The 54,407-nt window shown below is 41.1% G+C and overlaps 1 protein-coding gene across 4 annotated transcripts; it reads left to right on the top strand.

Annotated features, from left to right (window-relative positions):
- Window positions 1-11,533: 11,533 nt before the first annotated feature.
- Window positions 11,534-47,623, top strand: LOC128687424 (putative phospholipase B-like 2; the record flags this gene model as incomplete). 4 transcript variants are annotated; one of them, XM_070081460.1, is given in 8 exon segments in its annotated part: window positions 11,597-11,692; window positions 14,400-14,589; window positions 21,354-21,540; window positions 31,135-31,248; window positions 33,039-33,174; window positions 34,881-34,966; window positions 36,108-36,290; window positions 47,392-47,623. In XM_070081460.1, coding segments are annotated over 6 exon segments (924 nt in total), but the record flags the coding sequence as incomplete, so codon positions are not given.
- Between the last annotated feature and the right edge of the window lie 6,784 nt (window positions 47,624-54,407).

Raw genomic sequence — 54,407 nt, 5'->3', positions numbered from 1 at the left:
AAAGCACAGTACTCGCTCCCATCTTGTTCGTCATCCTCATATCTGACATAGACAAGGATGTCAGCCACAGCACCGTGTCTTCCTTTGCAGATGACACCCGAATCTGCATGACAGTGTCCTCCATTGCAGACACTGCAAGGCTCCAGGCGGACATCAACCAAATCTTTCAGTGGGCTGCATAAAACAATATGAAGTTCAACGATGAGAAATTTCAATTACTCAGATATGGTAAACATGAGGAAATTAAATCTTCATCAGAGTACAAAACAAATTCTGGCTACAAAATAGAGCGAAACACCAACGTCAAAGACCTTTGAGTGATTATGTCGGAGGATCTCACCTTCAAGGACCATAACATTGTATCAATCGCATCTGCTAGAAAAATGACAGGATGGATAATGAGAACCTTCAAAACTAGGGAGGCCAAGCCCATGATGACACATTTCAGGTCACTTGTTCTATCTAGGCTGGAACCGGGCCGTGGGGGCGTTGACCCCCGGAATTCTCTCCAGGTTAGCTCCAGGTAAATGTTCCACATTAGTGTCACCCGTTATTCATTGTTGGCCAAGTGGATTGTGGTTGATAACCTGGCGGTTGAGGTGTGCGAGCCAGGGTATCAGGGATGATGAGAGAAGTCAACACGGCAGCTCAACACGGTAGCTCAACACGGTAGCTCAACACGGTGGTCAACACGGTAGCTCAACACGGTGGTCAACACGTTGGTCAACACGGTAGCTCAACACGGTGGTCAACACGGTGGTCAACACGGTAGCTCAACACGGTGGTCAACACGGTAGCTCAACACGTTGGTCAACACGGTAGTTCAACACGGTGGTCAACACGGTGGTCAACACGGTAGCTCAACACGGTGGTCAACACGGTGGTCAACACGGTGGTCAACACGGCAGTCAACACGGTAGTTCAACACGGTGGTCAACACGGTAGCTCAACACGGTGGTCAACACGGTAGTCGTGTTTACCTGGAGTTTACCTGGAGAGAGTTTCGGGGGTCAACGCCCCCGCGGCCCGGTCTGTGACCAGGCCTCCTGGTGGATCAGCGCCTGATCAACCAGGCTGTTGCTGCTGGCTGCACGCAAACCAACGTACGAGCCACAGCCCGGCTGATCAGGAACTGCCTTTAGGTGCTTGTCCAGTGCCAGCTTGAAGACTGCCAGGGGTCTGTTGGTAATCCCCCTTATGTGTGCTGGGAGGCAGTTGAACAGTCTCGGTCCCCTGACACTTATTGTATGGTCTCTTAACGTGCTAGTGACACCCCTGCTTTTCATTGGGGGGATGGTGCATCGTCTGCCAAGTCTTTTGCTTTCGTAGTGAGTGATTTTCGTGTGCAAGTTCGGTACTAGTCCCTCTAGGATTTTCCAGGTGTATATAATCATGTATCTCTCCCTCCTGCGTTCCAGGGAATACAGGTTTAGAAACCTCAAGCGCTCCCAGTAATTGAGGTGTTTTATCTCCGTTATGCGCGCCGTGAAAGTTCTCTGTACATTTTCTAGGTCGGCAATTTCACCTGCCTTGAAAGGTGCTGTTAGAGTGCAGCAATATTCCAGCCTAGATAGAACAAGTGACCTGAAGAGTGTCATCATGGGCTTGGCCTCCCTAGTTTTGAAGGTTCTCATTATCCATCCTGTCATTTTTCTAGCAGATGCGATTGATACAATGTTATGGTCCTTGAAGGTGAGATCCTCCGACATAATCACTCCCAGGTCTTTGACGTTGGTGTTTCGCTCTATTTTGTGGCCAGAATTTGTTTTGTACTCTGATGAAGATTTAATTTCCTCATGTTTACCATATCTGAGTAATTGAAATTTCTCATCGTTGAACTTCATATTGTTTTCTGCAGCCCACTGAAAGATTTGGTTGATGTCCGCCTGGAGCCTTGCAGTGTCTGCAATGGAAGACACTGTCATGCAGATTCGGGTGTCATCTGCAAAGGAAGACACGGTGCTGTGGCTGACATCCTTGTCTATGTCGGATATGAGGATGAGGAACAAGATGGGAGCTAGTACTGTGCCTTGTGGAACAGAGCTTTTCACCGTAGCTGCCTCGGACTTTACTCTGTTGACGACTACTCTCTGTGTTCTGTTAGTGAGGAAATTATAGATCCATCGACCAACTTTTCCTGTTATTCCTTTAGCGCGCATTTTGTGCGCTATTACGCCATGGTCACACTTGTCGAAGGCTTTTGCAAAGTCTGTATATATTACATCTGCATTCTTTTTGTCTTCTAGTGCATTTAGGACCTTGTCGTAGTGATCCAGTAGTTGAGACAGACAGGAGCGACCTGTTCTAAACCCATGTTGCCCTGGGTTGTGTAACTGATGGGTTTCTAGATGGGTGGTGATCTTGCTTCTTAGGACCCTTTCAAAGATTTTTATGATATGGGATGTTAGTGCTATTGGTCTGTAGTTCTTTGCTGTTGCTTTACTGCCCCCTTTGTGGAGTGGGGCTATGTCTGTTGTTTTTAGTAACTGAGGGACGACCCCCGTGTCCATGCTCCCTCTCCATAGGATGGAAAAGGCTCGTGATAGGGGCTTCTTGCAGTTCTTGATGAACACAGAGTTCCATGAGTCTGGCCCTGGGGCAGAGTGCATGGGCATGTCATTTATCGCCTGTTCGAAGTCATTTGGCGTCAGGATAACATCGGATAGGCTTGTGTTAATCAAATTTTGTGGCTCTCTCATAAAAAATTCATTTTGATCTTCGACTCTCAGTCTGGTTAGCGGCTTGCTAAAAACTGAGTCATATTGGGACTTGAGTAGCTCACTCATTTCCTTGCTGTCATCTGTGTAGGACCCATCTTGTTTAAGTAGGGGCCCAATACTGGACGTTGTTCTCGATTTTGATTTGGCATAGGAGAAGAAATACTTTGGGTTTCTTTCGATTTCATTTATGGCTTTTAGTTCTTCCCGCGATTCCTGACTCCTAAAGGATTCTTTTAGCTTAAGTTCGATGCTTGCTATTTCTCTGACCAGTGTCTCCCTGCGCATTTCTGATATATTGACCTCTTTTAGCCGCTCTGTTATTCTTTTCCGTCGCCTGTAAAGGGAGCGCCTGTCTCTTTCTATTTTACATCTACTCCTCCTTTTTCTTAGAGGAATAAGCCTTGTGCATACATCGAGTGCCACCGAGTTAATCTGTTCTAGGCATAAGTTTGGGTCTGTGTTGCTTAGTATATCTTCCCAGCTTATATCGGTTAGGACTTGGTTTACTTGGTCCCACTTTATGTTTTTGTTATTGAAGTTGAATTTGGTGAATGCTCCCTCGTGACTAGTCTCATTTTGTCGGTCTGGGGCTCCACGCATACATGTCTGAACCTCAATTATGTTGTGATCTGAGTATATTGTTTTTGATATGGTGACATTTCTTATCAGATCATCATTGTTAGTGAAGATGAGGTCTAGTGTATTCTCCAGTCTAGTAGGCTCTATTATTTGCTGGTTTAAATTGAATTTTGTGCAGAGATTTAAAAGCTCGTGTGAGTGTGAGTTTTCATCAGAGCTGCCTCCTGGTGTTATTACTGCAACAATATTATTTGCTATATTCCTCCATTTTAGGTGCCTTAAGTTGAAATCCCCAAGGAGCAAGATGTTGGGTGCAGGAGCTGGAAGATTTTCCAGACAGTGGTCAATTTTTAACAGCTGTTCCTGGAATTGCTGGGATGTTGCATCCGGAGGCTTGTAGACTACCACAATGACTAGGTTTTGGTTCTCGACCTTTACTGCTAAAACTTCCACTACATCATTTGAGGCATTAAGCAGTTCTGTGCAAACAAGTGACTCTGCAATGTACAGGCTCTATTTTGTGGCCAGAATTTGTTTTGTACTCTGATGAAGATTTAATTTCCTAAACTTACCCACTGTTCAGTACATCCACACTTACTACTGTGCAATCTACATCTACAGGACCTTAAATTCCAATATTAACCTTGACGTAAAACGCTTTCTTGATAGTTGGGACAGAACCCACAGCCATAACACCAGACACAAACATCTGTATGACATTCCCCGTGTCAGACTAAACCTTTACAAAAATTCAATGTATATCGAAGGCCCTAAAATCTGGAACACCCTACCCGAAAACTCTAGAACTGCAGACACATTCATCACCTTCAAAACTACCATTAGAAAACATCTTATCTCCCTGATACACCCCGTCAACTAATTACACGAATACCACCTGGTGGTTCACACTTACACTCACTCACCCATTTGACCATAAACAGAAATATCAATCTCAGTCTTAAAATAATGAATCCTAACTAGTCATAAGTTGGCCTGTGATACTCCAATACTGAAACTATGTATTGTGCCAAAACAAAAGCATTCACATTGCTAAACTCACAAACTAGTATTTAGTCACTTAGCCATAATACCAACTTACCTCATAATTTGTAATATTTTAAATTTAAGAATTAATCTAAGTCTGCCCGAAATGCCTAGCCATGCTAGGTGTTCTAGTGGTACACTCTGTAATTATTATTTTACTACATGTAAACCACACAATAACCAAATTCTGTAAACTCAGCATTGTAATCCTTATAGAGAATAAACTTTGAATTGAATTGAATTGAATTCTCAATTACTTAAACATGTTCTGCTTGTAGATGACACAACTTCTGTCATTCAACTCTCATCCGAATTCTTCAATATTATTATTATAATAAAAAAGAAGTGCCGAACCTGCAAGGGTCATAGAGCGTAGAATTCGCTCAATAACACTGTTAATGAGCTCATAAATACATCTACCCAGATGACTACTAATAAACTTTTAATACTGACAAGACCTTCTACATGATGTTTGAGAAAGCTGTAAATGTCTACCCGTTAAGGAAGGTTCCTTGATGTTGGTGAGGGGCTCTTGATCTAGGGAATTGAATCTGTACTGCAGTTCCCTAAATTAAGCCTGAATACCTTCCACATTCCCCCCCCCCACAGGCGCTGTGTAATCCAACGGATTTAGCGCTCCCCCTTGATTATAATAATGTAAATGTCTAATATAATTATATTATTATTATTATTATTATTATTATTATTATTATTATTATTATTATTATTATTATTATTATTATTATTATTATTATCAATGGTTCTCCCACTGCAAGGTAAACCGAGGGAAAATTCTTAGGTGTGCACTTGACAGTAACTTGAAATTCAACACCCACATCCAACACATTATTATTAAGGTCTACAAATCAGCAGGCATCCTCTCTAAGATACGTTACCATATACCTTAAACAGCTCTACTTTGTAACCATATACCTTAAACAGCTCTACTTTGTACTATTTTCTAATCTGTGTTTAACTTCAATAACAAAAACAGTGGGATCAAATCAACAATGTCCTAAATGAAACAAGCTAAGACTATCCTAAACAACATGGATTTGAACCTTTGTCTAGAAAGAATTAACTGTGACACTTAAGGTATGCTCAAGGCACATTCCTTTAAATTAGAGACACTCACTATACAGGTGAAGGCGAAGAATCACAGATTAGATTAGATTTTGCCACCGAAGTGGCTAGTTTATTGTGCACCCCATAACCATCCTGTGGACGGTAGCGCGAGAGCATGTGGATACACAAAAGGCCTAGGAAGAATCACAGAGCTGCTGAAAGGACCAGTATATCTGAAATACGAAAGGCGGCACTGGTCAGAGAAATAGCAAGAAACACAGAAACACATGAAACTGAAAAAATAAACTTCTTTTCTTATGCCAAATCTAGGGCATAAATCACATTCAGTATTGGACCCCTGCTTAAAAGAGATGGGACACAGATGACAGAAAAAAAAAATGAGTGAGATACTGAGGTCCTAATATGACTCGGTGTTTAGTGAGCCATTAATCAGACTAAGGGTCGACAATCAAAATAATTTTGTTTATGACCGAGACAAAATTTGGTTGATTCAAGAATTTCTGATATAATTCTAACACCACAAGACTTTGAAAAGGCAATAAATGACATGCCCATGCACTCTGCCCTAGGCCCAGACTCGTGGGACTCCGTGTTCATTACTAACTGCAAGAAACCCCTTTCATGTGCTCTAAATGTTCTATGGAGGGGGTGCATAGACACAGGGGTTATCCTACCTGGAGAGGGTTTCGGGAGTCAACGCCCCCGCGGCCCGGTCTGTGACCAGACCTCATGGTGGATCAGGGCCTGATTAACCAGGCTGTTACTGTTGGCCGCACACAACCCAACGTATGAACCACAGCCCGGCTGGTCAGGTACTGACTTTAGGTGCCTGTCCAGGCACCTTGAAGACAGCCAGGGATCTATTGGTAATCCTCCTTATGTATGCTGGGAGGCAGTTGAACAGTCTTGGACCCTTGACACTTATTGTGCTGTCTCTTATCGTGCTCGTGGGGGCCCCTGCTTTTCAGTCACTAAAAACAAAAGACAGCCCCGCTCCACAAAGGTGGCAGTAAAGCAATTGCAAAGAATCTTTTTTTATATTTTATTTAGAATGACAGTACATATACAGAGTACATACAATTATTAACATGGTACATCAATAAGGTACAAAGATAAACAGTAATTTACTTAAGGGGAGTACCGTACTCAAACACCTTCAAAAATTTTTTTACGATAAGGTATCTCGTGTTTCCCACACCAATACCCAATTCAACCCTAATACAAAGTAACACAGCATGGTATTATCCATAATACCCCTTAAACTAAGCCCCCCCCCTGTCCCCTGGCAACCCAACCCCCTTTATCTGAGTTAAAAGAAAGGAAGGCTACGAAAAGTGTACACGGAACTTATGCTTTAACCTAAAAGCAAATGTATACAATTCAGTCCAAATATATCATTAACTTACAACACAAAGGACTTAACACATAAAACTCAAATTACACCTGTGGAAAATTGCATTTAGCTGAATGTATTATTATGTACATAACAGTAAATGAACAAAGATAATTATTATTTATCAGTTAGACAAGTAGGAATTTGGGACACATAGGTCGCAAAAAATGTCCCCCTTCGATACCTACCACTGTCATATCCACAAGTTGCTCTGGACCTATTAATTATAAATGAAAAATACATCACCAGGAATGCTGGTAAATATATAGTTTACCTGGAGAGAGTTCCGGGGGTCAACGCCCCCGCGGCCCGGTCTGTGACCAGGCCTCCTGGTGGATCAGAGCCTGATCAACCAGGCTGTTACTGCTGGCTGCACGCAAACCAACGTACGAGCCACAGCCCGGCTGGTCAGGAACCGACTTTAGGTGCTTGTCCAGTGCCAGCTTGAAGACTGCCAGGGGTCTGTTGGTAATCCCCCTTATGTATGCTGGGAGGCAGTTGAACAGTCTCGGGCCCCTGACACTTATTGTATGGTCTCTTAACGTGCTAGTGACACCCCTGCTTTTCATTGGGGGGATGTTGCATCGTCTGCCAAGTCTTTTGCTTTCGTAGTGAGTGATTTTCGTGTGCAAGTTCGGTACTAGTCCCTCTAGGATTTTCCAGGTGTATATAATCATGTATCTCTCCCGCCTGCATTCCAGGGAATACAGGTTTAGGAACCTCAAGCGCTCCCAGTAATTGAGGTGTTTTATCTCCGTTATGCGCGCCGTGAAGGTTCTCTGTACATTTTCTAGGTCAGCAATTTCACCTGCCTTGAAAGGTGCTGTTAGTGTGCAGCAATATTCCAGCCTAGATAGAACAAGTGACCTGAAGAGTGTCATCATGGGCTTGGCATCCCTAGTTTTGAAGGTTCTCATTATCCATCCTGTCATTTTTCTAGCAGATGCGATTGATACAATGTTATGGTCCTTGAAGGTGAGATCCTCCGACATGATCACTCCCAGGTCTTTGACGTTGGTGTTTCGCTCTATTTTGTGGCCAGAATTTGTTTTGTACTCTGATGAAGATTTAATTTCCTCGTGTTTACCATATCTGAGTAATTGAAATTTCTCATCGTTGAACTTCATATTGTTTTCTGCAGCCCACTGAAAGATTTGGTTGATGTCCGCCTGGAGCCTTGCAGTGTCTGCAATGGAAGACACTGTCATGCAGATTCGGGTGTCATCTGCAAAGGAAGACACGGTGCTGTGGCTGACATCCTTGTCTATGTCAGATATGAGGATGAGGAACAAGATGGGAGTGAGTACTGTGCCTTGTGGAACAGAGCTTTTCACCGTAGCTGCCTCGGACTTTACTCTGTTGACTACTACTCTCTGTGTTCTGTTAGTGAGGAAATTATAGATCCATCGACCGACTTTTCCTGTTATTCCTTTAGCACGCATTTTGTGCGCTATTACGCCATGGTCACACTTGTCGAAGGCTTTTGCAAAGTCTGTATATATTACATCTGCATTCTTTTTGTCTTCTAGTGCATCTAGGACCTTGTCGTAGTGATCCAATAGTTGAGACAGACAGGAGCGACCTGTTCTAAACCCATGTTGCCCTGGGTTGTGTAACTGATGGGTTTCTAGATGGGTGGTGATCTTGCTTCTTAGGACCCTTTCAAAGATTTTTATGATATGGGATGTTAGTGCTATCGGTCTGTAGTTCTTTGCTGTTGCTTTACTGCCCCCTTTGTGGAGTGGGGCTATGTCTGTTGTTTTTAGTAACTGTGGGACGACCCCCGTGTCCATGCTCCCTCTCCATAGGATGGTAAAAGGTCGTGATAGGGGCTTCTTGCAGTTCTTGATGAACACGGAGTTCCATGAGTCTGGCCCTGGGGCAGAGTGCATGGGCATGTCATTTATCGCCTGTTCGAAGTCATTTGGCGTCAGGATAACATCGGATAGGCTTGTGTTAACCAAATTCTGTGGCTCTCTCATAAAAAATTCATTTTGATCTTCGACTCTCAGTCTGGTTAGCGGCTTGCTAAAAACTGAGTCATATTGGGACTTGAGTAGCTCACTCATTTCCTTGCTGTCATCTGTGTAGGACCCATCTTGTTTAAGTAGGGGCCCAATACTGGACGTTGTTCTCGACTTTGATTTGGCATAGGAGAAGAAATACTTTGGGTTTCTTTCGATTTCATTTATGGCTTTTAGTTCTTCCCGCGATTCCTGACTCCTATAAGATTCCTTTAGCTTAAGTTCGATGCTTGCTATTTCTCTGACCAGTGTCTCCCTACGCATTTCAGATATATTGACCTCTTTTAGCCGCTCTGTTATTCTTTTCCGTCGCCTGTAAAGGGAACATCTGTCCCTTTCTATTTTACATCTACTCCTCCTTTTTCTTAGAGGAATAAGCCTTGTGCATACATCGAGTGCCACCGAGTTAATCTGTTCTAGGCATAAGTTGGGGTCTGTGTTGCTTAGTATATCTTCCCAGCTTATATCAGTAAGGACTTGGTTTACTTGGTCCCACTTTATGTTTTTGTTATTGAAGTTGAATTTGGTGAATGCTCCCTCATGACTAATCTCATTGTCAGTCTGGGGCTCCGCGCATACATGTCTGAACCTCAATTATGTTGTGATCTGAGTATATTGTTTTTGATATGGTGACATTTCGTATCAGATCATCATTGTTAGTGAAGATGAGGTCTAGTGTATTCTCCAGTCTAGTAGGCTCTATTATTTGCTGGTTTAAATTGAATTTTGTGCAGAGATTTAAAAGCTCGTGTGTGAGTTTTCATCAAAGCTGCCTCCTGGTGTTATTACTGCAACAATATTATTTGCTATTTTCCTCCATTTTAGGTGCCTTAAGTTGAAATCCCCCAGGAGCAAGATGTTGGGTGCAGGAGCTGGCAGATTTTCCAGAAAGTGGTCAGTTTTTAACAGCTGTTCCTGGAACTGCTGGGATGTTGCATCCGGAGGTATCCTGGAGTATCAACCTCACAGGGAAACAGAATAAAACAATAAAAAATCTGATACCGTACATAAGGCCCATAATACATATGTAGAGCCGTACTACTACTAGCATTCAAAAACCATCCTGGCCCCTGAACACGTCAGAAAGTCCCCCCCCCCAACCCCTGACCCAATTTTGCAAAGAATTACAGACAGATAGCACTAACGTCCCCACATCATAAAAGTCTTTGAAATGGTTCTAAGAAGATTACTGCCCACTTAGATACCCATCAGCTGCACAACTCAGGGTAGCATGGGTTTAGAACAGTTCGCTACTACCTCAGGCGACTACTGGATCACTATGACATGGTCATGGATGCAATGGAGGTCAAACGAAATGCAGGAACAGTATACACAGACTTTGCGAAAGCCTTCGACAAGTGCGTAATAGCACACAAAGTACGTGATAAAGGAATAACAGGAAAAGTAGGTAGATAAATCTTATAACTTCCTAACAAACAGAACACAGAGTAATAGTAAATAGTAGTCAGAGGAGGCTACAGTGAAAAGCTCTGTTCCACAAGGTACAGTACTCACTCCCATCCTTTACCTCATCTTATCTGATATAGACAAAGTTGTAAACCACAGCGTCATGTCCTCCTTTGCTAATGATATGTGAACTTGCATGACAGTGTCATTCATCGAAGACACTACGAATCTCTAAGCGGACATCAACCAATACTTTAAATGGGCATCAGAAAACAATATGAAGTTTAATGAAAACAAATTTCTATTACTCCGCTATGGAAAACTCGAGGAAATAAAAACTGGATTGGAGTATAAAACAAATTCCAACCACACAATAGAACGAAAAACTAATATGGAGGACCTGGGAGTGATAACGTCAGAGAATCTCACTTGCAAAGATCACAACAATGTCTCTACCACATCTGCTAGGAAAATGATAGGATGGATAATGAGAACCTTCAAAACTAGAGATGCCAAGCCCATGATGATTCCTTCAAATCGCTTGGTCTCTCTGGGCTGGAATATTCCTGTACACTAACCGCCCCTTTCAAGGCAGGCGAAATGCATACCTTGAAAGTATACAGAGAACTTTCACCACACGTATAAGTAAAATAAAGCACCTAAATTACTGAGAATGGCTTAAGTTCCTTGATTTGTACTCCCTGGAATACAGGCGAGAAAGATACATAATATTTATTTGGAAAATCCTAGAGGGACTAATCCCTAGTCAGGGACTTGACAGGCAGTGCAACATTACCCCAATGAAAAGCAGGGGCGCCATGAGTACGCCAAGAGATAATACAGTAAGTGTCAGGAGCCCAGGGCTTTTCAAGTGTCTCCAAGCATAAATCAGGATTACCTACAGACCCCTGGCTGTCTTCAAGGAGCTTGACAGGCACTTTAAGTCAGTTCATGACCAACCGGGCTGTGGTTCGTACGTAGGTTTATGTGCGACCAGCAGTAACAGCCCGGTTAATCAGGTCCTGATCTACCGCGAGGGCTGGTCAAGGACTAGGCCAAGGGGGCGTTGACCCCCGAACCCCCCTCCAGGTATGGTATACAATACTAGTGTCGAGGAAGGACGTGTATGAGTCATGTTGAGATGTGAAGTTTTCATTAAAAAATTGAACCTTTTTTTTATATCTGCTAAAAAAAACCGGATATGGCACGGTAAAGTTGTCTTTATAAACACTGGCCTTCTGATAAGTTTCATATCAGTGTAGTAGTTAGTTTAATATGTTTATTATGCACCCCATTACCCACGTCCTGAGTGTAGTAGACTGTTGTAGTAGAATAAGACACGTGATACATGATAGTGACGTCATGACTCACTAGTGGTCCTCCAGCTGGTGCTCGAGAAACACTCGGGTTCACCCACAATCACTTACATAATACTCATAGTAAGTTGTTTATTTTTTACAAACAAATTTTAACAATGGGCTACAGAACAAACGGGTTTTGTGGTTTTTATGCTAATTTTAACCTAGGATAACCAATAAAATTAATATAACTTGTTCCTAGTGGCTTCCAGTGTTTTCCTAAAACACTGCAGATGCAGAAATCATACGTTATATATATATAATTACATTAATAGTTTGCAATACTGACATGTTGCATAATATTAGCAAACGTGCATTATTATTATAATCAAGGGGGAAGCGCTAAACCCGGAGGATTATACAGCGCCTGGGGGGGGGGGATGTGGAAGGCATTCAGGCTTAATTCGGGGAACTGGAGCACAGATCCAATTCCCTAAATCAAGAGCCCCTCACCAACATCAAGGAACCTTCCTTGAGGGGAGCAAACGTGCAACACTTGAGTAGCTTTGACAGTTGTTGAACCTGGAGGGAGGTTCCTGGAAGCCGGGGACGGACAAGTATATATTTATTTCCGTACAGGTATACTTAAATACAATTACACAAATTATCATACATAGTAACATATGTGGAAATTACCTAGGATAACCCAAAAAATGTCAGACAAAGTGACTTATTTCCATTGGGGTCCTTGGAGCCCAATAGAAATTCTTCCATGGATCAAATCTGGATTGCTTTCCTAGGCACTGTATGACCCCCACGGGTTTAGCGCTCCCCAGTGACTGTAATAATAACGAGAATATTCGCCAACCAGTGACTTTTTTCAATCCCAATAAATTATATTGAAAATTCTCTGGTTTTATCAGTAAAGTGAGATGTTAGTAAGTTTATTGAGGTACAGGTGCACATTAGGTACAATTATCATAGTATGGGCCAACAGGCCTACTGCAGTGTTCCTCCTTTCTTATGTTCTTATGTAACATATGTGTAAATTACTTACCTTACTAAACTTACGAGAAATATCAATATTTTCTTCAGGAGAAATGCTGTGTGCTGTTGACATATTCAGGAAGAAGCGCTAAACCTGTAGAGGTACTTGCCTAATTGTAGTTGCAGGGGTCCAGACTCAGCTCCTGGCCCCCACTCTTCACTGAGTGCTACTGGGTCCTCTCTCTTAAAGCTGTGTATAGGTTCTGCCTCCACTACCTCACTTGCTAGGCTATTCCACTTCCTGACTACTCTGTTACTGAAGAAATACTTCCTAACATCCCTTTGACTCATCTGAGTCTTCAACTTCCAATTGTGACCCCTTGTTTCTGTGCCCCATCTCTGGAACATCCTGTCTCTGTCCACTTTGTTTATTCCACACAGTATTTTGTATGTTATTATGTCTCTCCTAACCCTCCTGTCCTCCAGTGTCGTCAGGCTGAATTCCCTTAATCTTTCTTCGTAGGACATTCCCCTTAGCTCTGGAACTAACCTTGTCGCAAACCTTTGCACTTTCTCTAATTTCTTGACGTGCTTGAGCAAGTGTGGGTTCCAAACAGGTGCTGCATACTCCAGTATGGGCCTGACGTACACGGTGTACAGTGTCTTGAACGATTCCTTACTACGGTATCAGAACGCTATTCTCAGATTTGCCAGGCGCCCATATGCTGCAGCAGTTATCTGGTTGATGTGTGCCTCCGGAGACGTGCTCGGTGTTATACTCACCCCAAGGTCATACAGTGCCTGGGGAATATGATGCAGTTAAGCAAGATGCAAGGAAGGGAAGGCAAAGTCCAGCTCCTAGGATCAAAAGCTTTCATTACTACCATAAAGTAACCCCCCCTCCCCCCCATAAGGTGTTGATGCTCGGGAGTTTGTCTATGATGGTACTCGGGAGTTTGTTCCACTCATCCACAACTCTATTACCAAACCAGTGCTTTCCTATATCCTTCCTGAATCTGAATTTTTCCAATTTAAAGTCATTGTTGCGAGTCCTGTCTATGTCTATGTCTATGGGAGGGAAGAAGAGCGATTGGTGGAACGATGATGTAAGTAAGAGAGAAAAAGTTAGCATATAAGAGGTTTTTACAAAGCAGAAGTGATGCAAGGAGGGAAGAGTATATGGAGAGAAAAAGAGAGGTTAAGAGAGTGGTGAAGCAATGTAAAAAGAGAGCAAATGAGAGAGTAGGTGAGATGTTATCAACAAATTTTGTTGGAAATAAAAAAAAGTTTTGGAGTGAGATTAACAAGTTGAGGAAGCCTAGGGAACAGGTGGATAAAAGGGGAGACATGATCGAAGTGTATAAGTGGAAGATGGGTATTAATAAAGGGGATATAAATAAGGTCTTGAGGATATCTCTCCAAGAGAGAACCTGCAGTAATGGATTTAAATTAGACAAGTTTAGATTTAGAAAGGACATAGGAAAGTATTGGTTTGGAAATAGGGTAGTTGATGAGTGGAACAGTCTACCTAGTTGGGTTATTGAGGCTAGGACTTTGGGTAGTTTCAAATTTAGGTTGGATAAATATATGAGTGAGAGGGGTTGGATTTGAGTGGATAGAGTTATCAGAGCTTATTTCTTGGGTAGCATTGAAAATTAGGTTGGACAAATGTTTTGTTAGTGGGATGGATTGTAAAGGACCTGCCTAGTATGGGCCAACAGGCCTGCTGCAGTGATCCTCCTTTCTTATGTTCTTATAATATTTTGTTTAGGTTTTTAACTCCGAGTGTTAGCCACTCAGGTTAACCCAATAAAGTCAGTGCATCATCAGGAACTGTCTTATTTCCATTGGGGTCCCCTAGGATGCAACCCACAGCAGTCATCTAAGACCCAGGTACTTACTACTACGTGAACAGGGGCAACAGGTGTAAGGAAATATGCCCAACGATTCCACCCATGCCTGGGATTGAACCTCCTGACATCCAGTATGTGAGCTGAGCATGTTATCAACTGAGCCTCAGGTCCACAATCAACCAGGTTTCTTTGACTAAGGTTTGTAAATACAACTTGGTTGACCTCAAGCATTAGTTTACATTTTATACCACAATATAAGTGAATATTTCTTGTGGAAATTCTTATTTTGGTTGGCAGTGCTCTTATCTCACACAGTGTGTGTCTGTGGCTCAATCCCTTCCATGGGTGGAAACGTTGGGTGTGTTTCCTTATACCTACTGTCCCTGTTCACCTAGCAGTAAGTAGAAGATTGAGACACTTATGCAGCATATGGAAATCTTTATTCAGGAAACGTTTCGCCACACAGTGGCTTCATCAGTCCAATACAAAGAGGAAGGCGTAAGGAGAGGAATGTTTCCTGAATAAAGATTTCCATATGCTGCATAAGTGTCAGATAAGATAAGATAAGATAAGATTTCGTTCGGATTTTTAACCCCGGAGGGTTAGCCACCCAGGATAACCCAAGAAAGTCAGTGCGTCATCGAGGACTGTCTAACTTATTTCCATTGGGGTCCGTAATCTTGTCCCCCAGGATGCGACCCACACCAGTCGACTAACACCCAGGTACCTATTTGCTGCTAGGTGAACAGGACAACAGGTGTAAGGAAACGTGTCGAATGTTTCCACCCGCCGGGAATCGAACCCGGGCCCTCCGTGTGTGAAGCGGGAGCTTTAGCCACCAGGCCACCGGTGGTTTTTCAAACCATTCATCACATAGCAGTAAGTAGGTATCTGGGTGTTATTTGAGTGTTGTGGGTCACATCCCACATCCTAGGGACAAGATTGAAGGACCCCAATGGAAATAAGATGGATAGTCCTCGATGACTCGCTGACTTTCTTGGGTTATCCTGGTGGCAAACCCTCTGGGTTAAATGAAAAATGAACAAATCTTATCTAATTTTGTCTTAAGTTACATTTATTTTGATTGCACTGCACCTCTGAGCTAATCAGTACTTGGTAAAGGCATGTTATTTGCCTGGCCTAGCATAAACAAAGACTAATGGTATAGGTTAGGTCAGTGCCAGATTTAGATGAAGAGAGGCCCTAGGCTATTCCATTTGTGAGGCCCCTCCTAATCTCCACCTTCACGACTAGAGGAAAATGGAAGTGTTTTAAAATTCAGTGAAGCCAAGATTGATGATGGGTGTTTAAATTCTGCAATTCACAATTCCTCCTCTAAAAGACATAAGATGTTATTTTTAAATACCGGAGTAATTGAAAAAAAAGCTTAAATGTTAAAATTAACTGTAAAAACTTTTTCAGTAACTGAGCCTTGTTAATGTTTTGTAGAATAAGCAAGAATTTTTAGGAAAATGAAATTGCAAGTTTACTGTTATATTCTTTAAAATATGTGTATTATTTTAAAATACATATTAAGAAATAAAGAAACTATAACCATCAAATACGTACATTGACTTTTTTTTTATAGCCTTCCTCAACAAAATCATCGAAAAGTTCATCAAAATCTGTTTGTCTAAGTTTGTCACTTTCACTGTACAGAATGCTCAGTGCAGGTAACCTGTTTTGAGACATTGTGGCCCTTAATTCTTTTTTAATTATTTTGAGGCTCGAGAGTTAGTGACCATTAAGCTAAGAAATAGCCATAAGATTGCTTCCACATTAGGGAAAGCTATCTGAATTTTTTACTTGTATATAATTTGATTCAGGGAAACCGGCAGGCCAGACTTGAGTCTTGGAGATGGGAAGTACAGTGTCTACACTCTGAAGGAGGGGTGTGTGTGTTGCAGTTTTATAACTGTAGCGTAAAGCACCCCTCTGGCAAAACAGTGATGGAGTGAATGATGATGAAAGTTTTTCTTTTTTGGGCCACCCTGCCTTGGTGGGAATTGGCTGATGTGTTAATAATAAAAAAAATAATTTGATAAAGGTCTGTATGAGACAGCGACTGCTCTGCTGTAGGCTTATGGCTTTGTCTCACGTACAAGTGAAAGTGCAAAAGTTCATCAGTAAGTTTCAGTTCAACATCTTCTGGGTATGCCTCCATTTACAGTTCAACACCTTACTGAATCTCTTAGATGCTGCCAAGAGTAGCAAGAAATACATAAACAAATACAAATTGTGCAACATCTCTGTACACAATACAAGTTATTGGCTTCAAGTGCATCTAATGATACGAATGAAGGATTTTATCCTAAACTTATCTCTTGAAGAGAGTTCATCAAAGGCATCAGGACCAGGTGCACTTCTGTCATTTTCTTGCCATTTCCTTACTCTGCCTCCTTCTGACAGTTCTGTAGTTAACATTTGGCAAGGTGACTTTTGCTTGTTGCTCAAGCTCATCAAAATCTACTCTAATTTGGCTTTAAAAATCCTGAAGTGAACTGTACAAACATGCACAAGTACTCAGTATCAATTCTGATTTCTGAGTGGCTTTGCTGACCTTGTGAAAATGTGTAGCACATGGGTCCAAAAATGTAGCATAAACACAATTTCTAGTTCTTCCATTTTCTGCAAAAGAGTGTTAGCTTGAAGCTTGGTATCAACATCAGAGTATAAATGACTGAGATCCTCAGTCAATTTATCTATCTCATTGCTTTCCTGGAAGGACAAAATCAGTGCTAGTGTCAAGTTATTGGCCTAAGACAGTATTATTCTGAAATGAAGTGCAAGGAACATTACTGAAGGGTTGTTTTGAGTACAGTGCATTATGACAGCTTGTGTAAGAAAGACTATGACAATGTCAAACATATACATCTTGGCTGGAGCCTGCTGGATTTTGAGGCCCTAGGCTTCAGTCTGCTAAGCTTGTAGGTAAATCCTGCACTGGGTTATCTTTGGTTAGGTGGGTTTTGTTATGTTTAGTTAACTTTTTTACCCGTTGTATTCTTTATATAGCCTCTCCTCACTTAGCGAAATACTCGTTTACTGACAACTTGGACTTACGACGGGCTCTCTGACCAATATGCATACCTAAATAATGTGTATTAGAGCTGATTTCCTCTCTGTTTATTACAATATACAGCACATTACTGTATAAACAGTTAAAAATATACTAAAAATATTATAAATGGTGCAAAGGTGACATTAAAACAGTATCAAAGATGGTTGACACAAGTCCACTACCCTTATAGTATGCTCCTCGCTTAACGACAAATTTGTTTACTGACATGGTCTTAGGAACGGAACTCCATCGTTAAGTGAGAATCTGTATTGTACAGTTCAAACTGTAAGTAATGGGTGAAATCCACCAAGTAGAAGTCTTATATATACATATACCACTTGTTTCAAGGAATTAGCTACTCCCTCCTCAGATTAAACCTTATTACCTTGCATTCCAGGCACAGTATGACCCCTATGAGTTTAGTGCTTCCCCTGATTATAATATCATATATGACACTGTTACCATGTTTGATTTTTTTTTTTTTTTTTTTTTTTTATTATCACACCGGCCGATTCCCACCAAGGCAGGGTGGCCCGAAAAAGAAAAACTTTCACCATCATTCACTCCATCACTGTCTTGCCAGAAGGGTGCTTTACACTACAGTTTTTAAACTGCAACATTAACACCCCTCCTTCAGAGTGCAGGCACTGTACTTCCCATCTCCAGGACTCAAGTCCGGCCTGCCGGTTTCCCTGAATCCCTTCATAAATGTTACTTTGCTCACACTCCAACAGCACGTCAAGTATTAAAAACCATTTGTCTCCATTCACTCCTATCAAACACGCTCACGCATGCCTGCTGGAAGTCCAAGCCCCTCGCACACAAAACCTCCTTTACCCCCTCCCTCCAACCCTTCCTAGGCCGACCCCTACCCCGCCTTCCTTCCACTACAGACTGATACACTCTTGAAGTCATTCTGTTTCGCTCCATTCTCTCTACATGTCCGAACCACCTCAACAACCCTTCCTCAGCCCTCTGGACAACAGTTTTGGTAATCCCGCACCTCCTCCTAACTTCCAAACTACGAATTCTCTGCATTATATTCACACCACACATTGCCCTCAGACATGACATCTCCACTGCCTCCAGCCTTCTCCTCGCTGCAACATTCATCACCCACGCTTCACACCCATATAAGAGCGTTGGTAAAACTATACTCTCATACATTCCCCTCTTTGCCTCCAAGGACAAAGTTCTTTGTCTCCACAGACTCCTAAGTGCACCACTCACTCTTTTTCCCTCATCAATTCTATGATTCACCTCATCTTTCATAGACCCATCCGCTGACACGTCCACTCCCAAATATCTGAATACGTTCACCTCCTCCATACTCTCTCCCTCCAATCTGATATTCAATCTTTCATCACCTAATCTTTTTGTTATCCTCATAACCTTACTCTTTCCTGTATTCACCTTTAATTTTCTTCTTTTGCACACCCTACCAAATTCATCCACCAATCTCTGCAACTTCTCTTCAGAATCTCCCAAGAGCACAGTGTCATCGGCAAAGAGCAGCTGTGACAACTCCCACTTTGTGTGTGATTCTTTATCTTTTAACTCCACGCCTCTTGCCAAGACCCTCGCATTTACTTCTCTTACAACCCCATCTATAAATATATTAAACAACCACGGTGACATCACACATCCTTGTCTAAGGCCTACTTTTACTGGGAAAAAATTTCCCTCTTTCCTACATACTCTAACTTGAGCCTCACTATCCTCGTAAAAACTCTTCACTGCTTTCAGTAACCTACCTCCTACACCATACACTTGCAACATCTGCCACATTGCCCCCCTATCCACCCTGTCATACGCCTTTTCCAAATCCATAAATGCCACAAAGACCTCTTTAGCCTTATCTAAATACTGTTCACTTATATGTTTCACTGTAAACACCTGGTCCACACACCCCCTACCTTTCCTAAAGCCTCCTTGTTCATCTGCTATCCTATTCTCCGTCTTACTCTTAATTCTTTCAATTATAACTCTACCATACACTTTACCAGGTACACTCAACAGACTTATCCCCCTATAATTTTTGCACTCTCTTTTATCCCCTTTGCCTTTATACAAAGGAACTATGCATGCTCTCTGCCAATCCCTAGGTACCTTACCCTCTTCCATACATTTATTAAATAATTGCACCAACCACTCCAAAACTATATCCCCACCTGCTTTTAACATTTCTATCTTTATCCCATCAATCCCGGCTGCCTTACCCCCTTTCATTTTACCTACTGCCTCACGAACTTCCCCCACACTCACAACTGGCTCTTCCTCACTCCTACAAGATGTTATTCCTCCTTGCCCTATACACGAAATCACAGCTTCCCTATCTTCATCAACATTTAACAATTCCTCAAAATATTCCTTCCATCTTCCCAATACCTCTACCTCTCCATTTAATAACTCTCCTCTCCTATTTTTAACTGACAAATCCATTTGTTCTCTAGGCTTTCTTAACTTGTTAATCTCACTCCAAAACTTTTTCTTATTTTCAACAAAATTTGTTGATAACATCTCACCCACTCTCTCATTTGCTCTCTTTTTACATTGCTTCACCACTCTCTTAACTTCTCTCTTTTTCTCCATATACTCTTCCCTCCTTGCATCACTTCTACTTTGTAAAAACTTCTCATATGCTAACTTTTTCTCCCTTACTACTCTCTTTACATCATCATTCCACCAATCGCTCCTCTTCCCTCCTGCACCCACTTTCCTGTAACCACAAACTTCTGCTGAACACTCTAACACTACATTTTTAAACCTACCCCATACCTCTTCGACCCCATTGCCTATGCTCTCATTAGCCCATCTATCCTCCAATAGCTGTTTATATCTTACCCTAACTGCCTCCTCTTTTAGTTTATAAACCTTCACCTCTCTCTTCCCTGATGCTTCTATTCTCCTTGTATCCCATCTACCTTTTACTCTCAGTGTAGCTACAACTAGAAAGTGATCTGATATATCTGTGGCCCCTCTATAAACATGTACATCCTGAAGTCTACTCAACAGTCTTTTATCTACCAATACATAATCCAACAAACTACTGTCATTTCGCCCTACATCATATCGTGTATACTTATTTATCCTCTTTTTCTTAAAATATGTATTACCTATAACTAAACCCCTTTCTATACAAAGTTCAATCAAAGGGCTCCCATTATCATTTACACCTGGCACCCCAAACTTACCTACCACACCCTCTCTAAAAGTTTCTCCTACTTTAGCATTCAAGTCCCCTACCACAATTACTCTCTCACTTGGTTCAAAGGCTCCTATACATTCACTTAACATCTCCCAAAATCTCTCTCTCTCCTCTGCATTCCTCTCTTCTCCAGGTGCATACACGCTTATTATGACCCACTTCTCGCATCCAACCTTTACTTTAATCCACATAATTCTTGAATTTACACATTCATATTCTCTTTTCTCCTTCCATAACTGATCATTTAACATTACTGCTACCCCTTCCTTTGCTCTAACTCTCTCAGATACTCCAGATTTAATCCCATTTATTTCCCCCCACTGAAACTCTCCTACCCCCTTCAGCTTTGTTTCGCTTAGGGCCAGGACATCCAACTTCTTTTCATTCATAACATCAGCAATCATCTGTTTCTTGTCATCCGCACTACATCCACGCACATTTAAGCAACCCAGTTTTATAAAGTTTTATTATTATTATTATTATTATTATTATTATTGTTATTTATTAGGTGTCCCCAAAGAAGGACCTTTTAAAGGTCTTTCAAAACAATCTTACTTGATTCAAAACTCCCTACATATTCACTTAACACCTCAAAATCTCTCTTACACTCCTCACCTTCAAGCACATATGATAAACTGTCATAATTTGCTTCTCACACCCCACTGTATTTTATAATATCTGCAATCTGTCTAGGAACCCCAGCTTCCATGGCAATGGTGGCTCTAAGCAGTTTACAGTTGATGTTGGGACTCCTACTGAAATCTACTACAGCATCCATTATTAGTGTCACCTTTGATGGTGCACTTTACAGTCTTCATGATGGATTGGCCAAAAACTGGGTTGCTAGAGGCAATTTTACTGACAATATTTTTGTTGATGGGTATGTACATGTAATTGTTTGTTTCTTTCATGAAGCTATACTCTGATAGAGTTGGTTGGCTTATTTAGCTTAGAGCCTATCAGGTACAGTACATGATTCATTAAGGTTGCATGCAATCTGGACATCATATGTCAATGATACTTTTATCCTTAAAACAGAGATTAAAATAAATTGTTAGCTGTTATACACCAAGAGATGTATGCATTCAGTGTATATACAATACACAAGTTTCTTCAAATTTATCAGAATGTTCCTGTTGTAGTGTTGCTTTATTAGATTTTATGGAACCATTGATGTGAATCACAGTGTATTGCATGAGATGGCTTGTGGTTTGTTTAAAATTGTCGAGTCATAAATTTTTCCTCTTTTCCTATTTAACCCCTAAACGGTCCAAACGTATATATGCTTTCTTACCGCTAGCGCCCCAAACGTATATATGTATACATTTTATTTTTCCTGCCTGCAAATTTGGCACAATTGGCCTGAGATGCCTGGTCAGCATAGAATGGGTCTTAACACTCGGTGTGCACCAGCTGGGATCACTTAGTACCTTGTGGGAGCGCCAGTTAAATTGAGCGCCAGCTCAAGTAAACAGTGCAGCAAACACCAAGGATTCACTGATGTAATGTCATATTAACACTCCCCTTTTAAGAGGAAAGTGATGTTAACCCCAAGTTTAGGGTCTGTCTATCTCTGTTTGTCTCTGTCCATTTGTATCTATTTGTCTCTGTCTGTCTCTGTCTATCTGTCTCTCTATCTCTTTTTATCTGTCTCACAGGTACACACAAATACAATTATACATAGTGTAAATTACCTAGAATAACCTAAAAAATCCAAAGTGCTATACTGTGCTCGTAGATATAATGCACATGAATACCTGTTGGTTCACAGTGGCTCTCTGAGACAGACAAGCAGAGAGACGGAAAGAGACAAGCAGAGAGAGAGACAAGACAGAGAGACAGATAATCAGAGACAGAGATATGAGCTCATCAAATGTCTCTGCACCCTCGCTGGCACCCATCAAATGTCATAGCTTATCTCCTCTTATCTCTGCACTATCTCATCTCTGCACCTTCGCTGGCGCCCATCAAATGTCATCCCATATCTCATCACTGCCCTCCCGGATGCTTGTCAAATTGCTTCAAGGGAGTTTCTTCCTTCTTCCTCCTCCTCCTCCTTCCTTCTTCTTCTTCTATACTCCTGTGTATCCAAAACATTGCTGGGACCTATAGATACTTTGTATATATTATTAGACAATAGTAAATGACCAAGGCAGGTGTAAATGTCCACCTGTCATTGTGTTTGTGACAATTTAACTACAATTTCAGTACCTAATATTAGTGTCAGAACAAAGATTGGTTATGAAATGACAAGAAATACAATAAATTGTAATTATCAGAACATAAAAATTATATAAAATAATATAAAAATGAGAAAAAATGGTATATCGGCAACACTTCCTCAAGCGGCAGGACTCGATGTTGCCATCAGGTGAGCATTAACCCTTTCAGGGTCTGTCCCGTAGATCTACGGCTTTGCGTTCAGTGTCCAAACCGTAGATCTACGTCATGAGCTCAGCTCACTCTGATAAACTGTGAGTGGTACACTTGGGCCTAGATATGAGAGAATACATCTATGTGGTATGTGTGCACCACATAAAACAAATCCTGCAGCACACTGTGTATAATGAGAGAAAAAAAACTGAAACCAAGATTTTCGATTAAAACAGCAACTTTGCAGTGTTTTTTCGTATGTTTTTTATAGTTGTATTTGCAATTTCTTGGTCTCATTTGATAGAATGGAAGACATATTACAGGCTGCCTGCCTGCCTGCCTGCCTGCCTGCCTGCCTGCCTGCCTGCCTGCCTGCCTGCCTGCCTGCCTGCCTGCCTGCCTGCCTGCCTGCCTGCCTGCCTGCCTGCCTGCCTGCCTGCCTGCCTGCCTGCCTGCCTGCCTGCCTGCCTGCCTGCCTGCCTGCCTGCCTGCCTGCCTGCCTGCCTGCCTGCCTGCGTGCCTGCCTGCCTGCCTGCCTGCCTGCCTGCCTGCCTGCCTGCCTGCCTGCCTGCCTGCCTGCCTGCCTGCCTGCCTGCCTGCCTGCCTGCCTGCCTGCCTGCCTGCCTGCCTGGCTGCCTGCCTGCCTGCCTGCCTGCCTGCCTGCCTGCCTGCCTGCCTGCCTGCCTGCCTGCCTGCCTGCCTGCCTGCCTGCCTGCCTGCCTGCCTGCCTACCTGCCTGCCTGCCTGCCTGCCTGCCTGCCTGCCTGCCTGCCTGCCTGCCTGCCTGCCTGCCTGCCTGCCTGCCTGCCTGCCTGCGAAAAGTGGAATGAGTTGCAAACTTTTGTTGAAAAGTATCACCCTGGCCAAGCTGAAACAAGTCGTATCTGCAATGTGTTCAGTGACAAAACCTTGTCCCACTTCAGGAAAATCTTAGAGATGCCAGAAACAGAGCACTCTTGACAGTTATTTTGGGGGACAGGGGTCCAGTGACTCTCAAGCTGGTCGTAGTAGCCTTAAAAGACAAAGAAGGGAAATAACCCCAGATAAGGACTTGTTGCCTAAAGTCTTTATGAAAGGGGATTCCCCTTCCAAACAATAAGTCCTCCCACTTTCCTCCTCTCTGTCTTCCAGATGCCAGCAAGTCTCTTCAGTAAAGGTAAGTAAATGTTATTTTAAATATTTAAATTTTAATTTATCTATATAATATACATTTATGTATTTATCTGTGTTGTGTGTATGTAAAACTATAGTTATTATTTAAAAAACGTATTTTTTGTGAATATTTTTCTGGGTCTGGAACGGATTAATTTTATTTACATTATTTCTTATGGGAAATATTGCTACACCTTTTGGCCATTTCGCATTTAGGCCTAGCTCCTCGAACAGATTATGGCCAAAACCCGGGGTTTCACTGCATCATAAATTGTACTACTTCATAATAATAGAGTAAAATATCGTTACCTAAAGTCTTTATGAAAGGGGGTTCCCCTTCTAAACAATAAGTCCTCCCTCTTTCCTCCTCCCTATCTTCCAGATGCCAGCAAGTCTCTTCAATAAAAGTAAGTAAATGTTATTTTAAATGTTTATTTAAATTCTCCTCCTGTCTAGACTTAAGTAGTTTTTAAGTACAGTGGACCCTCAGTTTTCGGCCGTAATCCATTCAGAAAGTTGACCTAAAATCGAAAAGGCTGAAAATTCAAATATTTCCCATAAGAATTAATGTAAATCCAATTAATCCATTTCAGACATCCAAAAATATTAGCAAAAAATACATGTTTTAAATATTAACTATAGTTTTACATACAGAAAACAATGAGTACATTCATTACTTACCTTAAAATATTTGCAGTCTTAATGTAGGGCGAGAGGCGAGTAGTATATATTTGTAGGAAGTTGTGTAGGCAGCGGTAGATGTAGGTACAGTACACATGTGTAGCCCTCCCCTGGGCTACAGTACACAGCCATATTATTACTCTGTTCACTGAGTTTAATCATTTCTAACAACTACCTTTAGATGCCATCATAAACAAAGGGAAAAGTAATGAATAATTCATGCCGAAAATTGTAAACAAACACATATGATGGGCGGTTACTGGGCGAGACGCCAGATTCACATTTTTCTCTAACGCTGAATCAGAGAAAACATGATGTTTACTCTTCACCCAACTCTCCACTCAATAGCATATAAACATTGCATGTTTATATGCTATATGCTATGTAACTTGTTTCTTATATAATTTTGAAGAAAATGTCATATATGGATTAATGAAAATGTCTATATTAACCTAAAATAAGACATTTAATGTGCCCAAGAGTGATTATCATTAAACATACATCGCATATAAACATTGCTACACTCCCTGCTTTCCTGCTACACTCCCTGCTTTCCTGCTACAATCCCTGCCTTCCTGCTACACTCCCTGCATGCCTGATACACTCCCTGCCTTCCTGCTACACTCCCTGCATGCCTGCTACACTCCTTGCCTATGCCTGTTTGCCACACTCACTACCTGTCTGCTGCACTCCCTGCCTGCCTTCCTGCTACATTCCCTGCATGCCTGATACACTCCCTGCCTTCCAGCTACACTCCCTGCCTTCCGGCTACAGTCCTTGCCTCTATGCCTGCCTGCTACACTCCTTGCCTCTATTCCTGTCTGCTACACTCCTTGCCTCTATGCCTGTCTGCTACACTCCTTGCCTCTATGCCTGCCTGCTTCACTCCTTACCTCTATGCCTGTCTGCTACACTCCTTGCCTCTATGCCTGCCTGCTTCACTCCTTACCTCTATGCCTTCCTGCTACACTCCCTGCGTGCCTGCTACACTCCTTACCTCTATGCCTTCCTGCTACACTCCCTGCATGCCTGCTACACTCCTTGCCTCTATGCCTTCCTGCTACACTCCCTGCATGCCTGCTACACTCCTTGCCTCTATGCCTTCCTGCTACACTCCCTGCATGCCTGCTACACTCCTTACCTCTATGCCTTCCTACTACACTCCTTGCATGCCTGCTACACTCCTTGCCTCTATGCCTTCCTGCTACACTCCTTACCTCTATGCCTTCCTGCTGCACTCCCTGCCTTCCTGCTACACTCCCTGCATGCCTGCTACACTCCTTGCCTCTATGCCTGCCTACCTTGAATTCTATTGTGTTTCTCACTTTCTTTACCAAAAAAACTTTACTACAAACTTTCTTTGGGGCCATGGCTACTTATTTTGCAGTTGCACTTAATAACCACCAAAAACAATGGATTATAGCGAAATATTTGGATGAATGAGCAGAAGCTTCCTCGCTCGCCCAGAGACAGCCACACTGACTGTGTAACACACGAGCGGCTGGCAGTAGAAGCGTCCAATATGGCTGATATGCGAAATAATGGCTGATAACCGGAAGCCGAAAAATCAACAGATAACCGAGTTGGCCGATAAGCAGAATGGCTGATAACCATGGGTCCACTGTATTAGGTTAAGTCTGCCCAAAATGCCTCGGCATGATAGTGGCTTTCTTTGTACCAGTCAAATTATGAAATGTAAACACACATTGTAACCTTTACAAAGAAATAAAATTTTGATTTTGATTTGCTAAGGCAGGTGTATAAATGGAGTATAACTGGAAAAGGTTTCGGGGGTCAACACCCCCGCGACTCAGTCTGAGACCAGGCCTTGTGGTGGATCAGGGTCTGATTATCCAGGCTGTTACTGCTGGCCACATGCAAACTGACGTATGAACCACAGCCTGGCTGGTCAGGTACTGACTTTAGGTGCCTGTCCAGTGCCTTCTTGAAGACCACTTGTACCAGTAGCTTAATAACTTATTACTTCCTCATTGTAATTAGGGCTGCTTTTTTTTTATATATATATAGAAGTTATTCTTAACCCTTTCAGGGTTTCGGCCATACTAGTACGGCTAAATTCTAGCGCCCTCAAATCTAGTGAGAGAAAGCTGGTAGGCCTACATATGTGGTCAGTGTGCGCTGTATAAAAAAAATCCTGCAGCACACAGTACGTAATGAGAAAAAAAAACTTTGACCGTGTTTTTGGATTAAAACAGCAGCTTTGCACTGTATTTTCGTATGGTATTTATTGTTGTATTCTAGTTTTCCTGGTCTCATTTTATAGAATGGAACACATATTACAGAAATTGAGATGATTTTGACTGGTTTTACAATGAAAAGTACCTTGAAATTGAGCTCAAAGTAGCAGAAATGTTCGATTTTTACCAAAGTTCAAAAGTAAACAAATCATGCTAAGCGTCCAATACACGTCAACTAGTGAGTCTAATATTCTTTCACAAGTGCGCTGATATTATTTATACCATTTCTACACTAATGCAGTAGTCTGCATAACAGTAAATCATCTATTTTTTGTGAGAATAAAAATTCAAAGTGGAAAGCAAAAGAATGTAAGAAGGGTGTGGGGATGTGACTAATGAACAGAGGAAATGTTATTTTAGTGCTGGGAATGTCTTGTTTATTCTGGACCCTATTCGGAAATTGGCATCTTTGAAATTTGTGTGAAATTGGCAAAATTGCTAAATTCTGACCACTGTATTGGATAGTTGAAATCGGTAAATGGGTGGTTTCTTGTACTCATTCGATAGAAAAAAAGGAGTTCTAGCGAAATAGTTATGATTTTTGTTGACAAGTACACTGGAATTGGCTGAAAATAGGGCTCGAAGTGGGCAAAATCGCCGATGCGTAAACATCATCAAGACCACTAAATTCATGAGAGCATAATTCCGTAAGTTTTCTATCAAATTTCATACTTTTGGTGTCATTATGATCGGGAAAAGCTCTATCTTTTCATAAGATTTTTTTTTAAATTTGGGCGACCCTGAGAACAAGTCTCTCAGAGGGCCTGCCGACCCTGAAAGGGTTAAGAGATGTATCATGAAACTTGAGTTGGATGTCAGTTCTTGGAAATACAATTTGAGGATGACAGGCACAGTAGTGGTCTAGCCTATGATGTCAGTTGGTGAGGTTGGAAATACTTTGACTGTAGAGACCATTACCGATCATTACTGGGTGATTGAAATATAGCCACAGTAAATATATTAATTGCATATACTGTATATCTATTTTATAGCTCATCAGGTCCCAAAAACCTTTCATTGCCATTCACTCCTATGTGACACATTCATGCATGCTTGCTGTAAGTCCAAGCCCCTCACCCATAAAACCTCCTGTACCCCCCTCTCTCCAACCTTTTTTGGGGACAACCCCTACCCTGCCTTCCTTCCCAAATAGATGTATATGCTCTCCAAGTCATTCTACTTTGTTCCATTCTCTCTAAATGACCGAACCATTTCAACAGCCTCTCTTAGCCCTCTTACTAGTACTTTTAGTAACTCCACACCTCCTCCTAATTTCCACACTGTGAATTCTCTGCATAATATTTACACCACACATTCCCCTTAGACATGACATCTCCACTGCCTCCAGCCACCTCCTCACTGCAGCATTTACAACCCATGCTTCACACTATACCACTGGTACCACTATACTCTTCTACATTCCCTTCTTTGCCTCCATGGATAACGTTCTTTGTCTCCACAGATACCTCAACGCACCACTCGCCTTTTTTTTTTTTTTTCATCAATTCTTTGGTTTACCTAATCCTTCATAAATCCATCTGCTGACAAGTCAACTCCCAAGTATCTGAAAACATTCACTTCTTTCATACTCCCTCCCTCTAATGTGATATCCAGTTTTTCTTTTCTTTATCTAAATCGTTTGATTCCCTCATCACCTTACTCTTATCTATATTCACTTTCAATTTTCTACCTTTATATACCCTCCCAAACTCATTCACTAACCTTTGCAACTTTTCTTTAGAATCTCCCATAAGCACAGTATCATCAGGAAAAAGTAACTGTGTCAACTCCCATTTTGTATTTGATTCCCCATAATTTAATGCCACCCCCCTCCCAACACCCTAGCATTTACTTCTTATACAACCCCATCTATAAATATGTTAGACAACCATGGTGACATTACACATCTCTGTCTAAGACCTGCTTTTACTGAGAAATAATCTCCTTCACTTCTACACACCCTAACTTGAGCCTCACCATCCTCATAAAAACTCTTTACAGCATTAAGTAAGTTATTACCTATTCCATACACTTGCAACATCTGCTACATTGATCCCCTATCCACTGTATCATATGCCTTTTCTAAATCCAAAAATGCAGTGAAAACTTCCCTACCTTTATCTAAATGCTGTTCACATATATGCTTCAGTGTAATCACCTGATCTACACATCCCCTACTCATTCTAAAGCCTCCTTGCTCACCTGCAGTCCTGCTTTCTGCCCCAAATTCTTTCAGTAATAACCCTACCCATACACTTTACCTGGTATACTCAGTAAACTTATTCCCATATAATTTTTACAATTGCTTTTATCCCCCTTCCCTTTATATAAAGGAATTATACATGCTCTCTACCAATAGGTTCCTTCCTCTCTCTCTCTTACATTTATTAAACAAAAAATACAAACCACTCCAACATTATATCTCCCCCTGCTTTTAACATTTCTGTCATGATCCCATCAGTTCCAGCTGCTTTACCCCCCTTTCATTCTACATAATGCCTCATGCACCTTCCCCACATTCACATCCTGCACTTCTTCTCTCCTGAAAGATGCTATACCTCCCTGGCCAGTGCATGAAATTGCCACCTGCTTTTCTTCATTGAGATTTAAAAGTTCCTCAAAATATTCCCGCCATCTACCCTATACCTCTAGCTCCCCAACTACTAACTTAACTCCCCTACTCTGTTTTTATCTGACAAATCCATTGTTTATCTCCAAAAAATTTTCTTATTGTCAGTAAAATTTCTTGATAATGCCTCTCCCACTCTTTTCATTTTCTCTCCTTTTATACTCTCTCACCACTCTCTTCACCTTTCTTTTATTCTTCATATACTCTGCCCTTCTTATATCACTTCGGCTTTGTAGAAATGTCTCATAATATACCTTTTTTCTCTTTTATCACACCCTTTACCTCATCATTCCACCAATTGCTCCTCTTTCCTCCTGCACCCACCCTCCTATAGCCACAAACTTCTTCCCCACATTCTAATACTGCATTTTTAAAACTCATCCCTCTTCAACCTCCTCTACTACCTATACTTGCACTAGCCCACTTTTCTGTCAAAGTTGCTTATATCTCACCCTAACTTCCTCCTCCCATAGTATATAAACTTTCACCTCTCTCTTACTGTTGCCATTTTCTCTTTGTCATCTCTACCTCATACTCTAACTGTAGCTACAACTAGATAATGATCTGATATATCCGTTGCCCCTCTATAAACATGTACATCCTGAAGCCTACCCATCATTCTTTTATTCACCGATACGTAATCTAACAAACTACTTTCATTATATGTTATATCACATCTTGTATACTTATTTATCCTCTTTTTCATGAAATATGTATTACTTATTACCAAACCTCTTTCTACACATAGTTCAGTTAAAGGCTCCCCATTTTCATTTACCCCTGGCATCCCAGATTTTCCTACTACCTTTGCAACATTTTACCCACTTCAGCATTGAGATCCCATTGAGCTGTTGGAGTGTGAGCAGGGTAACACTTTGTGAAGGGATTCAGGGAAACCAGTTAGCCAGACTTGAGTCCTGGAAATGGGAAGTACAATGCCTGCACTTTAAAGAAGGGGTTGAGGATATTGGCAGTTTGGAGGGACGTCTAAACTGTTGTATCCGAGTGCTTCTGCAAAGACAGTGATTGTGTATAAATGAGGGTGAAAGTGTTGAATGATGATGAAAGTCTTTTCTTTTTGAGTTACCCTCCCTCGGTGGGAAACGGCTTATGCATTTAAAAAAAAAAAATCCATTTTAACTAGCATAAAATGTTTTAATTATTTAGTAGTGATTCAAATATATTATCTTATCAATTACTTGCTTGCAGTAGCATTGTAGTATATCACCTGGCTTCATCAGCTGTGATCATGTGATATGATGCTACAATACTGTGTTAAAGTTTTAGTTAATACTGCACTGTTTACTATCGTTGTGCTGTATGTAATGGTATTCTTGCTGAACCAAAGAAAGAGTGCTGTACAATGCAAAATATTTTTCAGATGGAGTTACCTTGAGTTAGAAACGAATCCTGTGTTCCCTGATGCTGTTCAAGCCTTTGCTGCAGGCTTTGCTGAAGGAGCAGCTACTCATGATTTGATTTACAAATCATATAGGTAAAAGTTTATTAACAAGAATAAATAGTCTTTTTTGTGTGGCACTGTAAAAAAATGTGTTTCAGTAATATTTTAAGGTATACAGTAGTGTGTACAAAATTTAAGCTAGATGAATTAATCTTACTTAAGGTACAGTACAGTGGTCCCTTGAGTTGCGATATTAATCCGTTCCAGAAGACGTCTCATACCTTAAAATTATTGTAACTCAAATCTTAAAATACATAATTTTATGGTAATTCAGTCCAAGACCCAAGAGGTGCAACTTTTATTGTACCTTGGACTTGAAGAGTTGTTTATGTTGGGTGGGAGGAATCTAACTGTAACAAGAGTAAATTCTGCTTCCAGAGATTGAGCAAGTTCTAGATCATGTCTTACTGCATTATCCAACTGTAACAGTTCCACTAGAGGAAGCTTGATCTGCAGGTAGTTCTTGACTGGCAGACAAAACACTTCTTAGGCCCATTAACTAAAGAGTTGTCTTGTCACCAAGGCCTTATTGCAATGCCAGAACACACCCAACCTGCCCTTGGATACTTTTTCTTATATAAACACTCCTGCATTTTTCTGAGTGGTAGGCTTCAGCTTGAAATCTCCAGAGGCAGTGGCACCCAACAGCAAAGTAAGCCTATCTTTCATAAGCTTATACCTAGGCAAAGTGGAAGGATAGGGCAGGGCAGGCAGGACAGGATAGAGGAGGCAGGGCAGGTCAGAACTGGCAGGACAAGGCAGGACAGCCCAGTGCAGAACAGCCCAGTGCAGGACAGCCCAGTGCAGGACAGCCCAGGGCAGGACAGCCCAGGGCAGGACAGCCCATAGCTGTCCAGGGCAGGGCAGGTCAGAACTGGCAGGACAGCCCAGGACAGTCAGGACTGATAGATACAGCAGATAGGGCAGGCCAAGGCATGTTGGTAGGGTAAGAAAGAGTATGCCAGGGCAGGCAAGCATTGCAGGACAGGCCAGAGCAAGCAGGGCAGGACAGGCCAGAGCAAGCAAAGCAGGACAGGCCAGAGCAAGCAGGGCAGGACAGGCCAGAGCAAGCAAGGCAGGATAGGGTTAGGCAGGCAGACACCAGTCCAGGTCTTGGCAGGCAGAGCAGACCAGGGCAGAGCAGGGCAGGGCAGGGCAGGCAAATTGATAAAGAATTGGAGACTTAACATATAATATTTACACTTGGTTAAATTCTTCTGCCACCCACCTCTGGTACACATACAGTCTTCTGCCCTTCTCTACCTACCTTTCTCACTGCCACTTACTACCCTCCCCTTCCCTCCCACTCACCTAGTCTTGTTTCTTGGCTTAAACACACCCACTCAATCTGACCATCATATGCCCATCATGTCTTAAATTTTTCAATGCAACTCAAAACTAATTTTTTTTGTGAGGGTATATCATAGCTCAAAATTATTTCAGTTCAAGACCATCATAACTCCAGGGACCACTGTATGTAAATTTTTTCACCTATGCAAGTAGATTATGTATGTAGATGCAGATTGACTATCAGTGAAGGTGCACAGAGTTTTCAACAACATATGATCCCATAATATTTTTATAGTTCACTATTGTTTTGCACATTTCTGTTTTTACATAATTTGTTTAGGTGCCATATTGAACAAGAGCACTGGCTAATGTTGGAAGCTAATTATCCTGGCCCATATCGGTCTCCCAGTAATTTTCTTTTTCTCTGCTGACCATTTCTTACCATATACTGTTTATACAGATTGCATTCTTATTTACATGGCTTTGAATGTATTATTTATTGTAATTAATCAATAGCTTTAAATCATTATCAGGAATACATTGGAAGGCATTTGTGAATGGAAATCGAAGAAGTTTTGTGATAACATGCGCAAATTCCTCAATGAGAATATGCTGTGGATGAAATCTATGATTGCACTGAACAAGAAGAGCTGCCCAGTTTGGCACAATGTAAGTACAGTATACAGTGGACCCCCGAGTTTCGGCAGCCTCGACTTTCGTGAAATTCAACCTTCGGCGAGTTTTTTTTGGAAAAATTTGGCCTCGAGTTTCATGAAGACTCGTGTTTCGGCGACCATCTGGTACCCGTCCGCCCATCACCGCGCACACCAAGCCAGTCTCCCACGCCATTCACGCTCAGTGTGCCATTGTTTACCAACACGTGACCATCACCCCGCGGGTTCATACAATACATTTCATAATAATCCATTGTTTTTTGTGCTTGCAACTGCTAAATAAGTCATCATGGACCCAAGGAAAGCTAGTGCAAGCCCTTTGGTAAATAAAGTGAGGAACACGATCCAGAGGGATTTTGAAGGGTTTGAGGCAGACCCTGTCCCTGCCGACCCTCTGCCTGTTGTGGAAGGTGTTGTGGCATTGGGCAAGTCCATGGGGTTGGAGGTGAGTGACGGGGATGTGGAAGAGTTGGTGGAGGACCACAGGGAAGAGCTAACCACTGACGAACTGCAAGAGCTTCAACTGGAACAGCATCAGACCACAGCCGAGGAACTTGCTTCAGAGGAGGAGGAAGAGGGAGTGGATGAGGTGCCTTCTTCAAAGATTAAGGAGATTTGTGCCAAGTGGAATGAGTTGCAAAGTTTTGTTGAAAAGTATCACCCTGACCAAGCTGAAACAAGCCATATCTGCAACATGTACAATGACAGTGTTGTGTCCCACTTCAGGAAAATCTTAAAGAAACGCCAGAAAAAGACCTCTCTGGACAGATATTTTGTGCGACAGGGGTCCAGTGACTCTCAAGTTGTTCCCAGTGGCATTAAAAGAAGAAGGGAAGTAACCCCAGATAAGGACTTGCTACCTAAAGTCCTAATGGAAGGAGATTCTCCTTCCAAACAATAGTGTACACCTTCCTCCTATCCCCTCCTCCCATCTTCCATCCACCCAGAAGTCTTCAGTAAAGGTAAGTGTAATGTTATTATTATTTTTTATATGCATGTACTTGATTTCTCATTGATTTCAGTATATAAATCTTTATTTAATTTGAAAAAAAAAAAATTTATTTTAATACTTTTGGGTGTCTGGAACGGATTAATTTTATTTCCATTATTTCTTATGGGGAAAATGGTTTCGAGTTTCGTGAATTTCGACTTTCGGCAGGCTCTCTGGAACGGATTAATCACGAAACTCGGGGGTCCACTGTACTACAAATTCGGCGTTTTAATTAAAAAAAACGGTCGGATTTTTTTTTTCCTCGTGTACTGCTTGCTGCAGGATTTTTTTTATATGGTGCACACTGACCACACAGACCCATTCTCTCACATGTGGGCCTACCAGCTTTCTCCTGCTTGATTTGAAGCCGCTAGAATTTATGAGTATATTTACGTCAAAAATGATGGCTCATAAGAACATATACGTATATACTACCGAAACAGTCAAAGGGTTAAAGGTCAAAGCCAGTTTAATCCAGGATTGTCATTTATTGTTGTATTCTCCTCAGTAAGTTGTTTTTGGAAGTAATGAACTGTGTCCATTAAATCCACAATTGTCATTTTTACATTCGTGGAAAAACAATTTCATTATTCAGACTCAGACAAATGACTTTAATGAAAACTCTCCCTCTCCTATTAGTCTGTTAAATTGGGAGTTCACTAATGATATGGTACTGAAGTTTTGGGTATTAATTTATCTATGAATTACAGGTTGATTTGATCCTGACACAGATGAATGGTCTCTCAATGGGATATAATAAGACAGCTGAGAACCCCATGGATCCTGATTCAATTTTGTAAGTCAGTATACTGTATTTACTTGTTCATCATAAGCCACAAATTGGGAATAAAAAGTAGATGAGGCTTCAGTTTATCCTGGACTAAATTTGCAAGTGAAGAGGAATAGGTTGAAGCCAGTAGTAAGGTCAGTGTAGTGGGAGATGAGATGGCACAGGTCTGATTATGGTAAGTCAAATCTTCTGAAAATTAGAACATTTGATAAGGTACTGGGAGAGGCAGTCATATACAGAAACAGGCTGAGATTAAGATTATAAATGTTATGTATGAACTGATTTCATGGTAAATAATATTCTTAACTTTTACTGTTGCCGTTGGTTCTCCTCTTCCCTTATATTTCAAATCCCTAAAATGTGTATGGTAACTATTTCAAAACCATTCTTCTTCCTACTGTTGGTATACAGTGTATTCTTCTCTGCCTCACCATGTTCATGTAATTACTCCGGCATGATGAGAGTTAACTCTTCTAACACTCTTGTTCAAATTCAGATTATTTATTTATTAAGAGGCTTACAAGTTACACTATTTATACACTCAAAATTATTATAGTATTTTGAATTTGATCGTAATGTCATACATATATAATATGATATAATGTAAGGCTCAGAAGAAAGCCACTAATTATGCAAGTGCATTTCAGGCAAACTAATCATAAAGCTTACATACTACTCGTATCTAGACCTAGTATATAATTTAAGTCAGTACAGCTTGGGTAGTTCATTACAGTCATAAGTACAATGAAATAGGTTGCAAATGAACAATTGGTCAATTACAAGTAAATTACACTGAAATTGAAATGACCTGCATTTTATGGAGTGGTAGAATTGGTGTGTTGAAATCAAAGCATGAGAATTTACAAGCAGTCAGTAGGTATAACATTAAGTGAGATTTAATAATGTACTTATAAATTCAGTGAGGACTTGTGAACTCAGTATATGATTTATAGGTTTTAAGTAAATTGCTTACCACAGGGATTGTTTATTTTCTCATTTGGTATTTAATGATGTTAATTTACATTCCACTTCATCTAGGATATAATCTAAAAGGCCAGTGATTGATACAACATACAGTGGTGAAAAGGTTCAATAGCATGACCATTACCCTAAGTATGAAAATTACTGTACATTTGTTTGCTTTCAGATGGCTAAATTTAATGGGTGATCTGGAGGATCTGGAAGCAGCCCTTGACCCAAGCATTCATAATATTAACTTTGAAGATTGGGTGAAGAGTGGACAGTTTCGTGGAGATGGTCATTGCTCAGCGCTCATTAAGCTTCTTCCAGGCAACACTGACCTCTATGTTTCACATGTTACTTGGAACACGTAAGTCTGAAAGAGAATCCAGTCTGCATTATTTTCACTATCTTTTAAGGAATGATTCTAATGCTTTGTTGTGTATGCAGCCAGTCAGTTTTGAAAGCTCACTAGAAAGGGGTTGTGTAACTGGGGAAAACTGTTATTAAATTTTTTTAACCCTTTCACTGTCGCAACCCCTGGTCGCAAACTTGCTCTCAGTATCGAAGAATTTAAAAAAAAAGTTGCCTATGAAATGATAGAGAATTTTTCCCCGATTGTAATGAAATCAAAAGTACGAAATTTGATGGAAAACTTATGAAGTTACACTCTTGTGTAGTGGTCTCAGCAGTATTTATGCATTGGTGATTTCACCCACTTTAAGCCCTATTTTGGACCAATTCCATTGTTCCAGTCTACTATATTCATAGCTATTTCACTAGAACTACTTTTGTTTTATCAACTGAGTACAAGAAACTGCCCATTTATCTATTTCAACTACCCAATAAAGTGATCAGAAATTGGTATAGTAGGGCCCTGCTTTATGGCGTTCCGCCAATACAGCGATTTCAAATTTTGACAAAAACTTTCTATACAGCGAGCGGTCTTTCAAATACAGCACACGTCACCCAGTGTGTTTACATTCTCCGTGAGCACCTCTCTATATTATTTAATAATAATCATTTTTTTTTTTTTTTTTTTTTTTTTTTCTTCAACAAGTCGGCCGTCTCCCACCGAGGCAGGGTGACCCAAAAAAGAAAGAAAATCCCCAAAAAGAAAATACTTTCATCATCATTCAACACTTTAACCACACTCACACATTATCACTGTTTTTGCAGAGGTGCTCAGAATACAGTGGACCCTCGACTAACGCTATTAATCCGTTCCTGAGAGCTCATCGTTAGTCAGAATAATCGTTAGTCAAGTTAATTTTCCCCATAAGAAATAATGGAAATCAAATTAATCCATGCAAGACACCCAAAAGTATTGAAAAAAAAAAAATTTTAACGCATGAAATATTAATTTTAATACACACAAACTGAAGAAGACATGCACAGTTACATGACACTTACCTTTATTGAAGATCTGGTGATGATTGATGGGATGGGAAGAGGGGAGTGTGTTGATGGTCTTAGTGTTTAGAAGGGGAATCCCCTTCCATTAGGACTTGAGGTGGCAAGTCCTTTTTCGGGGTTACTTCCCTTCTTCTTTTAATGCCACTAGGACCAGCTTGAGAGTCACTGGACCTCTGTCGCACAACATATCTGCCCATAGAGGCCTGTACCTCCCGTTCCTTTATGACATTCCTAACCAGTGTTTCACAACATTGTCAGTGTCACCATTAAACACTTGTTCAGGTTTCAGTCCTTCACTGTCTACGTACTCCTTTAATTCCTGCACATATTTTTCAGCTGCTTTTTGGTCCAAACTGGCAGCCTCACCATGCCTTATCACACTATGTATGCCACTACGATTCTTAAATCTCTCAAACCAACCTTTGCTGGCCTTAAATTCACTCACATCACCACTAGTTGCTGGCATTTTTCTAATTAAATCGTCATGCAACTTCCTAGCCTTTTCACATATGATCGCTTGAGAGATGCTATCTCCTGCTATCTGTTTTTCGTTTATCCATACCAATAACAGTCTCTCAACATCTTCTATCACTTGCGATCTCAGTTTCGAAAACATAGTTGCACCTTTGGCAAGAACAGCTTCCTTGATTGCCGTTTTCTTGGCCACAATAGTAGCGATGGTTGATTGGGGTTTTGTGTACAGCCTGGCCAGCTCGGAGACATGCACTCCACTTTCATACTTAGCAATGATCTCTTTCTTCATATCCATAGTAATTCTCACCCTTTTTGCTGTAGGGTTGGCACTAGAAGCTTTCTTGGGGCCCATGGTGACTTATTTTGCAGGTGCAATCACTAAAAAGGCTGTGATAATATGAAATGTTCCGATTGTATGCTTGGAAGCGACCGCGGTGGCTGGCTGGCTTGTAAACACTGGCCAGAAGTGGACGCGTCTCAGACGGAACGAATAGTGTTGGTCGAGTTTTTTAGCGCTAATCGAGGCAAAATTTTTGCGATAAAATGTATCGCTAGTCAGATTTATCGTTAATCGATGCCATCGCTGGTCGAGGGTCCACTGTACAACAGTTTAGAAGCATATACATATAAAGATACACAACATATCCCTCCAAACTGCCAATATCCCAAACCCCTCCTTTCAAGTGCAGGCATTGTACTTCCCATTTCCAGGACTCAAGTCCAACTATATGAAAATAACAGGTTTCCCTGAATCCCTTCACTAAATATTACCCTGCTCACACTCCAACACATCATCACGTCCCAAGTACCATTCGTCTCCATTCACTCCTATCTAACAGGTTCACGCACGCTTGCTGGAAGTCCAAGCCCCTCGCCCACAAAACCTCCTTTACCCCCTCTCTCCAACCCTTTCGAGGATGACCCCTACCCCGCCTTCCTTCCCCTTTAGATTTATATGCTTTCCATGTCATTCTACTTTGATCCATTCTCTCTAAATGACCAAACCACCTCAACAACCCCTCTTCTGCCCTCTGACTAATACTGACTAATACACCTTTTCCTAATTTCCACTCTCCGAATTTTCTGCATAATTTTACACCACACATTGCCCTTAAACAGGACATCTCCACTGCCTCCAACCATCTCGCTGCTGCATTTACCACCCAAGCTTCACACCCGTATAAGAGTGTTGGTACTACTATACTTTCATACATTCCCTTCTTTGCCTCCATAGATAATGTTTTTTGACTCCACATATACCTCAATGCACCACTCACCTTTTTTCCCTCATCAATTCTATGATTAACCTATGATTAACTCTATTTCTTGCTCCTCCTGTCCTCTTCAATACTTCGGAGAAACTGGTCGATCTCTTTCTGACAGACTTAGGGAGCACAAAAATAGTGTTAGGCTTGCCGACACTAACAATGCTCTTTTCTGTCACGTCAGAGATCATAGCCATCCTATTGACTGGTCTTCTGCTAAAACTGTCTTCCCTACTTCCAACTCGAACAGTCGCCGTCAAGTTGAATCCTCTCTAATACACAACTTTCCTTGTATGAACCTTAGCCCTGGCTTCGTCTCTGTAGATGCCTTCCTCTCCCACTACATTGTAAAATGCTCCAAACTTCAGAACACCCGTGACTTAACCTGAATCCTCATTTTTTCTTTCTTTTTCTTCTTCCTCTTCCCCTTTCCTCTTTCCTTTTCTCCTCTGGGTTGTCTTTCTCTCTCCTGTCTCGTGTTTCTGTTCCTTCTTCATTTATTTTATTTCACCACTTCCCCTTTCACGCACCTCTGTGCGCTTGCTCTCCCTCTGTGGGCATCTAGCTCTCTTGCAGTGCTCCCCTTCCTTTGTTTTTGACTGGCTCGTCATCCTTATTTCCCACTTCTACCACTACCACTACTCCTACAGCTTCTTCTCCGACTACTCCTACTACTACTGATGAAATTAAGACACATGTGTGGCGTCTGGTTGTCTTTGTTGTGGACGTTTCGCCATCCAGTGGCTGGCTGGATGGCGAAACGTCTACGATGGGGATGCCCGGGTGTTGTGCATGTGTCTTAATTTCATCTTGTCGGTATTATATACAATTCTTGTACTACTACTACTACTACTACCTCCACCTCTTCCTGCCTATATATAGCCGTCCTGCTCCACCTCTGTTAGTGTGACTTTGTCAATGGTCCAAGTCGGACCGAAACGTCGTCGTAAGCTTCTCTCTTTTATGTGCGGGTTATTTGTGTATTAACCTCAGCCTTCATAAATATATCCGCCGACACGTCAACTCCCAAGTATCTGAAAACATTCACTTCTTCCATACTCCTCCTCCCCAATTTGATATCCAATTTTTCTTTATCTAAATCATTTGATACCCTCATCACCTTACTCTTTTCTGTGTTCACTTTCAACTTTCTACCTTTACACACATTCCCAAACTCATCCACAAACCTTTGCAATTTTTCTTTAGAATCTCCCATAAGCACAGTATCATCAGCAAAAAGTAACTGTGTCAATTCCCATTTTGAATTTGATTCTTTTTTTTTTATTATCACACTGGCCGATTCCCACCAAGGCAGGGTGGCCCGAAAAAGAAAAACTTTCACCATCATTCACTCCATCACTGTCTTGCCAGAAGGGTGCTTTACACTACAGTTTTTAAACTGCAACATTAACACCCCTCCTTCAGAGTGCAGGCACTGTACTTCCCATCTCCAGGACTCAAGTCCGACCTGCCGGTTTCCCTGAACCCCTTCATAAATGTTACTTTGCTCACACTCCAACAGCACGTCAAGTATTAAAAACCATTTGTCTCCATTCACTCCTATCAAACACGCTCACGCATGCCTGCTGGAAGTCCAAGCCCCTCGCACACAAAACCTCCTTTACCCCCTCTCTCCAACCTTTCCTAGGCCGACCCCTACCCCGCCTTCCTTCCACTACAGACTGATACACTCTTGAAGTCATTCTGTTTCGCTCCATTCTCTCTACATGTCCGAACCACCTCAACAACCCTTCCTCAGCCCTCTGGACAACAGTTTTGGTAATCCCGCACCTCCTCCTAACTTCCAAACTACGAATTCTCTGCATTATATTCACACCACACATTGCCCTCAGACATGACATCTCCACTGCCTCCAGCCTTCTCCTCGCTGCAACATTCATCACCCATGCTTCACACCCATATAAGAGCGTTGGTAAAACTATACTCTCATACATTCCCCTCTTTGCCTCCAAGGACAAAGTTCTTTGTCTCCACAGACTCCTAAGTGCACCACTCACTCTTTTCCCCTCATCAATTCTATGATTCACCTCATCTTTCATAGACCCATCCGCTGACACGTCCACTCCCAAATATCTGAATACATTCACCTCCTCCATACTCTCTCCCTCCAATCTGATATTCAATCTTTCATCACCTAATCTTTTTGTTATCCTCATAACCTTACTCTTTCCTGTATTCACCTTTAATTTTCTTCTTTTGCACACCCTACCAAATTCATCCACCAATCTCTGCAACTTCTCTTCAGAATCTCCCAAGAGCACAGTGTCATCAGCAAAGAGCAGCTGTGACAACTCCCACTTTGTGTGTGATTCTTTATCTTTTAACTCCACACCTCTTGCCAAGACCCTCGCATTTACTTCTCTTACAACCCCATCTATAAATATATTAAACAACCACGGTGACATCACACATCCTTGTCTAAGGCCTACTTTTACTGGGAAAAAATTTCCCTCTTTCCTACATACTCTAACTTGAGCCTCACTATCCTCGTAAAAACTCTTCACTGCTTTCAGTAACCTACCTCCTACACCATACACTTGCAACATCTGCCACATTGCCCCCCTATCCACCCTGTCATACGCCTTTTCCAAATCCATAAATGCCACAAAGACCTCTTTAGCCTTATCTAAATACTGTTCACTTATATGTTTCACTGTAAACACCTGGTCCACACACCCCCTACCTTTCCTAAAGCCTCCTTGTTCATCTGCTATCCTATTCTCCGTCTTACTTTTAATTCTTTCAATAATAACTCTACCATACACTTTACCAGGTATACTCAGCAGACTTATCCCCCTATAATTTTTGCACTCTCTTTTATCCCCTTTGCCTTTATACAAAGGAACTATGCATGCTCTCTGCCAATCCCTAGGTACCTTACCCTCTTCCATACATTTATTAAATAATGCACCAACCACTCCAAAACTATATCCCCACCTGCTTTTAACATTTCTATCTTTATCCCATCAATCCCGGCTGCCTTACCCCCTTTCATTTTACCTACTGCCTCACGAACTTCCCCCACACTCACAACTGGCTCTTCCTCACTCCTACAAGATGTTATTCCTCCTTGTCCTATACACGAAATCACAGCTTCCCTATCTTCATCAACATTTAACAATTCCTCAAAATATTCCCTCCATCTTCCCAATACCTCTAACTCTCCATTTAATAACTCTCCTCTCCTATTTTTAACTGACAAATCCATTTGTTCTCTAGGCTTTCTTAACTTGTTAATCTCACTCCAAAACTTTTTCTTATTTTCAACAAAATTTGTTGATAACATCTTCCTCACTCTCTCATTTGCTCTCTTTTTACATTGCTTCACCACTCTCTTAACCTCTCTCTTTTTCGCCATATACTCTTCCCCTTAAAAAGGTGGGGGGCAGGTAAAGGAGGTTTTGTGGGTGAGGGGCTTAGACTTCCAGCAAGCGTGCATGAGCGTATTAGATAGGAATGAATGGAGACGAATGGTATTTGGAACCTGACGAGCTGTTGGAGTGTGAGCAGGGTAATACTTAGTGAAGGGAATCAGGGAAACTGGTTATTTGTACATAGCTGGACTTGAGTCCTGGAAATGGGAAGTACAGTGGAGGGGTTTGGGATATTGGCAGTTTGGAGGGATATGTTGTGTATCTTTATTACGTATATGCTTCTAAACTGTTGTATTCTGAGCACCTTTGCAAAAACAGTGATTATGTGTGATTGAGGTGAAAGTGTTGAATGATGATGAAAGTATTTTCTTTTTGGTGATTTTCCTTCTTTTTGGATCACCCTGCCTCGGTGGGAGACGGCCGACTTGTTGAAAAAAAAAATATATTAGAAAATTATTCCTTTTGTATGCCTTCAGTCAGGGCATCATTTCTTCTAAAAATGGCATTGCATGAAAATGGGAGTGTTTCTCTTTATTGATTATACTGTATCAATGTGGAGACAACTTGTACACAGTGTAAAGTGACGAAAGCCAGACGTGTTCGCCTGGTTTGTTTACATTTCATGTGGTTGGGGGGGGGGGGCTGCCCCTGCAGACTACCCATATTTCCAAAACCTGACTTCCTACAAATAAAACTCACCTCCCACCCTACATTAAGACTACACATATTTTAAGGTAATTAATGAATGTTCTGTATATGTATTTTATCGCTCTGGGTCGCTTTAACCCTTTGAGGGTCGACAGGCCCTCTCCGAAACTCGTTCTCAGGGTCGGCCAAATTTAAAAAAAAAAAAATTATTTTCTCTTATGAAAAGATAGAGAATCTTTTCCCGATCGTAACGACACCAAAAGTTTGAAATTTGATAGAAAACTTACGGAATTATGCTCTCGCAAAGTTAGCGGTCTCGGCGATGTTTACGCATCGGCGATTTTGCCCACTTTGAGCCCCATTTTCGGCCAATTTCACTGTACTAGTCGACAAAAAACATGAATATTTCGCTAGAACTCCATTTTTTCTATCGAATGGGTGCAAGAAACCACCCATTTATAAATTCAACTATCCAGTACAGTGGTCAGAATTTAGCAATTTTGCCAATTTCACACAAATTTCAAAAGATGCCAATTTCCGAATAGGGTCCAGAATAAACAAGAAAGACATTCCTGGCACTAAAATGACATTTCCTCTAGTCATTAGTCACGTCTCAAGGCCCCTCTTATATTCTTTTGCTTTCCACATTGAATTTTTATTCTCACAAAAAATATAAGATTTACTGTTATGCAGACTACTGCATTAGTGTAAAAAATGGTATAAATATTATTGGTGCACTTGTGAAAGAATATTAGACTCACCAGTTGACGTGTATGGCACGCTTGGCACGATTTGTTTACTTTTGAAGTTTGGTAAAAATCGAACATTTCTGCTACTTTGAGCTCAATTTCAAGGCACCTTTCATTGTAAAACCAGTCAAAATCATCTCAATTTCAGTAATATGTCTTCCATTCTATAAAATGAGACCAAGAAAACTAGAATACAACAATAAATACCATACGAAAATACACTGCAAAGTCGCTGATTTATTAAAAAAAAATGGTCAAAGTTTTTTTTTTCTCATTATGCACTGTGCTCTGCAGGATTTTTTTTAGACTGTGCACACTGACCACATAGACCCATTCTTTCATATGAAGGCCTACCAGCTTTCTCCCACTAGATTTGAGGCCGCTAGAATTTATGAGTACTAGTACATCAAAAACCCCTACGCGTAAGACGTACTAGTACGACGAAAACCCTCAAAGGGTTAATTAGATGTCATAGTATATTACGTATGGGTGGGGCGGGCTCACTTGGCTGGCTACCATACATCCCAAACCTGACTTCCTACATATAAAACACACCTCTCACCCTACATTAAGACTACAAATTTTTTAAGGTAAGAAATGAGTGTACTCTGTGTGTATTTTACTTTTTATTATCTTTATTGCCTAGTTCTATTGCTAACGTAATATATGTTAGTGTAAACTTGTTATCTGGCATTTATGTGCATTTGTAAGTGGGAAAAAATGGCATTCTGCTTTCCGGCAGTAGCCTGGAACCTAACCTGCCATATAAGTGGGGCCCTACTGTAATTTGGCTAATTTCATATAAAATTCAAGAAAGGCCAATTTCAAAATAGGGTCCAGAATAAACAGTGCAAACACTCCTAGCATAATAATAACATTTTCTCTGTTTATTAGGCTCATCTTCAGGCCCCTCTTATATTATGCTTGCTTTCTACTTTGAATTTTTATTCACACAAAAAGTAGAAGATTAACTGTTATTCACAATACTGCATTATTGTAAAAATGGTATGAATAATATCAGCGCATTTGTGAAAGCATATCAGACCCTTCAGTTGACAGGTATTGGACACGTGATGGGGTTTCTTTACTCTTGAGCATCAATAATCAAATATTTCCTCTATTTTGAGCTCACTTCAAGCTACTTTTAGTCTGTACGAGAGTACAGCCATAAAAACCTTACAAAAATACAGCCTCTCCTCACTTAATGACGGAGTTAAGGGCCTAAGATCCCGTCTTGGACCATTTAAAAAGTGACACATGTGACTTTGTAAATGGTCCAAGTCGGACTGAAACTTCCTCATAAGCTCCTCTCTCTTATGTGCAGGTTATTTGTATATTGTTCCAGCCACGGTATTGTGCCTTTTTGTTATTTGCTGGCTTCAAAGCCGTAACATTATAGGGCCGACAGTGATCTCCCGCCAAGATAGGGTGAACTGCAAAAGAATAAACACTTTATCATCATTCATTCTGTCATTGTCTTGCCATTGCCAGATGCATGCCAACATTACAGTTCAGATAAGATTTGTTTGAATTTCTAATCTGGAGAGTTAGCCACCCAGGATAACCCAAGAAAGTCAGTGTCATCGAGGACTGTCTGTCTTATTTCTAGGAGGGGTCCTTTAGTCTTGTCTCCCAGGACGCAACCCACAACAGTTGGCTGACACCCAGGTTCCTATTTACTGCCAGGTGAACAGGGACAGCAGGTGTAAGGAAACGTGCCCAGTGTTTCCATCTGGCTTGGGATTGAACTACAGACACTCAATGTGTGAGGCTAGAGTGTTGCCCACCATGCCACAGGACCCTCCAGATCACAGGATCCCCACTCCTTCAGAGTGAAGGCACAACATTTCCCACTTCCAGGCCTCAAGTCTGGGTAACCAATTTTCCTGAATCCCTTCATAAATGCTACTTTGCTAAAAGTCCAACTGTATGTCAAATCATAAAAACAACTTGCCTCCACTCAGTCTTGTCTCTCATGCTCACACATGCCTTTAGTCTCCAAGCCCCTTGTACACAAAACCTGCTTTACCCCTCTCCCTCTAACCTTTCCTAGGATGACCTCTTCTCCTCCTTCCCTCCATTTCAGATGTATGCACCCTCTTAGTCATCCTATTTTGCTTCATCCTCTCTAAATGTTGAAGTCACTTCCACAACTCTTCCTCAGCCCTCTGAATAATAACTTTGGTAACCCTATACTTCCTGAAAATAGCCACAAACTGCACAACAAACTAACTTATAAATTTAAAAATCAGTTGAAAAATGAAGGAGTACAATACATGACAGATTGAAGGCATAGATTCTAAGTGCAGGAAATAAGTAATAAGGGAAATTTCCAACAGTTTATTTCTAGAACCCAGTCTGCATATGCCTGCCAGTGGAGATTAACCTGCACATGTTGATGTTTGCGGGCAAAGTGATATTACTGAGAAAGCTGAAACATTTTCAAGATTTCAAAAAATTATATAAAAACATAGATAAGCTACAGGACTGGGGCAGTATGTAAGTTGTATAAATCATAGATAAGTTCTTTACTTTCAAAATACATAAATAAGTTATTTCAAACAAATTTTATACACACCCTAGGAACTTGTGAAGGTTTGATTCAGAACTGAAAATTTGAAATGAACCTCTAAAATTTGAACCGAGAAAGAGATCTTAAAGTAATAATCCCTGCACTATTGATGAAAGCCTTTTGACCCTCCCTTTCCTTGTATCAAATCTGAGTGCCTCCTTTGACAAGGTGCTATGTGGGCCTTAAGAGTTAAGCTCTTAACTGTGAAAAATGCGAGTAATATGAAATAGAGAATTGAATATCACTTTAAAGATCATACGAATGCAGTAATGAAACTTATGCTGTACTGGGAGACTTCAGATACATGGCTGAAATACTAAAAGAGTAATAGGGGTAAGACGGTGTCCATTGAAATGAAAATCTGTTGTATCGAGAGGTCTGGTGCTGCAGACATGGTTTGTTGTGTAGAGTCTACTGGGCACACACTGCTGATAACAAGTAATGGTCCATGGAGTGGGAAGCCTACTGGACACATACTACAGCTAATGGACAAAATATCTATGGAGTGGACTTAGTCTCTTTCATCAAATATTTGTCTAGCCACATATTTTGTTCTTTTATTCCCAAAATGCATTACACAGGGGTCTGTTACATTGAGGTTTTACTATAACAGTCCTAACACACACACAGAAATCAAATTTCCAAAGACATAATACAAAATGGCTCTGTGTTAAGAAATCTGAATTACATAGAAAAACTCAATGCGAAAATTTTGTCTTAAGATAGGAGGAAACAATCTGTAAGAAAAAGAATTGTTTTATTTTCCTAATTTTGCCAACACACAGGAATTTTAATTTCTGGATATGCCACAGTTAAGATTACTTTTATTGGTAAAAGTATGCCACAGTTACATCATTTTTACTGGTAATTCTGTTAAGAAGTATACTTACTTATGAATACTCAAAGCATTACTAACTGTTTTTTAATTTCCTAACACTATGGATTCTTACAGGTACCAATCCATGTTGAGAATTCAGAAAAAGTACATTTTTCCTTTTCGCCGCACTGGATCATCAGGACCTGAAGATATGAATCCTGGCCACACAGTTGCATTTTCATCATATCCTGGTATATTGTTTTCAGGAGATGACTTTCATATATTGTCTACTGGTCTTGTCACTCTGGAAACTACTATTGGCAACAGTAACCCAGCACTCTGGAAGAATATTACAGCAACTGGAGAGGTATGTAATAAACTTCATTGGAATATGTAGTACATATTGTCTGTGTAGTGTTTCAGAGGGTTATTTGAATTGTGATGTCTGTACACTTATGGTGGCATGACAACTATATGATTAAATGATGGTGAATGTGTGTCCTGTTTTGGGTCATCCTACCGCAGTGTGAGACAACCTTTCTTTAAAAAAAAAAAAAAAAAAAAGAGAATAAATCTGTGAACCTCAGATTTTTTTTTTTTTTAACAAGTTGGCCGTCTCCCACCGAGGCAGGGTGACCCAAAAAGAAAGAAAATCCCCAAAAAGAAAATACTTTCATCATCATTCAACACTTTCACCTCACTCACACATAGGTAGTAGGTTGGTAGACAGCAACCACCCAGGGAGGTACTACCGTCCTGCGAAGTGAGTGTAAAACGAAAACCTGTAATTGTTTTACATAATGGTAGGATTGCTGGTGTCTTTTTCTGTCTCATAAACATGCAAGATTTCAGGTACGTCTTGCTACTTCTACTTACACTTAGGTCACACTACACATACATGTTTAAGCATATATATACACACCCCTCTGGGTTTTCTTCTATTTTCATTCTAGTTCTTGTTCTTGTCTATTTCCTCTTATCTCCATGGGGAAGTGGAACAGAATTCTTCCTCCGTAAGCCATGCGTGTCGTAAGAGGCGACTAAAATGCCGGGAGCAAGGGGCTAGTAACCCCTTCTCCTGTATATATTACTAAATTTAAAATTTTTCCTTTTGTGCCACCCTGCCTCGGTGGGATAAGGCCGTTGTGTTGAAAGAAAAGAAGATATATATATATATATATATATATAGGTATATATATATAGGTATATATATATAGGTATATATATATATATATAGGTATATAGGTAGTAGGTTGGTAGACAGCAACCACCCAGGGAAGTACTACCGTCCTGCCAGATGACTGTGAAACAAAAACCTGTAACTGTTTTGCATGATGGTAGGATTGCTGGTTTCTTTTTCTGTCTCATAAACACGCTAGATAACAGGGATATCTTGCTACTCCTACTTACACTTTGGTCACACTTCACAGACACGCACATGCATATATATATATACATACATCTAGGTTTTTCTCCTTTTTCTAAATAGCTCTTGTTCTTTTTTATTTCTTCTATTGTCCATGGGGAAGTGGAAAAGAATCTTTCCTCCGTAAGCCATGCGTGTCGTATGAGGCGACTAAAATGCCGGGAGCAATGGGCTAGTAACCCCTTCTCCTGTATACATTTACTAAAAAAGAGAAGAAGAAAAACTTTATAAAACTGGGATGCTTAAATGTGCGTGGATGTAGTGCGGATGACAAGAAACAGATGATTGCTGATGTTATGAATGAAAAGAAGTTGGATGTCCTGGCTCTAAGCGAAACAAAGCTGAAGGGGGTAGGAGAGTTTCAGTGGGGGGAAATAAATGGGATTAAATCTGGAGTATCTGAGAGAGTTAGAGCAAAGGAAGGGGTAGCAGTAATGTTAAATGATCAGTTATGGAAGGAGAAAAGAGAATATGAATGTGTAAATTCAAGAATTATGTGGATTAAAGTAAAGGTTGGATGCGAGAAGTGGGTCATAATAAGCGTGTATGCACCTGGAGAAGAGAGGAATGCAGAGGAGAGAGAGAGATTTTGGGAGATGTTAAGTGAATGTATAGGAGCCTTTGAACCAAGTGAGAGAGTAATTGTGGTAGGGGACCTGAATGCTAAAGTAGGAGAAACTTTTAGAGAGGGTGTGGTAGGTAAGTTTGGGGTGCCAGGTGTAAATGATAATGGGAGCCCTTTGATTGAACTTTGTATAGAAAGGGGTTTAGTTATAGGTAATACATATTTTAAGAAAAAGAGGATAAATAAGTATACACGATATGATGTAGGGCGAAATGACAGTAGTTTGTTGGATTATGTATTGGTAGATAAAAGACTGTTGAGTAGACTTCAGGATGTACATGTTTATAGAGGGGCCACAGATATATCAGATCACTTTCTAGTTGTAGCTACACTGAGAGTAAAAGGTAGATGGGATACAAGGAGAATAGAAGCATCAGGGAAGAGAGAGGTGAAGGTTTATAAACTAAAAGAGGAGGCAGTTAGGGTAAGATATAAACAGCTATTGGAGGATAGATGGGCTAATGAGAGCATAGGCAATGGGGTCGAAGAGGTATGGGGTAGGTTTAAAAATGTAGTGTTAGAGTGTTCAGCAGAAGTTTGTGGTTACAGGAAAGTGGGTGCAGGAGGGAAGAGGAGCGATTGGTGGAATGATGATGTAAAGAGAGTAGTAAGGGAGAAAAAGTTAGCATATGAGAAGTTTTTACAAAGTAGAAGTGATGCAAGGAGGGAAGAGTATATGGAGAAAAAGAGAGAGGTTAAGAGAGTGGTGAAGCAATGTAAAAAGAGAGCAAATGAGAGAGTGGGTGAGATGTTATCAACAAATTTTGTTGAAAATAAGAAAAAGTTTTGGAGTGAGATTAACAAGTTAAGAAAGCCTAGAGAACAAATGGATTTGTCAGTTAAAAATAGGAGAGGAGAGTTATTAAATGGAGAGTTAGAGGTATTGGGAAGATGGAGGGAATATTTTGAGGAATTGTTAAATGTTGATGAAGATAGGGAAGCTGTGATTTCGTGTATAGGGCAAGGAGGAATAACATCTTGTAGGAGTGAGGAAGAGCCAGTTGTGAGTGTGGGGGAAGTTCGTGAGGCAGTAGGTAAAATGAAAGGGGGTAAGGCAGCCGGGATTGATGGGATAAAGATAGAAATGTTAAAAGCAGGTGGGGATATAGTTTTGGAGTGGTTGGTGCAATTATTTAATAAATGTATGGAAGAGGGTAAGGTACCTAGGGATTGGCAGAGAGCATGCATAGTTCCTTTGTATAAAGGCAAAGGGGATAAAAGAGAGTGCAAAAATTATAGGGGGATAAGTCTGTTGAGTGTACCTGGTAAAGTGTATGGTAGAGTTATAATTGAAAGAATTAAGAGTAAGACGGAGAATAGGATAGCAGATGAACAAGGAGGCTTTAGGAAAGGTAGGGGGTGTGTGGACCAGGTGTTTACAGTGAAACATATAAGTGAACAGTATTTAGATAAGGCTAAAGAGGTCTTTGTGGCATTTATGGATTTGGAAAAGGCGTATGACAGGGTGGATAGGGGGGCAATGTGGCAGATGTTGCAAGTGTATGGTGTAGGAGGTAGGTTACTGAAAGCAGTGAAGAGTTTTTACGAGGATAGTGAGGCTCAAGTTAGAGTATGTAGGAAAGAGGGAAATTTTTTCCCAGTAAAAGTAGGCCTTAGACAAGGATGTGTGATGTCACCGTGGTTGTTTAATATATTTATAGATGGGGTTGTAAGAGAAGTAAATGCGAGGGTCTTGGCAAGAGGCGTGGAGTTAAAAGATAAAGAATCACACACAAAGTGGGAGTTGTCACAGCTGCTCTTTGCTGATGACACTGTGCTCTTGGGAGATTCTGAAGAGAAGTTGCAGAGATTGGTGGATGAATTTGGTAGGGTGTGCAAAAGAAGAAAATTAAAGGTGAATACAGGAAAGAGTAAGGTTATGAGGATAACAAAAAGATTAGGTGATGAAAGATTGAATATCAGATTGGAGGGAGAGAGTATGGAGGAGGTGAACGTATTCAGATATTTGGGAGTGGACGTGTCAGCGGATGGGTCTATGAAAGATGAGGTGAATCATAGAATTGATGAGGGAAAAAGAGTGAGTGGTGCACTTAGGAGTCTGTGGAGACAAAGAACTTTGTCCTTGGAGGCAAAGAGGGGAATGTATGAGAGTATAGTTTTACCAACGCTCTTATATGGGTGTGAAGCGTGGGTGATGAATGTTGCAGCGAGGAGAAGGCTGGAGGCAGTGGAGATGTCATGTCTGAGGGCAATGTGTGGTGTGAATATAATGCAGAGAATTCGTAGTTTGGAAGTTAGGAGGAGGTGCGGGATTACCAAAACTGTTGTCCAGAGGGCTGAGGAAGGGTTGTTGAGGTGGTTCGGACATGTAGAGAGAATGGAGCGAAACAGAATGACTTCAAGAGTGTATCAGTCTGTAGTGGAAGGAAGGCGGGGTAGGGGTCGGCCTAGGAAGGGTTGGAGGGAGGGGGTAAAGGAGGTTTTGTGTGCGAGGGGCTTGGACTTCCAGCAGGCATGCGTGAGCGTGTTTGATAGGAGTGAATGGAGACAAATGGTTTTTAATACTTGACGTGCTGTTGGAGTGTGAGCAAAGTAACATTTATGAAGGGATTCAGGGAAACCGGCAGGCCGGACTTGAGTCCTGGAGATGGGAAGTACAGTGCCTGCACTCTGAAGGAGGGGTGTTAATGTTGCAGTTTAAAAACTGTAGTGTAAAGCACCCTTCTGGCAAGACAGTGATGGAGTGAATGATGGTGAAAGTTTTTCTTTTTCGGGCCACCCTGCCTTGGTGGGAATCGGCCAGTGTGATAATAATAATAATATCTCCACGGGGAAGTGGAACAGAATTCTTCCTCCGTAAGCCATGCGTGTTGTAAAAGGTGACTAAAATGCTGGGAGCAAGGGGCTAGTAACCCCTTCTCCTTTACAAATTACTAAATTTAAAAAGAAAAACTTTCGTTTTTCTTTTTGGGCCACCCTGCCTTGGTGGGATATGACTGGTTTGTTGAAAAGAAAAAAAAAGAGTACATACAGTGGACCCCCGCATAACGATTACCTTCGCATGTGACCAATTATGTAAGTGTATTTATGTAAGTGCGTTTGTACGTGTATGTTTGGGGGTCTGAAATGGACTAATCTACTTCACAATATTTCTTATGGGAGCAAATTCGGTCAGTACTGGCGCCTGAACATACTTCTGGAGTGAAAAAATATCGTTAACCGGGGGTCCACTGTATAGTATATTTATAATACAGTGAAGCCTAAGTGTGACAGACTAATGAATGGGGTGATGTGATGTTCGTTTAATAAAAAAACCATTACATTGATGTGCACAATGCAGTGGGCGAGGTCTTTGTATTGATGACACTACCAGATATGTACAGATGCTTTTACCACCCACTAGATGTGGGTGGACAGTGCCTGCACTCTGGAGGAGGAGGAGTGGGAACATTGCAGTTGGAGAGTAATATGAATTTTGTCAGTACTCTTCTGACAAGACAACAATTAAATGAATGATGTTGATTTTTTTTTGGTTTTTAGTCACCTTGCCTTGGTGAAAGGTGGCCATTAAAGTGAACAGAAAAAGTTATTTCTTTATTTCAGTTACCTGTATAATTGTTGTTTAACCTAAATATAGGAATAAGGATAGAAATTATATATTTATAATAGGGTAGACTACACTACATGTACACTAATATGAATTGTTAATGAAGTATGTATAGTGTGAAACATAAGGTAGCAGAAGGTACAGTATATGATAGATTACTCAATTATTTTTGTGAGGCATTGACTACAAATACTGATAATAGGATAAGAAGCCTGGAATTACTGTATATACTCAGTGGTCACTTTATTAGGTACACTCTTTAGTTCTGGGTAGGGCACCCCTTTTTTCCCAGAACAATCTGAATTCTTTGTGACGTGGATTCAGCTTGGTGCTGGAAACATTTCTTAGATCCTCATTATCCATTCTTAGATCCTCATTACCCATTCTCTACCCCTTACTCTCACTGTAGCTACCACTAAATGATGATTTGATACAATATATCTTGTTGCACCTGTAAAAACGTGCACATCTGTCAAGAAATTTTGCAGAAAATAAGAAAATTTTTTGGAGTGAGACAAGTTAAGAAAGCCTAGGGAACGAATGGATTTGTCAGTTAAAAACAGAGTAGGGAAGTTAGTTGATGGGAAGCTGGAGGTATTGGGTAGATGGTGGGAATATTTTGAGGAACTTTTAAATGTCGATGAAGAAAAAGAGGTGGTAATTTCATGCACTGGCCAGGGAGGTATAATATCTTCTACGAGTGAAGAAGAGCAGGATGTAAGTGTGGGGGAGGTGTGTGAGGCATTACGTAGAATGAAAGGGGGTAAAGCAGCTGGAACTGACGGGATCATGACAGAAATGTTAAAAGCAGGGGAGGATATAATGATGGAGAGGTTGGTATTTTTGTTTAATAAATGTATGAAAGAGGGGAAGGTACCTAGGGATTGGCAGAGAGCATGTATAGTTCCTTTATATAAAGGGAAGGGGGACAAAAGAGATTGTAAAAATTATAGGGGAATAAGTTTACTGAGTATACCAGGAAAAGTGTATGGTAGGGTTGTTATTAACCCTTAAACTGTCCAAATGTAGATCTATGCTTACACGCGTAGCGCTCCGAACATAGGTCAAGGTTTATTTTTCATTTCTTCAAATTTGGCACAGTTGGCTTGAGCCACTTAGACATGAAAGAATGGGTCTGTGCACTTAGTGTGTGCAGTATTAAAAAAATCTGGGAGCACTTATTACCTTGTGGGAGCATCAGTTCAATTGTGTACCAGCTAGAGCAGATAGCATGGCAAACGCCAGGGATTCACTGATGCCATGTCGCATTAACACTCCCATTTTAAGATGAAAGTAAAAATAGGTTAGATAAATACATGAGTGAGTGTGGGTGGGTGTGAGTTGGACCTGACTAGCTTGTGCTACTAGGTCTGATGTCATGCTCCTTCCTTCAGTGGATGTGCCCTGACTAGGTGGGTCATTGGTCTAAGCCAGGGGGGGTGACATAGACCTGCCTTGCATGGACCAGTTGGCCTGCTGTAGTGTTCCTTCTTTCTTGCTGTTTCTTGTATTCTTGCAGGCTGGCTGGCTTG

The sequence above is a fragment of the Cherax quadricarinatus genome, unplaced genomic scaffold (assembly GCF_038502225.1).
Source record: "Cherax quadricarinatus isolate ZL_2023a unplaced genomic scaffold, ASM3850222v1 Contig2789, whole genome shotgun sequence".
In the NCBI taxonomy this organism is placed as follows: Eukaryota; Metazoa; Arthropoda; class Malacostraca; order Decapoda; family Parastacidae; genus Cherax; species Cherax quadricarinatus.
This window is presented reverse-complemented; position numbering and strand designations above follow the sequence as displayed.